The 72,089-nt window shown below is 42.2% G+C and overlaps 1 protein-coding gene across 2 annotated transcripts; it reads left to right on the forward strand.

Annotated features, from left to right (window-relative positions):
• The first annotated feature begins 6,571 nt into the window (after window positions 1-6,571).
• KDR (kinase insert domain receptor) lies at window positions 6,572-48,009 on the forward strand. 2 transcript variants are annotated; one of them, XM_048848277.2, is made up of 30 exons: window positions 6,572-6,829; window positions 10,087-10,177; window positions 10,815-11,011; window positions 13,074-13,198; window positions 13,513-13,681; window positions 15,352-15,491; window positions 16,328-16,499; window positions 18,387-18,498; window positions 18,594-18,757; window positions 20,022-20,178; window positions 21,796-21,919; window positions 22,426-22,534; window positions 24,353-24,697; window positions 25,630-25,776; window positions 26,220-26,351; window positions 29,047-29,153; window positions 29,549-29,684; window positions 30,077-30,181; window positions 31,564-31,677; window positions 33,228-33,316; window positions 37,974-38,130; window positions 39,073-39,173; window positions 40,693-40,815; window positions 40,952-41,063; window positions 41,301-41,400; window positions 41,498-41,603; window positions 43,600-43,751; window positions 45,961-46,057; window positions 46,164-46,252; window positions 46,458-48,009. In XM_048848277.2, the coding sequence occupies exons 1-30, from the start codon at window positions 6,772-6,774 to the stop codon at window positions 46,675-46,677; spliced, it is 4,050 nt and encodes a 1,349-aa protein (XP_048704234.1). In that variant the 5' UTR covers window positions 6,572-6,771; the 3' UTR covers window positions 46,678-48,009. The 2 variants fall into 2 exon arrangements, with proteins under 2 accessions (XP_048704234.1, XP_048704235.1); XM_048848278.2 differs by having other exon boundaries at window positions 39,076-39,173.
• The last annotated feature ends 24,080 nt before the right edge of the window (window positions 48,010-72,089 follow it).

A 72,089-nucleotide genomic window follows, 5' to 3' on the forward strand; every position in this document is an offset into this window, starting at 1 on the left:
TAATTTAATAAAACAGGATTTTCCTAGTTCAGAGGCTGAGGGAGCGAGAAGTAGTTTTATTAGATAAACTACTGCAGGGAAACAAGATGATTCTCCCGGGAATAAAAACAAAACAGAGATGATTTGTTGGGAGTCTCCAGTGCTTCCCATCAAGGTGTGGACAATGAGTTTAAAGCTCAGATCTCATCTGTGCCATTCTCTAAAGAGCCTTCTAGCTCCTCTGCTCAGGGGAAACTGAATCAGGAATCAGGCAATCTGCGTCTATAGGATCCCTCAGTTATGAGCTCTCACATGAAGGGCCAGATCCTCTGCTGTGGCCAAGATCCATTCAGTGTAGCAGTGGGGAGGGCACTCAGGGAGCCAGTTATAGCCCCGGATTCTCTGGCAGTTTTGCCTGAGACAAAGCCATGGCAGGCTGTTCTGGTCCATGCTAAGAATTGAGTCCCCGAGGGACTGTCCACCAGTTGAGCACAGTTGGGGATGCAGGGAGAGGGCTTTAGGAGTTATCTATGCTGGCTCTGTGATTGCTAGGACTCTTCTCATGTTGAAATAATATTCCCCAACTGGGGAAAATCCCACTCCCTTTGCATCACTTGAGTGGCTTCATTAGGGGTTAGAGCAATATGCACAGTATAATTTTATGCAAGTGAATCCAAAATGTGTCCTGGCCATATAAACCAAATCTATGCAAATTTAGATTTGGAATTTTATTCTGCATGTTGTTTTAATTTCATTTTAACTCCCCTCTCCCCTCTCTTCCCCATATGTCAGGCTGCTGTCAAATCTCAGTTCTTCCTTTACAACATCTTTAAAATTATTCTTTTCCTCTCCATTCTTCCTGCTAAGACCATATCCAGGCCTTCATCATCCTTGGCCATGACTACTGCAACTTCCTCCTCACTTCTCAAAAGAACATAAGAATGGCCATACTGGGTCAGACCAAAGGCCCATCTAGCCTAGTGTCCTGTCTTCTGACAGTGGCCGGTGCCAGATGCTTCAGAGGGAATGAACAGGGCAATTTATTCAGTGATCCATCCCCTGTGATCCAGTCCCAGCTTCTGTCAGTCAGAGGTTTAGGGACACCCAGAGCACGGGGTTGTGTCCCTGACCATGTTGGGTAATAGCCACTGAGGGACCTATCCTCCATGAACGTATCTAATTCTTTTTTGAACCCCGTTATACTTTTGGCATTCACAACATCCCCTGGCAACAAGTTTCACAGGTTGACTGTGCGCTGTGTGAAGAAGTATTTCCTTATGTTTGTTTTAAGTTTACTGCCTATTAATTTCATTAAGTAACCCCCTAGTTCTTGTGTTATAGGAAGGGATAAATAATACTTCCTTAATTTGTTCCCTTCCAGGACATCTGAAAAGCTGTGGCAAAAGTCACCTTCCTTTCGTGCTATTCAGCCCACATCACTACCCTGCTTGGATCCCTTCACTGGCTTCTACATTCTTATCATTGGCTTATTGTTATTATTTGCTTCTGGTGATGGCCACCGTGTGCTAGACTCTGTACAAACATAAAGGAAGGCACAGCTACTGCCCTCACTACAAAGATTTTACAATCTAAAAAGAGAGATCCAGACAGACAAAGGCTAAGGGAAAGTGGCACGACACACAAGCAAAGTGCCCAAGGTGATGATTGGCCTTGTCTTGAGTTGCTTGGCTTTTTTTGTTTCACAAACATGTACTCTGTCTCCAATTGCCTCTCAACCTTGTCCGGCAAGAAGGAGCCTGTGAGAAGGTGAGAAGGAACCATATGCAGAACCATGTGTGGAACAGGCTGTGCCTGCCAGACATTACAGGTCTATGTGGGACTTGTGGGGGAGCAGCAGTGGCTGGGCAGGGAGTCAGTGCAGCGGGGCCCAATGGGAGACACTAACTGAATCTGGCCTGGAAACCCACAAAACCCTATGTGCTTTGAATAGAAACTGGACTGGAGAGAGCACCCCAGAGGCTAGGTCTGAAGAGCCCTGACTCTTGACTGGACTGCCTCCAGGGTCCAAACACTTAACATTATTGCTCACTTAGAATTGTAACTTTTTAAGCCTAGACTTGTACCTAGGATATTTGCAAGCTTTCCGTTTCCTTCCAGCCCAAGTAAAATACCCTTTCCATTAGCTGTGTGTCTGAGTGGTTTTGGGGACCCAAGAGGGCTAGTGCATACAAAGCCTTGCTGCTGAGACCCCTACAGTGCTTGCCTCCGAGTCCTGGTACATCTGGCATGCTACTGGCACTCTAGAGATTTGGTGTATTCGGGCAAAAGCAGCAGCAATAATTTAACAGTGATAGCCCACCAAGTAAAGACATGCTAAACTAAAGAAAAGTGTAAAATGAGAAAAGCTAGCTAGCAGGAAATATTTGAAACAGCAAAACTGATACAATCTGCTCTGTGAGAAAAAATTACACGTCTCACATTATTTTGAGTTGTCACCACACATACACTCATAAGAACATAAGAACAGCCATATTGGGTCAGATCAAAGGTCCACCTAGTCCAGTATCCTGTCTTCCAACAGTGATCAATGCCAGGTGCTTCAGAAGGAATGAACAGAACAGGTAATCATCAAGTGATCCATCCCCTGTCGTCCACTCCCAGCTCCTGGCAAACAGAAGCTAGGGCCACTTCAGAGCATGAATTTATATCCCTGCTCATCCTGGCTAATAGCCATCGACGGACCTATTTTCTAGGAACTTATCTAGCTCTTTTTTGAACCCTGTTATAGTCTTGACCTTCACAACATCCTCTGGCAAAGAGTTCCACAGGTTGACTGTGCATTGTGTGAAGAAATACTTCCTTTTGTTTGTTTTAAACCTTCTGCCTATTAATTTCATTTCATGATCCCTAGTTCTTGTGTTATGAGAAGTAAATAACACTTATTTACTTTCTCCACACCCATCATGATTTTATAGACCTCGATCATATCCCCCCTTAGTCGTCTCTTTTCCAAACTGAAAAGTCTCAGTCTTATTAATCTCTCCTCATACGGAAGCTGTTCCATAGCCCTAATAATTTTTGTTGCCCTTTCCTGTACCTTTTCACCAAACCAATGACTGGTTTCAGAGTAACAGCTGTGTTAGTCTGTATTCGCAAAAAGAAAAGGAGTACTTGTGGTACCTGTATTCGCAAAAAGAAAAGGAGTACTTGTGGCACCTTAGAGACTAACCAATTTATTTGAGCATGAGCTTTCGTGAGCTACAGCTCACTTAGATCACGAAAGCTTATGCTCAAATAAATTGGTTAGTCTCTAAGGTGCCACAAGTACTCCTTTTCTTGAAACCAGTGACTGTGGTCCATTGAGTAAAAAACAATACAAGAAAAATGACAGCCTCACTAAGGGCTCAATCCTGCAAACATTTATGCACATAAATAGCCCTATCGAATGAAACTACCAACGTGAGTAAAGTTACTCATCTACATAAATATTTGCACAATTGGGGCCTTGTATTCTAAACTCCATAGTAGGGAGTTTTTCTTATTTACCTTTTAGTGCTATGAACATCCCTGGAGCACTGTAGCAATAATAATAAACAATATGATGATTTGTCAGTTCCTATTGAATAATTCTGTTTAACAAGGTTATATCAACATCACTGATTGTTGCTTAGTTGCCTGAGTAAGGACTGCATGATTGGGCCTCTGGTAAATACATTTGTGGTAGACCCGAGGCTAGATTCCTCTAGCCTTTTACCTTAAGAAACCAAAAGCCAAACCATTACTCACAGTGAGATGTCAATGGGACTATTTAAGGAGTAAGATACTACTCCATGTAAGGATGGCAGGATCTGGCCCATGGTCTAGAGCAACTTTTTGAGTCTCCTCCTGGTCCCCATTTGTGCACTTTATAAAAGCAGCACACAATCTGCGGTCTTTGCTTAAGAGATGCCAATACTGAAATAATAGATGTATTGTAGGGCAGAGTTGAGATGCTTGGGCATGGCAGTGTAGGGCAGCTTACAAGAATGCTTTCTCAGACACGCTTAGGCCGAAACAGTGGTATTTGGTCCCCACCATTCTCAAGCACCAAAATCACTGAAAAACCAACCAACCAAACAAACCTAAACCCACAAACTTGACATAATACCAATATTATGGTTCAAAAGTCATATTCTGCATAGACTGACAGTCACAAACAATTATAACTGCACATCATCTCATTAAATTAAATAATTCAGTGTAGTGGTATTTTTTGTACAAACAATATTTTAGGAAGCTTGTTCTAATGTATTTGCATGCATATAGGAGCAGTAAAGTGAGTTACAAGTGATTACAATAAAATACAATAATTGGATCTTGTAATATTTTCATGTTAGTGATTCTCATTTTCTCCCTTTATTTTGATTTGCTTTGTTAACTGGCTAAGCTGTTTTTAGGACAAATGCTTTTTATGGGTTATCATCTCCAATCAAAATCTAAGCCAATCTTGTTTTAGGTGTCACTTCAGTAACAGAAACAAGAAAGAAAATGCAACATTTACTTACAGCATTGGTTAGTTCTAATTAAAATTAATTTTCACTTTCAGAATTATCATTTGGCTGAAGCTCAATTAGCAATGTGCCATGGCTGATCTATTTACAATTTCCTTGAGAACTTAAATGGAATTGAAAGCTCATGAGACATGTGCTCTCAAGTCACTTAAGCATTTAAGCATCACCACTGTATCATTGGTCTATTATTTATGCAGAAAATATTATTTCGGATAAATATGAACTGCTACACGTGACTTGTGTCAGAATTCAAATATTTAAAGGCTAGACTGCACCTGAAGGGGCAGCCCTGAGCAAGGAGTGGTATGTGAGTTGCAGCATCCCAGGGGTAGACGTGGAAGTCATTGTGCTTTTAGAGACAACTCTGAGGCACGATTTTTTGCTTCCCTTTGCTCCAGGGAGAGATTGGTAGGAATTGTCACTGATCTGTAGCAAATTATGTCCCCCCCTCCTTATGTGGGTTCAGCTGTGCAGCTCAGAAGAAGACATGGCTGTTCCCTTCCCCATCCATCTTCTCTGACTAAGGATGTGCCTTTTTACTCCTTTATGCCTGGCCTCAATGTCCATGTCTTAGCCCAGGTAGGAGTTAAGGGTTGGGTGGTTTTTTTACTCCTCCTTTGTCTTCTGTGTATGTGTGTAGTACAAGTCACAATCTAGCCCAAAGTCACCACAGCTGAATCTTCATTAGACAGATATCTATGGTTCCCTAGAGGTATTTATTCATCACTAATATGTAAATATACATCTTATTTGACAACCAACCACAGCAGTGGCCCGATATTTAGCAGTCACACCCAGAGCTCTCACAGTCACTTTTGGAAGTGCCTCTAACCCCACCTATGGGATAATGAAGATGTCTTTAAAAAGGCTGCAGATTTCCTGGCCTAACATAATAAAGTGCTGTCAGGAGAATAACAACAGTACATTTTGTTTGTGTGTTGCTCACTTCACTCTTTTTGATTCATATGTTTCTTCTTTTACTTGTAATGTGTTTCATTGGACCTGTGTGCAGAAATCAATATAGAAATTTAGCTGCTCTCACTCTGTCTTTCAGTGAGCTGCAGGGGAGCAATGGAAATTGTATTGAACTCCAAATACAGTAAAACAGCTAGAATTGCGCAGCGCTCAAAGTAAAATTAGTGGCTTATTCACTAATTCATTTGCTCTGAGTATGACATTCAGATTTGTTGGTAAATAGACTAATGCAAAAGGTATATGGCTAAAAATTTTTCATAAACATGCATTTGTTTCCCCAAAAGAGGACCTTTCATAAAAGAATTGCCAACACTTACTATATTTAACGCAAGTGTACCAATAATCTCTTAAAAATGCTTTTGCTAACACTCCCATTTTATATTTTATTTATGCAGAAAAACATATTTTAACAGCTTGGAGATGCTTTTCATCACCTGAATATCACTATATCGATAGTCAAGAGTGGACCAAAACCTGCAAGGCTTATTAAAGACAACCATCCCATTCCTGTCAATGGTATGGTTGTCTGAGTAAAAAGAACTTGATTTGGTCAATAGTGAGAATGGGAAATAGTTTCATCTGGCTGGAAATATCACAGTCCTGGTACAGTTAATTAAAACATCAGGGATGTACTAGACACACCAAGGAATTACTGAAATTATACCAGATCCAAGAGCATACATACTGCCATATACAGTCAGTAGTGAAACAGCGGGACACCTGAACCATAAGAATACACATACATCTAACTATACATATATTGGGGCCACCCGCTAAATGTGCTGGATCTCCTTTGTGAAGTTTTTGATTTAAAGAATCTGCAAGATCAGCCAAGTGCTTTAAGAGGCCAGTGCATCACTCCCAGTTTGAAGGCAGAGGAGGTGAGACTGGGAGGTGAGGTCACCCATATAAAAGGCCATCTGAGTGTTACAAGCGGGGAGCGAAGGGCAGGACTGGGGTGCTGCCTTGGGCTTGTCACAAGCGGAAAGGACTGCATGGGACTGAGCGGACACGTGGGCCACAGGTCCCCTGCGGAGGCGGAGCCGGGGAACGGGAGGGGTGGCACCGCAGGAGTCTGACTCCTCCCCCGGCACAAAGTAGAGGCGCTGCGGGCGGGCGGCTGCGATGCTTGGCAAAGCCCCCAGGTCGCACGGAGCGCTCGTTCCCGCACCCAGGGCGCAGCAGAGGCTCGTCCCAGCCGCAGCCCCGCCTGCGGGGCCAGGATTACCGCCCGCCCGCCGCTTGGCGGAGAAGGCAGCAGCCGGAGCCCGTGTGCGGGCGTGGGGACCCCCCTCCCAGAGCTGCGATGGAGCGCAGGGTGGTGTTGGCGCTGCTGCTGTGGCTGGGGACCCGGCCGGCTCCAGGTAAGGGGCGCTGGGCTGCAGCAGCCGGGGCGCACGGGGAGCTCCCGTGGCGGCTCGGGGCACCTCCCCCTGGGGCCAGTGGAGCGCAGATGCTGGGACACGAGGCTGAGCAGCCGCGCCTGGAACTACCTGAGCCCCGGGGCAGCTGCTCTGATGGGGGCAGGGCGAGGGCCATCCCCGGAGCCCCCCAGGGTGCGAAGGGAGGTTTGTCCCTGCCCCCAAAGCGAGCAGGCTGGGACGAGCCATACTCCTTACTGTCCGGACATAGGGGCGGGGGCAGGGGAGAATAAACCCACGGCGAAATCCTGCCCCTCTTGAAGTTAATGGGAGTTTTGCCCTTGACTTCAGTAAGGCAAAGATTTCACCGTGTGTCCATGGACTGTGTTTGCCGGTGGCCTGGGGACGATCCTCAGCTGGGGTGAATTGTGATAGGCAAGTCAAGGAAGCTATCACCATTTACAGCTCCAGGTGAGGATCTGCCCCAGAGCTATTTTTGTTGTTAAAGGTGTTAGCCTTGGCCATGCCCTCCTCCTTCCCCTGAGGTCTCCAGAGGAAGGCTGTTCCTTATCACAGTTTAGGTGCTGCAAAGGCCAGGACATCCTGACTGGTCCCTCCTCGCACCAGAGAGTAGGCAGGTGCACAGGCTGTTGCTTTACAAGGAGAATTTGGAGAGACCACGGAGTCTGATTAGCATGTCCTGCGTGGGAGCCATAATATGACCCCTGAATCTTTTCCAGAAGATACACGAAGGGAGGGACAGTTCTGCCAAACTTTCCCATGCCCAAAGCAAATCTTAATGAAAGGAAAGAAACAAGAGAGAAAAAAAGGAGTTTCCTTCTATCTGCAGAGAGTTAACAATAATCTGTGCAAGACACAATGCAACCTACCCCTGCCTCTACAGCCTCAACAAGGCTAACTCCAGTGGCTGGAAACATCACCTGTTCACTGTACCACTGGATGGGGAATAAGTGATACTAAATCCTTTAAATTCAGCATGATACGTTAGTGCTATTCTCTGTCCTGTTAGTGGAGGTTACAGAAACTGAGAATAAGCCAAGTAAAAACAATCATACTGAGGTTAATATATTAGCAGAAATTGCATCTTAAATATATAGGGATGACTTTAACAGTTATTATAATAATGCCTATGTCTGGAGCAAAAATAAATATTTTGACTATTATAGTATGGATATGAATTTCATATTAGACACTTGGATGTTTAGACAATAAATAATGCTATTTTATTGATCCTAGTGTTTGTACATCATGGGTTTTTAAAATGCATTCATAAGTTATCAATGCATTTTCTTTTGGAATAGCCTCCTTAGAGATATGCATAAGAGCAATTGTATTCAATAGCATAATGTTACACATGGAAGAAAATAATCTAGCCAGAGGTTGGTCACAGTTTGATTGAGGTGGAACATTCTTGACTAAATGGAACTTATCTTTAGCTTAGTTTTTAGGTCTAACTAAGAAACACTTAATGAGGAAAAAAAATCTCAATTGTAGTGCAGACCATATTCTGCTCTTATTTAATTGTACCCAAGTCTCGTTGAAGGCACTGGGAGTTATAGGCATGCAGATGGGAGCAGGATTTGGTCCAGGGATAATTTAATTCTGTTTACTTGATAGTTAGATTAGATAAATCATGATTTGCAATGCCTATGATTGAGAGTAAGCTGTATAGTAGATGTTGATTTGATTTTCCGTCCTAATTCAAGTTTTTACATTAGTGATGGCTTTCTAGAGTAAAGTGCAACAGAAATCAATTATCGGAAACCTACTGCCAATAAAGAATCTCCCTAGGAAGGGTTTGATAAAAATATAATGAAATCCTGACAAAATATTGAAGCCCCTAGCTCTAGGGTGACTTTACTGTCATTGATAACAGCTCTATTACCATTCATCTGAGCTGTCTCTCAATATAATTCACTTGAGTCCTTCCCATACCTGGCATCATGCTGCTTTATAATCATGGACTTGAATGGTATCAGAAGCGTTGAAATGAGGAAAGAAGGGTATAGAAGAAATTCCTGTTTGTAATGAAGAAATAATTCTTGCATTTTAAAACATGTTCCTCTTGTTAGATGGGCCTGTCTGCTAGGTATAGAAACATTTGTTTAATTTTAGCACTGAGAGATTGCACTATTCATAGCTGTTGTGATGGCTGGCAAACGGAAAGGGGCCTAATTCTTTACTGCATTACACTTATGTAACTTCACTAAAGATATTGCACTTACACTGGCATACAACTGGTGTAACACAATGGAGAATCAGACTCAGTATCACATCCTCAGACTTTACAATTACTGTATTAGCTACATTTAGTTATGAAGACTAGTCAGTTTCTTCCAGACAGTTAAAAGATTAATGAGATGTGTCCCGGTATGCTCCTACCATCGCTGTTCATTTTCTTGTGTAAGTTCACTCACTGATTCCTTGTACATACGTATTTGCATCAGTTCTTCTGTTGTACAAGTGCTCCGCGTTGTCTGGCCAAGGTAATGTTTCAGAACTTACTCAGATCTCTGTACTCATCCTTTACTGACGCAGAACTCCCAAAGGGGGTGAGTATAGTAATAAATGCTGAAAACATCTCTGTGTTCTTTGAAAGATTGCGCAGACTGCCTTACTGGACAGTTACGTCAGAACAAATATTGGAAACGATCTTGCAAGCTTTAACTGACATGAGTATTCTCACTGAATGCAATGGAACCAATCACACAAGTAAGGTTTGATAGGAACAGGTTTTCTTAGGGTTTCAGGCAACGAAGGAACCACATTCGAAAATATGACAAAGGAAAATAAGATTGGGTCAGATGACCTTGAGTTTATGATGCAAAATATGCAAAATAACTCTTAGCAGAATTCGTTAATCAGCAGCCTTGGCAAATTTATTATTCAATTTATTATAACACCTTTCCCAAGGGAGTGAGATCATCAGATGAAGGTTCACTTTATTTCAATGTCCCATATCCTCTTGTTAGACCTTGAAGTTGGTAATGCAAAACAACAGGAACTCCACCCGAGCTTTATGAATTGCAGAACTATTCTGCTAGCTCATGACCATCTGCCCATTCTTCCTGTTATGACAGAGCTCTTGAACTTCTGGGATGTGTGGAAAGCAGTAGAACAGCTTAAACATGAAGCAAATAGGTCAACTTAAAAGATGCTATATATACATTTAGACAGTGCTTTTCTGATTGAATCTGTTATGTTTTTGGCACATTAATTTATTGATTTTATTTTTGCAGGCTTGTTTATTTCTCTGGATCAACCAAGTCTTAGCATCCAAAAAGATATCCTAACAATAACTGCAAATGATACTCTAAATATTACTTGCAGGTAAGGGCAACTTTGGCCTGCATTATGACGATGACAATGATTTATTAGTTTAATTTTGATATAGAAGTGGACCCTTCCTTCTACTTCCTCTTTTCTTGTCCCCCTATCCCCTTCTCCACTGCAGGCCTTGGGCTGAGTATTAGAGGGTTACATCATGAGGAGATTAAAGAACAAAACAAAAGCTATTGGCTAATCAGGGGATGTTCTCAAGAGTCTAGTGTGTCAAGTGTGTTAAGTTAGCCCCTGGGTAGCCCTAGCCACTCCCCTCTGTGGGAAAGATGGGGTGCAAGCAGCAGGGATTGGGGAGAGTACTCTGGAACACAGTGGAGTTTGCTGGGGGCAAAGCAGAGACCTTGTCACCTCGATTGCCCCCTTTTTGGAGTCTTTGTGTGGCTTAGATTCATCACCTCTTAATACTCAAATGAAGAAACTTTCTCGTAGCCGTGCGGAATTGAGCATCTCACACTCATTTATCAGATTTCGCATGTTTCTTAATGTTAAATAATTAAGTTTGTCTAATAGCTATTTGTCCTGAAGTTAAAATGGACTATTTGAGAACAAGTAGGACTGAGTTTTCCTGACATGGCAATAGCAAGCCCCATTTGCTCTAATATCTCTCCCTCCTTTGTTTTGCTAGTGGTCAAAGAGCATTGGAGTGGCTGTTGCCTAACAATCAGAGCAGTTCTGAGAAACATGTTGCAGTGACGGACTGCAGGCATGGCCCCTATTGTAAGATGCTCACTCTTACAAAAGTAATAGGGAATGACACTGGGGACTACAAGTGCTTTTACAGAGACACCCAGGCAACTACAAGCATTTATGTCTATGTTCAAGGTAGGTGGTTACAAGATTCATATGCGATTCCTACCTATCAATAAGATTAAAAAGAAACAATGGTGTAACAGGCATTTCAAAAAGCTTTGTTCTGAAGTAATGTTCATTGGATTGCCCACAGAAAAACCTATTTGACAAAGCATAAGCCTCAAGATCAACAGTTGTAAGCTGGAGACTGTCAGCTTAAGAAGAAAGCAGTTACCATCCACTTTTCCCCAAGGTTTTAAGGAAAACAAGAAGATAAATATACATCCATTCTATAGGTGCTAGATACTGCAGTCTCTCCTTTCATTGAACTCCAACTGAAGTTTATGGCCATTCCATGTTAGTAAATAACTGCGGAAATTGTCCCTTAAAGTACTGATAAGTGGTTAAAGTAGATTGAAACAAGAGGGAACGTTCCTCTCATCATAACAGTCAAGGAAGTGGGGGAGATCAGACTTCTTTCATGAGACTTCTAGCATTTCCCATTTGATCAAGCTACAAATTTTACATAGCATAATGGCATCTCATGGTTTTTCAATCCTTCCATTTCCAGCCAAAATGTGGAAACACAATGTGTGTGCAAAAATATATACAAAAAGCCAGCCAAACGTATTTGACTCTCAAAAAACGTATTTGACTCTTTTGGTTTTGAGTGAAGGTGCAGCTCCGTTTGTACTTTACATTATCCTTATTAGTTCTATGCAGGTCATATCACACAGATACATTTGCCTACACCATATAAATTTGTGTGGGTGGAGCAGTAAACAGAACAATGCAGCAGCAGAAACTTAGCATATATTTTAGCTGTGATGGTAGGAACATTTTTCGAAAGTAAACTATGAGATCTTTGATCACAGCTTTTCTTCTCAGTGGCAGCTTTTGGAGATATTTTTCAGGTACAGTACAGATGATCACCTTACGTTGTAAGTGAGGCATTTGCACCACATAAAAGATTACTTCATGCTGAGCTTGGCCTCCTGTCTTTTAGCTTCCAAAGGTTTACGTGCCTGCAGCACTTCCTCCTGTCCTGCTGACCAGGCTGGCTTTACAATTAAAATTGGGACCAATTTCCTGATATTGGAATTCTTGGCCTTGTGAAATTGACATTCTGAATGCAAATTTTTGTGTGGAATTACTACATGTCAATATGCTAGAAAAGAAAATAAATAGAAAAGTCTCTGTTCCCATAATTAATAAAATCTATATGTGCAGCAGTTAGCCTAATTTACTTCCCCAGATCCTAGGCCACACATCAGTCCTGGGATCTGATCTGTTTGCATGGAGAACTACTGTAGACTTCAGTAGGAGTTTCACACATGGGAGGATTACAGGGTATTTTTACATAGCACTCACATTTGTATTATCTAACAGGACAATGTTCAGATCAAGTCTGAAATTTGGTCTACCTTACAGCTGTTGAACTCTGATGGGGAAATCCAGATAGACTTCAAGAACTAAGTTTTCAGAACTCATTCTTTGAGTTGCACCCATTTAGATAGCTGCACACACAGAACGGCATTAGACTAAGCCCCTGACTATTTTCACTGTTGATTATCTGGCATCAATTATCTGTGCACGCTTGCATGCACAGGTTTGTTACTACAATTTATGGTCAGATTTCTGAAAAGTTGGTTGTTAATATATAGGTTTGTTTATAAAGCCATTTATTTATTGTTGAGAATTTTAAAAAGAATAGCTATTATTTTAGGGGTTATGAAGCACTTAGCTACTTATAACTAATATTGGGATCCGTTTCTATAGTCCTTACGCAGGCATAAGTCACCTTGACTTAAATTGGAGTTTTGACTCAGTAAAGATGTCAGGGTCAGGCTCCCTGAATGGTGTTGACACCATTAATGTGTATTTGGGCATGATGGTACTGTAAAAAGAGGAGGAGTTAAACTTAATAGTGATGTCAATTTAATCTACATTCACAAACAAGAAAAGTACAAATGTTTGCCAACTAGAAAAGGACACCATAGATAGGAAACGAAAGAAAAATAAGAGGGAAAAAATAGCATGTTGTGTCCTTTCAAACAAAGAGATTATAACAAATGCAAATCAAATATTCTTTTAGATTACAGATCTCCATTTGTGACTTCAGTTAGTGACCAACTTGATGTTATATACATTACTGGGAACAAAACAGTGGTGATTCCATGTCTTGGATCCATATCAAATCTCAATGTATCACTTTATGCGGTAAGAAAAAAGCCAAATATTTCATTTCTTATCTCTAGAATTAGCAAAATGTCATAAATACAGTGGATTAAAATAAATATCTTAAAAAGAGCTTCTTATCTTTGGAAATTACAAAACTTACAAACAGAATGGGAATGCTACAACTATACTAACAAATTATACTTCTTGTGTAAAGATCAGTTGATTGCAGTGAGAATGTAGCCTGAGTCAGGATGCCAAGTCTGGATCCATAATGTTGTAGTAAATATTAGACTTACAATATGAATTTGTTTAGTTTTGGAATTTTACTGCATGTTTTATTGATCTTTTAACAGAGGTATCCAGAAAAGTTATTTGTTCCTGATGGTAAATCAATCTCATGGGATAATAAAAAAGGCTTCACTATTCCCAGTAACCTGATCAGCTATGCAGGCATGGTCTTCTGCGAAGCTAAAATAGATGATGAAAGTTACCAGTCTGTGATGTACATAGTTGTGGTTGTAGGTAAGCCAAAGATTACTCTCCATGGTCATCGTTTTAGGCAGTGCTATTTTGCTTAGTGTAACATATTGAGCAATTACATTTGATTGGACTGTAGATCAGGAATACTGAAAATGCAATTAACACAAAATGCGTGTTTTAATATGTATTGCTTTGAAAAAAAACACCACCTGAATTTAAAGGGAAAATGTTATTGTGTTCTGTTTTGGGTAGATCACCAACATCTGTGGGGAAGGAGGGATAGTCCAGAGGTTTGAGCATTGGCCTGCTAAACCCAAAGTTGTGTGTTCACTCCTTGAGGGGGCCATTTAGGGATCTGGGGCAAAAATTGGGAATGGTCCTGCTTTAAGCAGGGGGTTGGACTAGGTGACCTCTTGAGGTCCTTTCGAACCCTGATATTCTATGTGCTTGGGATTTTATCTGCCCCGCCTTGATGCTACTTTTTTCAGCCATGCAGGGTTTTATTTTTCCTAAACTCCCTCTCTTTTGTAATGAATGTCAGCATAGAGTGAAGGACCTTGAAAACAGGCACCCCAAAGTATCATTAGCAGCTCAGGGAAGAAGAGAGGGTTCCAGCTTGCTGTGAGGAGAAACAGGGAACCACGTCACACTAGAAATGCAAAACCTGGCCTGCCCCCAAGAAATTCTTGTTTCCCTGCACGCTAATGCCCTGGGCTTACCTGGGATGAATACAGCTCTGACACATTGAAGTTACCTGCTCCTCCAAGGGCAACATGAGGACTCCTCGTAGGCCCCCACCCATGACCTCCTCTTGGACTGTTGAGCACACTCCTACCTCCAGGGTTGGAAGAGGCCAATCCCACACCTCCTGAGCCTCATTGTGACACTGTGGCCTTGGCGAGGTAGGATCAGCACATTCTCATCTAGACTCAGAGATTCCCAAAGAGAGGAAGAGGAAAAATAGGGATAATTCACCACCCCATCTCACCACCCCAGCAGTTTCCCCACAATTCATCATCCTCTGCCTGGTTTTGAGTCATTTGGGATTTTTGGATATGTTTTGCCATATTTTACATTTTTTATTACAGGCTTTATGCCTTGGACAGTTTTGCTAATGTCAAATTGTTGGTGGTAAAGTTCCAAGCACATCACCAGACGCCCACTTTTGGTCTATCATAATATTTGGGGAGTGGGGTTTGTTTCCATGCTGTTGTGAATTTTGTGGTTCACCATTGAGATTCTCCTCTGTGTGCTTTCTAACATTGTAAGGGACCAAGAAACCCTTTCATAAGAGTTGAGGATGCTTAGCAGGTCCCAGGATCTGGTCCAACATCTCTCTCTGAGTCCATCTTAGAAGTATTGATGTCTCACCCTGTCAGCTTCTTTTATCTTACTGTGTCTAACCATAAGGAAGCTTCTGGCAAATGGCCTCACAGTAGCCCGCTCACTCTGCATGTGCTAAAATCTGAAAGTAGACTGTACGTGCCTGAGCCCCATTGTTTGTCAGTACAACTTTTGGACATCCTCACCCTTTTCATCTCCACTTTTTGAATTTGGGTGTATGCCCATCTTCCCAGTGCACTTAAACTTCTGGGATTTCTGCTGTGTGGGTGTAACTCCTAAGGGAGTCAGTAAATGCCATTGGGAAAGCAGCATCCTTACGTCACTCCACAGAATGTTTTTTCAAACTCTGTTCCTTTTGCTTCTTCCAGGATACAGAATTTATGACTTAACTATGAACCCTCATCACCAAATAGAGCTGGCAGCAGGGGAGAAACTGGTTCTAAACTGTACTGTGAGGACGGAGCCGAATGTTGGAATTGATTTCAAATGGGACTACCCTTCTGTTAAGGTAAAACAATCATTTCCTAATACCGTGCCCTAGAGCCCTGAAAGAAGCAACCTCTTGCTAGAAACACAAAAGGATGCGCCTGTGTTTTAGCTTCCATGGTTATTTTAGCTTCCAAAGACACAATAAAAGTTTGGCTTAACCACTTACCCACTCCTCTGTAAATATTAAGAAACCAGCTGATGATATATGCTCTGGTGGGTGGCACCGAGTGGCACAGCTGCAGCCTGCCAGCCCCAGAGCTGCAGCTGCTTCGGAGGCTGGGGGGGGAAGCAGCGTGGCCAGAAGCGGAGAGACTCTGGCCCCGCCTCTTCCCTTCTGGCTCTGCTGGCTGTGCTGCCTCTCTTTGCCCCCTCTCTTGCGGGGAGGGGCTGTGTCCCACCTCTCCCCCTCTCTATACCCGTTCATAAGCCGACTCCCTTCTCTGATACTTCCCTTTTTTACTAAAAAAATTCAGCTTATGAATGAGTATATATGGTATATAGCATGGATTACAGTTCTGGGGGGCCCTGGGCCAGAGCAAGTAGGGGACCCTCTCCATCCCTTCCACCTGCACCCCAACCCTCACTGCTCCTGTAAGGGAGCAGGGTTGGGGCACAGGGGCTTCCCCGCTCTGCCTGGGGAGTGGGATTGAGCTGTGGGGGCTTCTCCCACTCCCCAGAAGGTGTGTCAGGCGGAGCGGGTTGGGGTATAGGGGTGTCCATTTTTCCGGGGCCCCCCAGTTGGCCAGGGCCCTTGGGCATGGACCCCATTGGCCCAGTGACTTATCTGCCACTGGTGTGGAGGGTCGGGGGAAGAGCTGGAATGAACTGCTTCTCAGAGCTTTTACTCTGTTACAGGGAAAACGTGCTTCAGTCAGAGACTTAAAAACATCATCAGGGAATGAGCCGAAGAAGTTCGTAAGCACTCTTACCATAGACCATGTGTCTTTAAATGATAGAGGCCGATACAACTGCACAGCATTCAGTGGCCTTATGACTAAGAAAAACAGCACGTATGTCATTGTCCATGGTATGGAATTCTCTGATTTAATTCTGGATATTTATAGGCGGGGATTGTTGGGATGCAAAATGCATAAGTTGAAAGCAATTAGCTGCACAGTACGTCAATCAAAACGTTTGCCATATAAACACTCTGCTCTGAACTGTCAGCCCCAGTGTTTCCATTGCTTCTAGTTGTTTTCAGTAGCATTGTTATAGCTCAGAGTTTTTCTATTTTCATGTTAAAGGGTTTTCTCTTAGGACCTGATATGTGAGTGTCACTGAAAGCTGTTACGTAGTCTAGAAAAAACTCAGAATGGCTGGCGGTCCCTCTATTTAGTCTCTTCCTATGTGGTACTGTGACGTTGAAACTGTATATTTCAGGTCAGATTCTGCCACTCTTCCTCATACTGAATAGCACCTGACTCCACAGGTAGTTCCACTGAGTCCATTGTGGCTACCTGCAGAGAAAGGTGTTACTTGCATGAGTAAGGGTGACAAAATCCAGCCCTGGGCTTTTTGCATTCCGAAAATTGGATTCAGCTTTACTTTTGGTCATAAGGAAATGACTCAGAGGAAATGACTCTGGCCAAATCCTATCCTTCCTCAGTCCTCAATCAGGCAAAACTCCATTGACTGCAAAAAGCTGAGTTTGTGGAATGAGTGAGAAAGAACTGCAGGATTTGGTCCAATATTAACTCGTGCAGCAGCACGGCTAGTTATGGATGTACTATATGTCTTACACTGGAGCAGTAAGGCTGACTTGAAGTTGTGATTAAGTCTGATTCTCACCTTCAGCATTTTGATTTTTTCAATTCAAACTGACCATAGTCCATTCTTCTGCCAGGACAAGAAACAGTCCTCCTTTCTCTATCACAGCTGTATCAGATATTAAACAGATTCTCTCTTTGATCTTAGCCAAAAGGCCAATCATGCTGTTGGGCTGATTACAGTTTTGCTTTCTGTGGTTGCAGAAAAGTAGTGTAAATCCTTTCAGAGTTGTGGGATTTTTTGGGTTGCAGATAGCTAGCTTCAATCTCTGCCCCATTATGTAACTGTATCATGTGCCGTTTTGAATACTGTTGTGTGCTGAAATGGAAAAATTGAGCCCTTTTTGTCTGATTGTGTAAGTGGAAACCTTGGAGAGGTTTAAATGCGATATTGTGTTACCCAACACATACATTACAGGGCTTAGTTTGCATTGCTTGTTTTGTTCCACGGCAACAGCGGCTAGGGAGGGCAGAGCATTGGGACTGAGAGTTGCTGTGTGGGTCTGAGAGCAGACTCTTGCCTCTATTGCTGTCGAGAGTCCCCTGGTAGCTGAATTATTCCACTTTTCTGTGCAAAGGGTGAAGGAGAAGGCATGGCCTAGGGAGAGGGGCTGCATACCCCTGTGTGGCACACAGGCAGGTTGGGGCTGGAGGATCCACTGCTATGTACGTTGTCCTGTCCTGCCCTTCCCACACAGGAGTGCTCCATTGCTTCACTGCCTCAGAACCCCTCTGAAGCCTTGGGAGGATTCCCTCCTCCCCTTTGCCCTGAAGGATCTCCCTAGTGCTCAACCCCAGTAGTTATGCTGGGCCCTGGGCAGAGGATTTACCTCATGGATTGTAATACTGCAAGAGCCTGTGCTGGTATATGTTTCAGAGTAGCAGCCGTGTTAGTCTGTATTCACAATTTATTTGCGCATAAGCTTTCGTAAGCTACAGCTCACTTCATCGGATGCAAATAAATTGATTAGTCTCTAAGGTGCCACAAGTACTCCTTTTCTTTTTGCCGGTACATGGACCATTTTGTCATTTACATCTGCTGTCTTTCATCTCCAATTAAACACTAAACCAAATGGGAGACAGTTTACATTTCTGGCAATATGGAAAGGAAATGCGTTGTTTCAAGCCCATCAATTAATTTCTTGCAGAAAAACCTTTTATCCTTTTGGACAGAATGGGGTCTGTGGTGGAGACAAGGGTAGGAGACCAAGTCAAAATCCCTGTGAGATTTACAGGCTATCCTCCACCAGAAGCAAAATGGTAAGAGTCAGAATATGATGCCTTTAAAACAGATTGTGGCATTATATGTCAAGCTGACTCGCTGAAGTATTCAAGTTACCATGTATTTTCTTTAGGTATAAAAATGGAAAAGCCATCAGCACAAATCATACCATTAAACTTGGTTACACATTAACAATTACTGAGGCAAGTGAAAAGGATGCTGGGAATTATACCATTGTACTTACAAACCCCATTAACAAGGAGCAACAGAGACACACATTTGACCTGGTTGTGAATGGTAAGTGAGGTATAAACAGTGCCTTTTCCTTTTTTGGTGTATATGTGTGTGTATAGAGTACTAACCCTTCCTGAATTAAAATTCCCTGACAGAAAGAGCTGTTAGGCGTCCTGTCTCTTAGAGCCCTATGTTTCCCTTGATCTGTGTACTATCCAGATTTAAATTGGCAAAAAAATACTAAGGAGGTGATACAAAACCACCAAGTAAGGGCATGCAGAAAAGAAGTTCCACCTCAAACCTTGCCCAGATGTTGCTTCAACAGGATAGGGATAGCTCAGTGATTTGAGCATTGGCCTGCTAAACCCAGGGTTGTGAGCTCAATCCTCGAGGGGGCCATTTAGGGATCTGGGGCAAAAATTGGGGATTGGTCCTGCTTTGAGCAGTGGGTTGGACTAGATGACCTCTTGAGGTGCCTTCCAACCCTGATATTCTATGATTCACTGAATCTGTCTCCAGCTGGATCCTCATGCTGTGTTTTACAATTCAGGAGGTTTCAGGTTTTCCTTGTTATTGGATAAAAGGATTTTTGTTTTTTATTTTCTGTGTATTCTTTCTTTGCCTCTGTGTCTTGCTCTTTTCCTGTCCTCTGTGCTCTCTCCTGCTGCTTTTGTATCATGAGTCTTCCCCGTCATCCTCATCTGCCTCGCCCATCCTTCCTGCTACTGTCAGCTCTGTTCTGGCCTCCCCTTCCTGCCCCCCACCACCATTCCCCTCTCCCCGGCACCCCTCCTCCACACTGCTCCGCAGGAAACATACTTGTCTAGATGCTTCCAAAATAGTAGGTCTTCAAAAGAGCAGCTCTTGTAAGTACAGTGGGGTTGAGATGGGGGCACAGTGGGAAATGGAGGCCAGACACCTAATGCTGGAAGTAATATAAATTTCTTGGCTGGGGTGGTGATGGAAGGGAAGGGCTGTCTGAAGGGTAATTTGTAAGGGGTAGCTGTAAGTAAGCAACGGAAGGATTGCTTAACATTCGGCTTGTATTGAAGCTACTCTGGTGCACTTCTTCCTTGATTCTTTTGCTCCCTGCTGAGGTCAGTGGGAGTTGTGGGCCCTCAGCACCGTGCGGGAGGCTCTCAGAATCACACAGGCTCAGACCCTGGAAGGCATATGGGAGTCATGGTGAGAGAGAAGCCCCTGTGAAAGAGACTTTGTACGTTTCAGAACAAACTGTGTTCTTGTTAACAAGAGACAATGGCACAAGGCAAAGACTGTCGCTCCTTTATCATGGTCTGTGCATGTAACATGCTGGTTTTTCCTACAGTTCCACCTCAGATTGGGGAGAATGCTTTGTTGGCTCCTGTTGATTCCTACAAGTATGCGACTACTCAAGTCCTAACCTGCACAGTCTATGCCATTCCGGCCCCAGTCAATATCCAGTGGTACTGGCAGTTAGAGGAACAGTGTACTTTCCGCCCTAAGTAAGTAAAACATGATTTGCCAGTTAATCTGCACCACTTCATTTCTGTAACTATTCACAGATTTTTTTAAAGTGGTATAGGCTCTTTTCAAAAAATAAAAATGCACAAAATCAAACACTAAGCAGCCAACCCGTTGGGTAGCACTTTGATAGTGCAAAAGGGTTATAAATCCAATTTAACTTGGAGATTCCTCAATGTAAGGGGACTCCCTGGGTGGTGTCGAGTCAGGTTAGTGGCTTTATATCACCCCTCTTGCAGCCCTGCATAGATGGTGTGATCAAGGGAAAGGAAGAATGGCTGGAGCCATTTCAGTGCTTTGATTATCTCCCCTGCTCCCGCTGCACTGAAACAGCCCCTTTGGGCCATTGGCAGCTGGACATGGGTTAGAGCAGCTCTAAAGCTGCTCTAACTTCTGCTCTAACATCTCTGGGATTGGCGAGCCACAGATGAGGTGTAAAGCCACCTTTCCTTGCACTGATGCAGCTCAACCAGACTGGCGAATGAGTGGCATTTTTTACCCTGATTTTTGTCAGGTGTAAATGACTAAATGAGGTGTCAGGCACTTGAGAACCACACTCAGTAACTGTTGTTGCTGGACAGTGTTTGCAGACAAAATTCCCATTTTCCTTCCATTTAAGTCAAGCTTCTACTTATTACAGCAAATAGGCCCAAACTGCCCTCAGGTTGTCAAAAATAGTCAAAATGAGCTGATGTAGAGACTGCCAGACTTGGGGTCTGGTGGTCTGTTGCACGGAGTGAATTCTACAGGCCAGGGCTACCCACTGGTGAAACTCTACCACTGTTGTTTCTTGTGTTTGATGCTTTTTTGGCTGGCATCTTGCCTCCTTGCTGGATTCCAAACAAGTCTGTGGGCCCCATCAGTCAAACCTTGTTGGGCAGCAGCAAGTACAAAAACACAATACAACACACAGGAAATTTGCTGCTTACCCGACTTGCAGTTCTTTGTGTTTTTTCTTACACCAATCAGCTGCTGAATACGATGCTGCTTGTTATCTATGTAAAAGTGTATCTCAAAGGAACTACACTGATTGATGGTAGCCAATGATAGAGAGAGCTCCTGACCAAGATACATGCAGCTTCCCTTATCTGGGCTGAGCACAAGGCCAGACTTCCTTTAAAAAAAAAAAAAAAAAGCATTCTGCTTTCCTGTTGTTTATAAAATGACTTCCACTAGCTTCTTTTGGTGCCTGGTCACTTCCTACACAAGGGCCACTGTCTAAAGAAATTCTTTTAAGGAGTCCAGTGATTTCTATGTCTCTCTGTCTTCTTCTGAATGAAATCAACTTGAATTGTCAATTTATGACTGGAGGTTTGTTCCCAAAATAGCTGCTTCCCTCCACATATCCTGATTGGGCTGACCTACGCAGATTAATTAGGCTATTTACCTCTAGGCCTGGGAATTCCTATTTTTATGAAGGACAAAGGTCTTGGAAAGCTGTAGAGTACAATTACATAGAAAAGTTTTCAGGAACATTCCCCAGTTTTATAAGATGGCCATTGTTCCATCTCTGATATTTTTTCTAAACTGAACAAAAATGGTCTCTTGAAGGTCGAGATTTTCCTTACCTAAAATGTATCTCTCTGTCTATCTCTCAGTCAAGTTGGTTTGGGAATCAATCCTTATGCATGTAAGAAATGGAAAGACATCACAGACAGAAAGGGCGGAAATCGGATTGAAAGAATTAAAAATCAGTTTGTTGCTATTGCTGGGAAAATGAAGGTGAGCTAATGTTCGTTTGTCTTAGTTAGGAATGGCCAGCTTTGAGAGTTCTGTTCAGCATTTCATATATTTGTGAACTTTATATCAACTGTGTTTAACTGTAACAGAGAAAGGCCTGGAGATTAAGCAGCAGAAAAATCTGGGAACATATTGCTAATTTTAGTATAACACAGTTTAAAAATACATATATAGAAATCTACATATAGATGGTTGTTAAAAGGAGGGAGGGGAAAAAATTGTTCTCCTTAACCTCTGAGGATAGGACAAAAAGCAATGAGCTTAAATTGCAGCAAGGGAGGTTTAGGTTGGACATTAGGAAAAACTTTAATATCACATAAACCTCCAGTATGACCTGGGTACCAGAAACACCATTGATTTGTATTGTGAAGGAATGTACAGTTGTATGGATAGCTACATGGCAATGCACCCAGCTCTTTTATGGTTTGACTCATTTAAGCCCTTTGGCACTAATGTGGTATGAAATTGCTTGGTTTGTTCTCTTGTAGACCGTAAGCACCCTTGTGATTCAAGCAGCAAATGTGTCAGCTTTATACAGATGCGTGGCTACTAACAAAGCTGGAGTGGGTGAGAGGGTTATCTCCTTTCATGTTACCAGTAAGTATAGCTTGTTGATTGCATAGCTGCGTTAAATTAGTCTCATTCCCCCTGCTTCATTGGTGATATCAGCTTCAACACATCATTTGTCTGATTCAAACCCCTCATGATGACCCATCTCTGTTGTGATGCCTACGAAATATGGTCCTTACTCAACATTGAAATAAATATCTAACTTTAAGCATGACAAGGTGGGTGAGGTAATATCTTTTATTGGCTCAACTTCTGTTGGTAAGAGAGACAAGCTTGCTCAACTTCTGTTGGTAAGAGAGACAAGCTTTCGAGTTTACACAGAGCTCAAAAGCATGTCTCTTTCACCAACAGAAGTTGATCCAATAAAATATATTACCTCACCGAACTCATCTCTCTAATATCCTGGGACCAATATGGCTACAACAACACTGCAAATAATTGTAAGTATGTGAGCAGTTCCATTAAAGTCAATGGAGTTACAGTAGCATGAAACTGGTATAAAGTGAGATCCAAATCAGGATCTTTGATTGCAATGTTGGTTAGGCATTTACAGCTATAAAGACCTATAAACAAGAGAAAAATTAAATAGTGTTATGAAATGAACAGAATCCATACTGTCCGTTGCACACATACAAAATGGGAAATGACTGCCTAGGAAGGAGTGCTGCGGAAAGGGATCTGGGGGTCATAGTGGATCACAAGCTAAATATGAGTCAACAGTGTAACACTGTTGCAAAAAAAGCGAACATCATTCTGGGATGTATTAGCAGGAGTATTGTAAGCAAGACACGAGAAGTAATTCTTCCTCTCTACTCCACGCTGACTAGGCCTCAACTGGAGTACTGTGTCCAATTCTAGGTGTCACATTTCAGGAAAGATGTGGTCAAATTGGAGAAAGTCCAGAAAAGAGAAACAAAAATGATTAAAGGTCTAGAAAACATGACCTATGAGGGAAGATTGAAAAAATTGGGTTTGTGTAGTCTGGTAAAGAGACAACTGAGAGGGGACATGATAACAGTTTTCAAGTACATAAAAGGTTGTTACAGGGAGGACGGAGAAAAATTGTTCTTCTTAACCCCTGAGGATAAGACAAGAAGCAACGGGCTTAAATTGCAGCAAGGGAGGTTTAGGTTGGACATTAGGAAAAACTTCCTAACTGTCAGAATGGTTAAGCACTGGAGTAAGTTGCCTAGGGAGGTTGTGGAATCTCCATCATTGGGGATTTTTAAGAGCAGGTTGGACAAACACCTGTCAGGGGTGGTCTAGATAATACTTAGTCCTGCCTTGAGTTCCGGGGACTGGACTAGATGACCTCTCAAGGTCCCTTCCAGTTCTATGATTCTATAAAAACTAAGATCAAAATTTTCAAAATTGGGTGACTTCTATGAGAGCATCTAGCTTCTCAGGACCTTGGAAAATCAGACGACATATTTATGTGCCTAAATATGGATTTAAGAACCTAGCTTTAGGCATTCATTTTTGAAAATCTTGGTCTAAATGATATTTTTAATCCAGTGACAAAAATTGACAGTTAATGCTGAGGATAGTGCAAGGTTGCATAGGATAATTCTATTAATTACATAGACCTTCCTTGGACTTTGCTTGTGTGTGATTTTTGTTTGTTTGTTTGTTAACATGAATGATGGGCCTGATTCTCTAGTGCCTTGTGAAGTCATTTATGCCTGGGCAAAGTGAGTGTAAAACAAGGTGCAAAGAACTGGAGAGTCAAGCCCAATAAGTCTGTGAATACAGATTTTCAAAATGGCTTTTTCTAATCAATATAAAGGAAAAGAACTTTATAAATATAACAAATGCATTATTTAATGAGCTTTTTTTAATTTGCAGGGGGTCTTGAAATTAACCTTCAACCTAGAAACCAACCCACCGAAAAGGATAACATGTCCTTGCAGTGCACTGCGGACAAATTCACCTTTGAAAACCTGACCTGGTATAAACTGAGTCCTCGCACCTCGCCGAGGCCCCTTGGGGGGTTGCCAATGCCTGTGTGCAAGAACCCGGATGACCTTTTGAAGCTGAATGCCACAGTTTCTAATAGCAATGGTGAAAATGTTACCTTAGAGCTCATCCTCCGTAACATTTCTCTTCGAGATCGAGGGGATTACGTTTGCATAGCTCAGGACAAAAAGACTAAAACGCAACACTGTCTTGTCAAGCACCTCACTGTTCAAGGTATGAACCCACTTACATATACCAAAGTAGATGGTTATATGCACAGGCTGTGTATAGCCAGAAACGAAGATACTGCAGTTGTAGAAATCCTCAAGTGCTGTAGGACCTAGTGCGTTACCAATTTAAAGGTGTGCTCACTTGTAGAAGGGATTTAAGCAGTTGCTAATAATGAGACTGCCTTTAACGTGTCAAGTGCATGAGGTCAAGTCCAGGCAGAAGGTATCTGCTGTGCTGATGAACTCGCCAGGCACACTTAGTATTCCGTTATTATGGAACAGCAATGGAAGGGTGGAAAAGCAGGGAATTGTGCTGTGCAAGCAAATGAAGTCTCTTTATTGATGCGCACAAACAGTGGCACAAATTGATAACTGTGTGGTTTTGCCTTGCAAAACACCGACATCTATGATCTGTTTATACTTGTGACTTAAGGTGTGACTGAACCTTTGGGTTTGCAACTGTGGTCATGCTTTAAAATTGTTATAAAAGCGAGGCGGCATTTCAGCAAAAACAATGCCGGTGGCTGGCTTTGGATGCATAGAGGTCTTGCAGTCCTGGCTTGGCAACTTAGGCCTTGATACAGGAAAGTACTTAAACACATGCTTATGGGCAGTCCTGAATACAGATGCTTTCCTGAATCTGAGCCTCAAGCACCATCAATATCACCCTTCTTGTAGTGGGATTGGAGATGGAGACCAGACTCATGTAAAAGACAAAGGACTTCTCCTTATAATGTTTTCTTAGTTATTGTCCTTGTCTTGTGTATCAGGGAAGATTAAATACGATCTCTCCATGAACACCATGATTGGTGCCACTGCAGTAAGGCCATGGGACTACATTAGTGACTCAAACTTGTAAAGTAGCAGCGAGTGCTAAGGCATCACAAAAATGATTGTACTTGGAAACTCTCAATAACTTTATTTTCATGCAAACAGAGCCTGTGGCCCCCACATTGGTAGAGAGCCTTGAGAATCAAACAGCAAACCTTGGTGAAACCATAGAAGTATCATGCCCAGCAAATGGAATTCCTCCTCCACACATCACATGGTTTAAAAGCAATGAAACCCTTGTTGAAGATTCAGGTGAGGAACTGCTCCTTCAGTATGACTTATTTCACCTGTCGTGTGTTTTACACAGGACTCCCCATTGATTTTAATGCAGAGTTCAAGTGCGGAGTGGGGGCAGAATGTGGCCCTGTTTATTTTATACACTGTGTGAGGGTTTCAGAGTAGCAGCCGTGTTAGTCTGTATTCACAAAAAGAAAAGGAGTACTTGTGGCACCTTAGAGACTAACCAATTTATTTGAGCATAAGCTTTCGTGAGCTACAGCATCCGATGAAGTGAGCTGTAGGTCACGAAAGCTTATGCTCAAATAAATTGGTTAGTCTCTAAGGTGCCACAAGTCCTCCTTTTCTTTGTGTGAGGGTTGTGTATGCAAAAAAAAAAAAAAATTGCAACTATTGAATTCTTAACAACAGCCAAAGCCAACGCAAATAGCAGTATTAAGAAAAAATCCTTTTTTCAGGTATTGTTTTGAAAGATGGGAACAGAACTCTAACCATACGCAGGGTAAGGAAAGAAGATGGAGGTCTCTACACCTGCCTTGCCTGCAATGTCCTCGGATGCAAAAAAGCTGTAACTTTCTTTGCAGTAGAAGGTCAGTACAGATTTGCTTCTCTTATTTATTTGTGCTTGAAATGATAACTGCTAAAAAGGAAGCCTATGCATCATGTCTTGGTCACAGTTTTGAAAACGTACTAGCAGTGCCTTTGCTGAAAGTTTCCTTATGCCAAAGTGGATCAGATTTATTTATTGATAAGGCTCCTAATCAAGCTTGAAGTGGGTGAGGGCACACCGCGCTGGCAACCCAGTGATTTTGGTTTTTGAGGCAGATATCTTGGTCTCCAGAATCACAGCTTTCATTATGAAATCACAGCTGGCCATTATGGTGGCAGAAAAAAACTTGAAAACATAGAGTGAGTGCAAATCAATACAATAATACCTGCATCTGAGTCTGCAGAGAGCCTGGCACACCTCAGTGGGTATTAATGAGGATACTTAACAATGCTGATAACAATGCTCAACAATCACTGCTGTCAAGACATCTAAGAAAGGGGAGGAAAGGAGGAAGGATTACGCACAATCTCCCATTTTGGTGGCATGAGTGGATGGCACTTGCTGGTACCCTCTCACATCCCCTCCCTCATGGGTGACCAGATGTCCCGATTTTATAGGGACAGTCCCGATATTTGGGGCTTTTTCTTATATAGGTGCCATATTTTACTCCCATCCCGATTTTTCACACTTACTATCTGGTCACTCTACCTCCCCCTACCTGTCCTGTGGAGATAAAAGGCCAGAAGGAAAGAGAATAGCTTTGAGGGCCTCCAAGCCTCACCAATGGGATTTCAATGTATAGAGTTCAGAGGCCATCCAAGTTTCACATCCATCCAGCATTCACTACTTTGATGGTGGGTATGTGGCCAGGCAGCTTCCTCCCTGACTCTAGTGGCTGCTGCTCCTCCCTCTACCAGAGGTTGTCTGCAGACTCATTGTAGCGGTTACACTTGGGTCATGTTTTCAAACTCATCTATGCAACCATTAGGGCTGAAAACACCCATGAGGCAAGCATGTGGAGGGAGCTTGGGAGAGAACCACTGTTTCTCTCCTCCCCAGTCTAGAACCCTGGTTCATAATCTTTGGCTCAGCAAAGCCCTTAATCATGTGCTTACCTTTAGGCATTTACATAAGTTGCAATGAAGTCAACGGGACATAACCATATGCTTAAAGTTACGTACATGTTTACATGCTTTGCCAAATAGGTATGGACTAAAATGTGCTTAAAACGTAAGCATGCATGTGAGTTCTTTGCTGAATCAGGGCCTAACTGTTGGGCTTAGTGCCTAGATTGAAGCTACTTCTCATGGTAAGCACTACACTCTGGCAGTTAGTGTTTGTTCCATTACCATCAGGCCAAATCTGACTACATGGTGTGAAAATTAAACCCTAACAAGTGGTCAAACTATTTTGCGACAAAACCAAACTGCTCTTCGCCTTCCACCAACAGTAAGGACGCTGCCAATTAAAAGCATTGATCAGGAGCTCCTTGCTTTTGTTATTAGTATGTTACCTTTATATGTTTAAGAAAATAGTCACTAAATACTTCAGGAATCTCTGTCTCATAAATCAGGGCGATCAGCCACTCTGTTATCCTGAGCTAGTGAAAGTTATCGCCTGTTGTTTTTGAGTTCTCATTAGGTTATGGAGTTGATCTATTTGGGCAACATATTTTTGTTGGGTGCAAATTATCTGTAAATAACCCTAATGTAAATACTTGCTCTCAGCTGGTCCAATAAATGTGATTGTTCAGGGTATGATCAGGCAAGTCTGTGAAAACTGGAAACACATTTATGACATTGTTTCATGTGAAGAAAGTCATGATGCTGCTCATCATGGGCCACATAATGGAAAAACCCCAGTGTGCTATTGTGTGGGAGAACCTATATGATGCCAGGGCTGAAATGTACAGGAACGCACTTTGAGAAATGGGGGTGGGACAGAAAGTAATTCCTCTGATGCTTGTTATCAAATGTTCAAGTGGTACCATGCTTAAACCTGGAATAAGGATTCTGATTCATGGATATATTGTCTCAGGACCACAAGAATGGCAAACAGTCCATATTTTCATATCCCAGTTTAAGAAGTTAAAGAAATGATAGAGATGTTGTTTCATAATACAGAGGATCATTCTTGCAACATCTTATTTCCTACATAGCATAATCACTTTTTTCTGTGCATGAAAAAAACTTATTCATTTTTGGGTGCTCAACATCCATCTAGCTTTTGTGTTTTCAAAAATAGCAATTTTCTTTAAAATCTAAGATTTCACCTTTTATTTCTTAATTGCTAAGGGCCAAACGCTTCCCTCGATTATGCACATTCAGCCTCACCAAAACAAGGCTGTCTTCAACCATGCAAGGGTGTAACTAAGGGCAAAATTTGGCCATAAGAGTCTGACTAATCCTTGCTGCCATTTCATTGTGCACTAATTTGTAGGAATCAGAAAGCTTATGAGAAAACAATGCATCAAATCCTGTGCTGACCTATCTCATGCAAAATTCCATTCCTCATTGTCTTGAGTGGGGTTTCACAATGTGTAATTCAGTGTGGAACTTGGCCCAATATTCCAACCTATAAGAAACAAGCGTTGCCTTAGTTGGCTTGCTACATGTGGCACTTTTAAAATGAACCTTTGGAACAAGGAACTCTATGCAGTCCTTTAACTGATGACCTAAACCAATAAGCTTTCAGCTATCAATGCTTTCAGCTATCATTCATTTGTTTCTCCCCAGGCGCCGAAGAGAAAATGAACCTGGAGCTCATTATCCTGGTTGGGACTGCAGTGATTGCCATGTTCTTCTGGTTGCTTCTTGTAATCATTCTCCGGACCGTTAAACGGGTAACGAAACCATTCTTTTACTGTCCCACCAGCATTGGTCTTGCATGACAAATGAAAACTGACTACGGCTCTTTTGTGTTGTTCCTTTCCATTGTTCTTAAACCAACAGGCGCATTATTTCTCTCAGTACCATAACATTCCTGCCTGGAATTGAGGGCGCAGAAATTTGGTTTTAATTGACCAGGCATTCGGAGGAAAAAATGCTTGAACTGCTTTTGATTATTAAAAGTGCAAGGATCTGTGTTCATATTCATAATGATGTAGTTGGAGGAAACTACGGACTTGCATTTCTGTGAAATTTTAAAACCCAGAGGAGGGAGAAGTTAGTACATGTGACTGCCTCATTCCAGCCAGCACGTACCATTTTTGTGACTAGAACTGATATTGTTTTCCAGGCCAGTGGAGGGGAACTAAAGACTGGCTACTTGTCAATCATCATGGATCCTGATGAAGTCCCTATGGATGAGCAGTGTGAACGTCTCCCCTATGATGCCAGCAAGTGGGAGTTTCCCAGAGACAGGCTAAAACTAGGTGTGCTTTCACTATTTTGGATGGGGGCTGAGGAAAGAATACACTGCACAGGGAGCCTGTGGAGGAATTCTGGCTGGCACACACAGAATTGCCCCTGGAACTACATCACACTCTGATAGGATGCAGTGGGTGTTCCCTTTGTGATGGCTCAGTCCTTTGGGCCAGTGCAGGAGATGGCTGGACCATGGCTTCTCCTAACCGCATCCTGAAGGAAAAGCTAGCTTGGTCTAGTTATTGTGTTTCCTGACCCCACTTTCACACCTATATAGGCGCAGCCCACCGTGTGCCAAACCATCATTTCCAACATGGGGGTTGATTTGGTTAATGATTGGCCTAGCTTTTGTCCACTGCTTTGACAATAAGTCTAAATCTGTTCATCTTCTCATTACCAGGTAAACCCCTTGGGCGTGGAGCATTTGGCCAAGTCATAGAAGCAGATGCATTTGGAATTGACAAAACTGCTACCTGCAAAACTGTTGCAGTAAAAATGCTGAAAGGTAAAAATGAAGACTAAAAGCATCCTAAAAAGACATCATGTCCTAGGAGGGTTTAGTTAACAATTGCTGTGAGAATAATGTAACTTATGTCTAACTGTAAGGAGGTTGCTCGTTAGAGCTTCTTTACTATCACTTTATAGATCTACTCAGGTGCAGAAGTTAAATTTGCTCCTACAAGTAATCCTACACAAGTGTTTACACTTGTGTAGGATTACTTACACTGCAGTGTTTACCTCCATACTGTACCTACAGTGTGAGCTTTCTTTCAAACCCTAAACAATGACTTAGCTGTTATCTGGGGCGGAGAAACTATTCAGCTAGCTTACTCCTTGGCTGATTTTAAAGAGCTCTTCAATATTATTGTCAGTGATGTGGATGTTTTGACATTAAATACAAAGCTGAGCTCCCAGAATCATTCCTCCTTCCCAGGACTCTGGAACCCAGAGAAGCCATTCCAGGTTTCACACTGAGACCAGTGAATAATGGGAGAGGACTTTGGGAGTTTTGTCAGTGCTGCGTGAGTAGTCACACAATACAGGCACTGCAAATAAAGCTAATTGTTTGTGTGCCATGCTGTCAAGTCTCCTGGTATAAGGACATAACATTAATGAGATAGGTCCCCCAGCAAATTAAGAGAGGACCCCACCCACCTACGTAAGTTCCTGGCGTTCACCAAATCTGCCGAATGCTGCTCTGTGCCCCTCCCACTAATATATTGGCTGCTGCTGCCTCCTCTGCATGTTCAAAATGCTGGCAAATCATCCAGTGGCTGTTCTCATTGATTGGGTGAGAGGCTGTGCAGCCCCTTACCCTGCCCCGCCTCCTCCCTTTCACGGGCCAACCTAGTGCCACAGGACAAGTGGTAGTCCCTGGCACTCAGACACCAATGGGGTAATGGTTATACCTCTGGTAACTGAAAACTCAACAGACTCTGCTTAAAATGTTGCATAGAGCAAGGAAGATTCCATGCACTAATACACTGATTGTCTCTCCAGTCTGACATTTTACCTTTTAGGGTGACCAGATGTCCCGATTTTTTAGGGACAGTCCCGATTTTTGGGTCTTTTCCTTATATAGGCTCCTATTACTCTCCACCCTCATCCCGATTTTTCACACTTGTTGTCTGGTCACCCTGTTACCTTTTGGCAGCATTCGGGAACTGTTCCAAAATAAAGCAAAACCAACCTGTAACTCTACAGCTCACGAGGGCCAGAGCATAGTTAGGAGGAATGTATGTTTTGACCCTCACATGAGAACCATAGCCTAGGTTAACCTACAAGACCATTTACTCAATATGCCAAAATACTAATGGATGTGGCTAGCAAAGGGAAAACCCTTTATTTCTGTTATGCTGATCAGTTGTATAATTTTTATCCTTACAGAGGGTGCTACACACAGTGAACACCGAGCACTTATGTCAGAGCTCAAAATCCTCATTCATATTGGTCATCATCTAAATGTTGTCAATTTACTTGGTGCCTGCACAAAGCCAGGAGGTGAGTGACCGACTGAGAGTCCTCAGTGCTCTCTGGGTATAGGATGTCTCTTCTGTGGTTGGGGGCACTATCTCAAATTCAGTAAGACCATTTCTGATTAGTGGAGAATTGAGTTTCCATCATTAGCAAGACCCTGATTTTCCAGTATAGTTATTCCAGGGCTGTTCATTATAAGAGTCAGCATGATCCAGTGGTTAGATCAGGGGATGGAAAGGCTGGAGTTCAATCTGTCAGCTCTGTCGTTGATGTGCTGTGTCACCTTGGGGAAGTCACTTTACCTTTTGTACCTCAGTTCAGCTCCCCCATCTGTAAAATGGGGTAATAATGCTTGCATATCGTTAGCAAAGCCTTTTCGATCCTTGGATAAAAGGCATGCTACGTGCAGATACAATATTATTTTTCTTTATGCTATGGACCGTTCATATTCCTCACACGAAAAACTCAAATGCTATGAAGCTGTCCAAAGGAGGAGTAAACATAGTTTATAATTAGAGATAGGCCAGAAACAGAATTCTGAAAGCAAACACATTTGTTGGTTTGGGATCAGAATCTAGATCCAAAAATGCCACAGGTAGCCCCTATGTCTCTATTGGACTAAAGCAAAACCACAAATTGTACCACTCTTCTCAGCTCGGGGATAAAAGGTGATTATGAGTCTGGATCCTAATTTGGATGGTTAAATCTATTTTACTTACAGTTGTAACAGTTTTGGTGTAACAAGGCCAGCATCGTTCACTAGTTTGGAAGATATTTAGAACAAGTAACTTTGTAATAACTTGCCAAAGAAGCTGACTCAGTCGTAATTTTAATATTAATACAGTTAGGCTAAGAATTTCCTTCACGCAGTTCCATAACTATAGTACATTACTGGGAAGAAGAAGAATCCCATAAATCTTTCTAAAGGTAGACATAGGGGCCAATTATTACTTGTAGATGCCAAAATAAGAAGCCTATATTCAATACTTGGATTTTAGATCAGCATTTCCAAATGTCAAATGTCCAAGTAACCCAATTTGAGCATCGGCGTACAACATTTGGGCAGCTCATTAAGGTACCTGTGTTTGCAAATTGGGCTTTAAGGACCAAATATTTTAAAACATGGAGACTCAGCTCCATGCACAAAGATGCATGAACAGTTATGAGTACATGAAAGTAGTTTACTGCAATTGGGTGGTTAATTGCATGACTGTGCATGCAAGTATCAGTGTATATGGATATTTGCATGCACAGTGAGCCAATTTGCATGTATTGTCATAGCTGCTTGCACGTGTAAATGTAAGCACACAATTCATACACATTTTCACATGCAAAATGAGGCCTCTGCTTTTTGAAAAATTTGGCGTGAAATGTTATTTCCCCCATCCCACATGTTAATCAGAAAAAGTGTCACTTTCCTTCTTTGAACAGAGTTTTGCTGTCTATATTGTGGATATTTTCTTTAAAATTATTTGGAAAGATGGTGGAATGATTTTTAGAAGAATACATATTTTTAGCTGGGCTGAACTGGGAAATAAATAGCTTTCTAATTAATTGGTTTATGTTTTATGCAGGCCCACTTATGGTGATTGTGGAATACTGCAAGTTTGGAAACTTGTCAACTTACTTAAGGAGCAAGAGAAATGAATTTGTGCCATACAAGGTACAGTCTGCTGTCATCGTCAAAATTAAAAATAGAGGCTAAGGAGTGATGAAACTTTATTTTTAAAACTCTTTTTATATTCTAAGTGGAAAGCTTGAGGATTATTGGGGATGTATCTTTGTATTAATATTAATTATGATAATCTTTAGCATTTACCATAGAAATTCAATATAGAAAAGGCATTACAGGTCGTCTAGTCAATCCCCATGCCCATACAATATAGTTAGTTTCTTATTCTAAGCTTTAAATGTGCAAAGAGGAGGCATCTACCATTTTTCTTGGCAGACTATTCTACAGTCTGCTGTATCTGCCAGGGAATTTTTCCTGATTATCAGCCCAATTTTTTTCCTTAATTTCAGCTCATTACTCTTAGTCAAACTAGCTTGTACCACCTTAAATCACTTCACTCCCTGCTTGTGTTTATACCCTTCTGTAAACTGCTATCACGTCCCCCTTGTTCATTGTTTAGCCAGGCTATCCATATAGAGCGCTTTTAATCTTTCCTCGTAAATCAATTTCTCCAGCCAATTTATCGTTTCATCTTCAAAGCTTTCTCCAAAGATCTAACTAATCCTCCCTGCGCCTTTTTGAGATCCCTGTTTTAAGGATGGGAAAATGGAGCAGAGAAATGAAGGCCAGTGTCTAAATCTGGACCCCTCTGTCAGTGGCCTGATTTTTCAGAAGGAGTTGGTGGTGTTCATCACCTTTGAGAACCACTTCTGGGGTACATGAATATATATAGCTTTAGATTTTCCACATAGAACATTTTTGCCTAGGAGACTTACCCAGAGCCCCAGAGGGAGCCAGTGTTAAGGGGATTAGAAACTCTGGAGAGGTGCCCTGCAGTTTGCAGGTCATATGTCTTTCTTCCTACATGAGAGCCTCCTTTAACTGTATCACTTTCCTGAGGGTTTTTTTCCTGTATCCTTGGGGGCAGGGAAAGGAGAGTTTTACTGTTTTATATTGGTGAGTGCAATCTACTGCTCCCTCTCTTGGGAGTTAGCAGGGTAAAGGGGATCAACAGGAATCTGTTATGTCTGGTTACAGAGCAGGGACAGAGGAGGATGAAGTAAGGGGATGGGTTTTAAGAGGGCGTTGAATGTCATAGATTCATAGATATTAAAGTCAGAAGGGACCCTTATGATCATCTAGTCTGACCTCCTGCACAATGCAGGCCACAGAATCTCACCCACCCACTCCTGCGAAAAACCTCTCACCTATGTCTGAGCTATTGAGACACCTACGTCCTCAAATCGACGTTTAAAGACTTCAAGAAGCAGAGAATCCTCCAGCAAGTGACCAGTGCTCCATTCTACAGAAGAAGGTGAAAAACCTCCAGGGTCTCTTCCAATCTGCCCTGGAGGAACATTCCTTCCCGACCCCAAATATGGCGATCAGCTAAGCCCTGAACATATTGGCAAGATTCACCAGCCAGATACCCAGGAAAGAATTCTCTGTAGTAACTCAGATCCCACCCCATCTAACATCCCGTCACAGGCCATTGGGCCTATTTACCATGAATATTTAAAGATCAATTAATTGCCAAAATCATGTTATCCCATCATACCATCTCCTCCATAAACTTATTGAGTTTAATCTTGAAGATAGATAGGTCTTTTGCCCCCACTGTTTCCCTTGGAAGGCTATTCCAAAACTTCACTCCTCTGATGGTTAGAAACCTTCATCTAATTTCAAGTCTAAACTTCCCAATGACCAGTTTATATCCATTTGTTCTTGTGTCCACATTGGTACTGAGCTTAAATAATTCCTCTCCCTCTCCGGTATTTATCCCTCTGATATATTTATAGAGAGCAATCATATCTCCCCTCAACCTTCTTTCGGTTAGGCTAAACAAGCCAAGCTCCTTGAGTCTCCTTTCATAAGACAGGTTTTCCATTCCTCGGATCATCCGAGTAGCCCTTCTCTTTACCTGTTCCAGTTTGAATTCATCCTTCTTAAACATGGGAGACCAGAACTGCACACAGTATTCCAGGTGAGGTCTCACCAGTGCCTTGTATAACGGTACTAAAACCTCCTTATCTCTACTGGAAATACCTTGCCTGATGCATCCCAAGACTGCATTAGCTTTTTTCACGACCATATCACATTGGCGGCTCATAGTCATCCTATTATCAACCAATACTCCAAGGTCCTTCTCCTCCTCAGTTACTTCTAATTGATGCGTCCCCAGCTTATAACTAAAATTCTTACATTTCTCACTATTAAATTTCATCCTATTACTATTACTCTAGTTTACAAGGTCATCCAAACCTTCCTGTATGATATCCCGGTCTCTCTCTAAATTTGCAATACCTCCCAGCTTTGTATCATCCGCAAACTTTATTAGCACACTCCCACTTTTTGTGCCGAGGTCAGTAATAAAAAGATTAAATAAGAGTGGTCCCAAAACTGAGGATCCCTGATCCCTGAGGAACTCCACTAGTAACCTCCCTCCAGCCTGACAGTTCACCTTTCAGTAGGACCCACTGTAGTCTCCCTGTTAACCAATTCCTTATCCACCTTTCAATTTTCATATTGATCCCCATTTTTTCCAATTTAACTAATAATTCCCCATGTGGCACCATATCAAACGCCTTACTGAAATCTAGGTAAATTAGATCCACTGCGTTTCCTTTGTCTAAAAAATCTGTTACTTTCTCAAAAGAAGGAAATCAGGTTGGTTTGGCACGATCTACCTTTTGTAAAACCATGTTGTATTTTGTCCCATTTACCAGTGACCTCAATGTCCTTAACTACTTTCTCCTTCAAAATTTTTTCCAAGATCTTGCATACTACATGCGTCAAACTAACAGGCCTGTAGTTACCTGGATCACTTTTTCCCCCTTTCTTAAAAATAGAAACTATGTTAGCAATTCTCCAATCATACGGTACAACCCCTGAGTTTACAGATTCATTAAAAATTCTTGCTAATGGGCTTGCAATTTCATGTGCCAATTCCTTTAATATTCTTGGATGAAGATTATCTGGGCCCTCCGCTTTAGTCCCATTAAGCTGTTCGAGTTTCGCTTCTACCTCAGATATGGTAATATCTACCTCCATATCCTCGTTCCCATTTGTCATGCTACCATTATCCCTAAGATCCTCTTTAGCCTTATTAAAGACTGAGGCAAAATATTTGTTTAGATATTGGGCCATGCCTAGATTATCCTTGACCTCCACTCCATCCTCAGTGTTTAGCGGTCCCACTTCTTATTTCTTTGTTTTCTTCTTATTTATATGGTTATAGAACCTTTTACTATTGGTTTTAATTCCCTTTGCAAGGTCCAACTGTACTTGACTTTTAGCCTGTCTCACTTTATCCCTGCATGTTCTGACCTCAATAAGATAACTTTCCTTGCTGATCCCTCCCATCTTCCACTTCCTGTATGCTTTCTGCTTTTTCTTAATCACCTCTCTGAGATGCTTGCTCATACAGCTTGGTCTACAACTCCTGCCTATGAATTTTTTCCCCTTTCTTGGGATGCAGGCTTCTGATAGCTTCTGCAGCTTTGACTTAAAGTAATCCCAGGCCTCCTCTGCCTTTAGATCCACACATTCTTCAGTCCAATCCACTTCCCTAACTAATTTCCTTAATTTTTGAAAGTCAGCCCTTTTGAAATCAAAAACCCTAGTTGCAGATTTATTTTTGTTAATCCTTCCATTCAGTTTGAACTGAATTAGCTCATGATCACTTGAACCAAGATTGTCCCCTACAACCATTTCTTCTATGAGGTCCTCACTACTCACCAAAACCAAATCTAAAATGGCATCTCCTCTATTCGGTTCAGCAAGTACTTGATGAAGGAATCCATCAGCTATCGCATCTAGGAAAATCTGAGCCCTATTATTACTAGCACTCTTCCTCCAGTCTATATCTGGGAAGTTAAAGTCTCCCATGATCACGCAGTTTCCATTAGTATTTACTTCATTAAAAACATTAACGAGGGCTCTATCCATATCCAAATGAGATGCCGGCAGCCTATAGCACACCCCAAGCACTATCCCAGGGGAGGCTCTAGTAGTTTTCTTCCTCAATGTAATTTTTGCCCAGACGGACTCTGTCTTATCCATTCCATCGCTTCCTATTTCTTTACATTCTACCTCATCATTGATATACAATGCTACTCCGGATAAGCAATGGGGATTATGGGGATGGGAATCCGTGAGGATGGAAAGCAGTGTTGTTTGGCAAGAATAGAGCAAAAGTGAAGCAGGAGAGACTGGATTTGTAGAGGCGGGAGTCTGCATGGGGTCAGGCCTATCTCCAGAGGCATTTGGTGGCATAAGAGCAGAAGCAGGTAAATGAGATGGGTGGGTTTGTGGAGGTGGGATGGACTTTGCAGTGGGAGAAGAAGCAAAGGAATGAATAGTGGCATGAGTGGTAGAGCGGAGGGATCCAGTAACAGAGTGAAGGGGAAGTCACCTGACAACATGCTAGTTCAGCAAGCGACAGAATGTAGTAGCACCTGCTTATAAGTGCTGCTGACTGACATATGAAGGTGGAGGGCTGCTGCACCCCCATGGAGGGGGCCACAAGCAGGTTAAGTGCCTCCTACCCGCCTTCTCTCCCCCTCTGATGCTCAGTGACTTCCCTGATTTATACACTGTACAATATCACGTCTGCCTCAGAAACACTCTGATTATTTTTCCTTTCTAGACTAAAAATGCCAGATTTAGGCAGGGGAAAGAAAACTACGCTGGTGAAATCTCAGCGGACTTGAAGCGACGCTTAGATAGCATCACAAGCAGCCAGAGCTCGACGAGCTCGGGATTTGTGGAGGAGAGATCCCTCAGTGACGTAGAGGAAGAAGAAGGTAGGATTCGTGCTCACTTAGTTTTGGGCCATTTGTCATTGGTAGGGGCTGCCTTAGGGCTCAGCACTTTGATCAGGCTCATCTGGAGGGAGGCCACAGTTCAACTATATGTAGACTTGGCAGAATTCAACTTTATTTGATGTATAATTTCAAGGGAATTAGGGTTTATTTTAAAAGTTTTTAAAAGTTTTGCACAGTCATGGGACATGACATTGCACAGACATTGAGATTCAAAAAGTTAAGCTGCATAAGCCTTAAAATACGAGTTGTCAAAACATACAAAGTAAATATCTTTAAATCAAACCCTAATAAATTCTCAGGTAGCATTTGCTTACTTTGCCTAGCTGTACATTTCTGTTATCATTGATACAAATATGGTTTTTTTGGGTTTTGTGTGTATGGTAAAATCAGTGTTTACTGATCCTTCCAAGCCTAACTATACAGTAGCGGGATTGGAGTTATAATCAGATAATTCTATAGCAGTTCCTACTCAGCAAATATCCTAATGATGTCATGACTGAGCAAGGACTGGACCATTAGCAGGTGTGGTTATGGACCTTACCCCTCCAGTTTGCTAGAGTGTGAGATTAAATGTCTCCCTCCTTCAAGTAACAATTTTTCTATGATCCACAAACCTTTCTTCGCTAATGGGGGCGGAATGAGAACTCCCTTCAGTTCCACTCTTAGCTCATCCACTGGGATTGCTGCAAGACTTTCCTTTCACTAGGTACTACATGAGCTGATTTTTGCAGCTCTCCCAGCTCTTGTAAACTCTGGAAACAAATAATCAAGCCTGAGATTTGAACATGGGTCTCTCGTACAGTAATGTAAAGTGCTGACTACTGGTCACGGGATTTGACAATGTATTTTAAATAAGAAACATCCGTAGGTGAAATCTGAAATAGAGAACATGTTTGATTGTTGTCATCTTGCTCCTTGTAGCAGCTTCTGAAGACCTTTGCAAGAACCCTCTGAGCATGGAGGACCTTATCTGTTATAGCTTCCAGGTGGCCAGGGGGATGGAGTTCTTGGCTTCACGCAAAGTAAGAATCTTTTCAGGGAAATGGCATTTTTCATATGGTTAACCATTGTAGAAAATGATGCTACAGGTTCATAGAAGGAAGCGATAGGTTTGTCATTGGACTGGCAACCATCCACAACATTTTCTGATTGCTCCAAAAAATGTCGGAACCATTAATATGACAAAATGAAACAGCCCATATGAGGTGCTTTGATTGACATGAATGTTAGCAATTTGTATAAGGTTCATTGTTCTCTGATTCATAAAAGAATGATAAAGTGCCTGGAGGGAATGACATCTGAGGAAAGAGTAAAAGGAATGAGGGACCAATTCCTGATAAGAAGAGCCACGTTAGAATAAAAAGGCTTTGCTCTGAAGAAATTGCTCTGTAGGGCAGTGGGAAGGATGGAAGCCCCTGTTCATGACACTGCACAGAGACACTGTAGACTAAGAGATGCATGTTTGTGGGCACTGTGAATCTCCCCTTGATGGATCTCCGCCTGACCTGCTAACACAAAAGAAACACCACATTTCCCCTGCATTTCATCCCAGAGCAGATGCCCCATCAGGATTTGATCCTAACTTTGTATAACTGGGCCAAACAATAGCTGATCATTCGCAAATATTCTGAAGGCTGTAAACACCAAAAGGAAAGAGGAATTATTAATGGTGGCACAGGGCATAAAAACAAGGAATACTAGGTAATATGCAAAGGCAAAATTAGGCTGGATATCTGGATATATGACCAATGGTGGTATCTGTTAGAATGTAGAATAGTCTCCCACGGAAAGATTGGAGAGTCCCTTTGTTTTAGTCATTTAGAAGGGCATTTGTCAAGGCCTGAAAAATATATAAGAACAATCCTGCATGTGTAACCTACCGGTCAGGTAGGGTGTGTGTTATGTCCCCCTCTGTGCCTGATCTACAGAGCATGAGCGTTGGTTACAGACCCCAGCTCCAGAGCCTGTAGGTCAAGCTGTAGAGAGGCTTGTGAGTTTAGCTATGGAAGTCCCTGGGGCATTGGCCATGATGACGGCTATCATACTGGCAGAGATAGAGAGATGTACTTTTCCATCTTTAATTGTTTCCAGCAGAGAATAATCTCAACATTGGGCCTGTCATATGACATTTTTCACCATTTCAAGTATATTAAAAAGGGTGAAGTATCATAGATGCGATGGGGAATGTGGATTTGAATATAACCAAAGTAAATCTGTGGTAATCAGATCCTAACCTGTTTTGCATCAGTTTCCTGGGATAATTAATTGGCTAACCTCAAGGGCCATGGCTGTTTATTGGTTAAACAGATGTGTGTTTGGACTTGGCTCAGAAAGACTTTTGTTTTCAGGTCAGTTACAATCATCAAAAAAGCCACTTAAAAATCAGTAACTCTGTTGACGTTGGGATTTATTTTTCTTAATAGGATTTAAGAAATATCTGGCCTCTGAGAGTGAGGTCAGCACAGATGTGAAATAGATCAACTCTCTGAGCAGAGAGTTCAACAACAGCCAACCTATAAACTTGTTTTCTTCCCTTTGCAGTGCATTCATAGGGACCTGGCTGCTCGTAATATCCTCTTATCACAGAATAACGTGGTCAAAATCTGTGATTTTGGCTTGGCACGAGACATCTACAAAGACCCAGATTATGTCAGGAAAGGAGATGTAAGTTTTGGAGAATAAATGTTGGAGACCTTTAATTCGAATTAACTATTCTATTTTAACATGTTGTTTTTGGAAACAGTGTTCTCTTTTTCCTGTCTCTTACTAAAGTTTAATTATTTTTTTACACTGCTTTCAGGCCAGATTACCCCTAAAATGGATGGCACCAGAAACCATTTTTGACAGAGTATATACCATTCAGAGTGACGTATGGTCCTTCGGCATTCTGCTATGGGAGATATTTTCATTAGGTAAGTCACTTTTATTTGCTACTGAACCTCTAACTTTAACGATAGAGCTGGTTGAAAAAACAGTGAAATTTTTTTTGAAAGTTTTGACTTTGCATGCAAATTGGGTAATTGCACATGCAAACATCTCTAATTGCCTGACTTGTTCATATAATAGCAGTTATTGCATGTACAAATCATTTGGTTGAAAATCAGGCCCAGAATTTTAAGTGTCTTCTTAAAAAAAGGTTATCATTTTAGGAGCTTCGCCATATCCTGGTGTAAAAATTGATGAGGAGTTTTGTAGAAGACTGAAAGAAGGAACAAGGATGAGAGCACCAGACTATACAACACCAGAAATGTAGGAACTTACAAATATGCTTTATGGTAATAGCAAGCATCTGTGTAGAATATGCCCCCCTCATTGCCCTGATATTGTCGTGGTTTTATCCCACTAGATATCAGACGATGCTGGACTGCTGGCATGGAGAACCTAAGCAAAGACCTACTTTTTCTGAATTAGTGGAGCACCTGGGAAACTTACTGCAAGCCAATGTTCGTCAGGTACGTGAATATAGATATTGTACCAATGCTACAATATTCTGCAGTGGTGCCTTGTTGGGCCATTGTTATACCACATCACCTTGGGGAGTTGAGGCAGATGGCTGAATAGGATGGCCCAGGTCACAGAGATTTGTGATAATAACAAAACCTGGCCCATGTCTACCCCTCCCTCCCAGCCACTGCCCCCTCAGATTGTCCATATGGATAGCTTTGGGGTTAGTCCAGGGAGCCAGCTGTATCCTGTACACCACTTCATTTGTCCCACTTCTCACTGTCTGCTTGATAACTACACAAATGCCAGTGGTAAGGGCATTAGCCCAGAATTCAGGGCACCTGGGTTCAGTGTCCTCCTCTGCTACAGACTTCCTGTGGGACCCTAAGCAAGTCAGTTAGTTTCTCTGTGACTCAGTTCCCCATTTGTAAAATGGGGGTAGTAGCACTTCCCTACCACTCAGAGGTGTTGGGAGGAGAAATATATTAAGACTGTGAGGTGTTCAGATACTGTGATAATGGGACCATATAAGTAACTAATTGATCTTTAAATATTCATGGTAAATAGGCCCAATGGCCTGTGATGGGATGTTAGATGGGGTGGGATCTGAGTTACTACAGAGAATTCTTTCCTGGGTATCTGGCTGGTGAATCTTGCCCATATGCTCAGGGTTCAGCTGATCACCATATTTGTGGTCAGGAAGGAATTTTCCTCCAGGGCAGATTGGAAGAGGCCCTGGAGGTTTTTCGCCTTCCTCCGTAGCATGGGGCACGGGTCACTTGCTGGAGGATTCTCTGCGCCTTGAAGTCTTTAAACCATGATTTGAGGACTTCAATAGCACAGATATAGGTGTGAGGTTTTTCGCAGGAGTGGGTGGGTGAGATTCTGTGGCCTGCATTGTGCAGGAGGTCAGACTAGATGATCATAGTGGTCCCTTCTGACCTTAATATTTATGAGTCTATGAGGTCCAGGATGGAATTTCTGGTCAAAATCAGAGAGAAAGAGGAACCACGACCAGCCTTCCTCAATAACCAATGGCTCAGTGGTTAGGGCATGCACCTGGGAACCTAAGAGTTTTATTGGCTATTCTGGGCAGGTGCTATGAATCTATGAAACTAAAATAGATAGATATCATTTCTGTGGATTTCCTGCCACTTGCCTTGTGTATGTGTGTATTTATATATTTATAAATTCAACTGAGAAATCACAAAAGAAAAGATCATTATAATCGTCTAGGCCAATTTATTTTAAAGAATATAATCATTTGTAACACACTGCACATAATTGGTTTATCTTCTGTACTTTAATGAATTATACATTCCTTGTCAAAATAATTTGTCACCATACATCAATGAGGAGACTTCAGCAACTAGAAATACAGCAACTAGAAATTATCTGTAACTATATTATTATCTGACGTGTACACTGTCTATAAAATTCATTTTAAAAAATCCTCATTGTTAGTTATATCATTTTAGACTATTTAACACTGAAATAGTTTTATCTTTTTGTTATCTCTGCTTATTGTTCACCTTTTGCTTTTCACTCAGATTGGATAATTCTTATAGACTGGTCGGTTTCACTTTCCAGTTCTCATGCTCTAGAACAGTGGTTCTCAACCAGGGGTCCAAGGCCCCCTGGGGGGCTGTGGGCAGATTTCAGGGGATCCGCCAAGCATGGCCAGCGTTAGACTCGCTAGGGCCCTGGGCAGAAAGCCAGATCACGATAAGAAGCTTACAGTTGTAACTGAAATAAAAAATTAAAAAGTAAACGTTTGATTGCTTACTCAGATATGTAAAACCATTAGAAGGTCTACATTTTGGTCTAAAACTCTTTGACAATGTCCCTTTAAGTTCAAACCTTTTGATGTATGCTCCAGCAAATATAATATATTGTTTATAGTCAAATAAAGCAGCCCACCATAGCTTTAACTTTTATTGTAAGAATTCTTATTTACAATGCGTATATATATTTTACTCTGACTTTTTTCACTGTATTCTACAGGATGGTAAAGATTACATTGTCCTTCCTCTAATGCTATCACTGAACATGGATGAGGATTCTGGACTCTCTTTGCCAACCTCACCTGTTTCCTGTATGGCGGAAGAGGAAGCCTGCGATCCTAAATTCCATTATGACAACACAGCAGGAATTAGGTATTTTATATGGTGAACATCCCACTGTGGCCTCTAGGCAGTTGTGTTCAGGTTGGGGGAGGAAAAATGAAAGGAAGAGATTTCAGCTGCTGTGGTCCATATTTAACTCTGTTCATAAGGATAAGAATAAAGCCATAGAGTCTCTGTAGGAGGATCTGCAAAACACTAGTTTCTTAGCTTCTGAAACACCTGTATAACCTCAATTTTCCCCTGCCGCCCTTTAAAGAGTTCAGTCTCTCGTCCAAAAGTGCTGTGATAGTATTTTTAGCTAGCCCTTAGAAAATGTCTAGTCATTCTTTTCTGGTCTGTTTATATTCTTGTAACACACCCTGGTGTGGTGAGGATGATAGACCTAGTGATGGGTTCATTAACAAAAGCCTATCTTTACACAAGTCCCCTGATATTTCTACCCAGAAAATAAGCACATTGTTAGGTGGGTCATGAACTGATGGCTAATGGAAGTTTCGTTAAATGGTACTGTTACTGATTATACTTATTTATTATGTATTACTTGTGTTCTGGTATCACCTAGGGGCCCGAGTCACGGATCAGGGTTCTGTTGTGGTAGGCACTGTAAAAACATGTACCAAATAGATGTTCCCTGTTGCAGAGAGCATGCAATCTTATCCAGCAGTGTACAGTGAAGGCTTACTTAAGACCAAACTCCAGAACCCGCACCTAGCTTGTGCATATGGGCTTAAGAAAGGGCTTATCTGCATAAGTTGTGGGGGAGGAAGGAATTTTCTCACCTAGGCGTATCTGTGGTTCCTACTGCAGCCTCAAGAGTTCAGGATGCCAGGGATGGTTGCCAGTGTCTTTCTGCTGCCTCAGAAGAAGCAGGGGTGACTTGGAGGGGTTTGTTGCAAGAGACAAGAGCAGAGATAGAAGAATTTCATATAAGAACCAGAAAGTCCCTTCAGACCACTCTGCCCCAGTTTAATTATTGCAGGGGTACTGATCCTGCATCCATGAAAGTCAATGACAAAGCTTCCATTAACTTTGTTGGTGCAGGATCAAGCCCTATCCTCCTTTAGTATAGGGCTAGGGAAAATAATAGGAACAGTGCACTTAGGGCTTCCGTTGAAATCAAGGTACTATAACTAAACACCTAAATACCATGTTTTAATAGTGTGATGGTCGATAATATTTACATTTAAAAGATGAAAACATTTGATATAATTGAAAGCATTGCTCTCATTTTCCATTTGTAACACTTCCTATATGGCTTTCCCCAACCCACTCTTCCTGTTATTCTGTAATGACTAAAAGGAAAAAAAACAACATTGGTAATATATGTTTTAAAGGGGCTTTCTGCAATTTTTAGTCTGTTCTGATGAAACAGCAGTGGGAGTGCTGCCCTAAGAGGCGGAGAGCGGGGAATATGAAATGTGACTTTGGATAGATTTATTTTTATGTTCCTGAAGCTGGAAGCATTTTGCAGCCAACAAAGCAGACTAGGATCTCACTGGAGCATACTGAGATGCCTTTTGTCCCATTGACTCCCACTCTTCCAGAAGTAAAGTTGGTGTGGTCCCTTCTTAGGTCAGAGCCAATATTGCTGCAGCTCTTGCATTAGTTTTAGGTAGGCTAGCTTGGAAACAAGGTACATTTCATTACACTTATGTAGAGAGGGAACTCTGAGGTTGCTGCTGATTTGGGCATCTGTGTCCTCCGTGATAGGCCACTGCTGTTTTCTTTGTCACTGGGTTACTGAACTCCCTCCTGCTTGGAGGGCTTCTTTTGGAGAAGGCCTTCAAGAAAGGGGAGATGTTGAACACGTAGCCCCAACTCCCACATTTTAACAGGAGACAGTTTGCTCTGTCTGCTGTAGGTGACTCAGGTCCAGTTTGGAGTGTCAGAAGTACAGCCCAAAGAAAGAGACATACAATTGTGGTCCAACCTTCTCTGTTCATTAGACTTTTATATGGAGTTTGCAGGAAATGAAACTTGCAGCATCACTCAGAAAAGGAGTTGGTTGTTTTTTAAAAGGTGTTCCTTAGGATTTGCTTGGGGATCAAGGTTTTAGCAGCCGCAGGTCAGAAACATGCCACTTTCTAGCTAGTTTCCCCTTTTCAGTTGAGGTTTGCATAATATGTTTTGACAAATGATTAACTTTGTTGTTGAAAGATAAAGGAGTCTGATATCATCTGTATATCATCATACACCCAAAAGATGGCTCATGAAAACAAACCCATTCTTCTCTTTACAGTCCGTACCGACAAGGTAGTAAGAGAAAAAGCCGACCTGTGAGTGTGAAAACATTTGAAGATGTGCCCTTAGTACCTGCTGTAAAAGTTGTTCAAGATGTAAGTCTGTCTTTTGTTACATCCCTTCATATTCCTTGTGTTGCTTTTCCATTTTTGTGTGTGTTTCCATCTGATCAATTTCCGGCCTCTCTTTGGGTCTTTAAAGGACAATCAGACAGACAGTGGGATGGTTCTTGCATCTGAAGAGCTGAAGACACTGGAAGACAGAGCTCAGCAAGTGACAGTTCCCTTTAGGTAAGGGTCAGCCAGCAAATATGATGGAATAAGACTATCCAGTTTACAGAAGATGCTTAGGCTATGAGTTGTCTCAAAAGACAGACTCTTCTCTGAATGGCCTTCGTGTGCCATATAAAATATAGAAAATAAACCACTGCCTAATGATGGCCTCCAAAGGAAACTCTCAGAAGTTATTTCAACGTTGTTTCTATTTCTCTTGCAGTATGCTGGTGCCCAGTAAAAGTAACGAATCTGTGATGTCTGAAGCCTCAAACCAGACGAGTGGCTACCAGTCAGGATATCATTCTGATGACATGGACACCACAGTTTACTCTAGTGAAGAAACAGAACTATTGAGCACCAGAGAGGACACACCTCAAACCTGCTGCACACAGACACTTACCTATGACACTGCTGTTCCACTCAGCTCACCTACTGTTTAGAACAAAACAAACAACAGGAAATCATATGGAACGTGCCTGTATTTCTTAGACTGGTTGTATTCAGGGCTTATGCACAGGACACCCGCTTTCACAAGAAGGACATGAGTATCACGTAGCAAATTGTGCAGTGATAAGCCACAAGACGCTTGTTCAAGAGACATCAGTTGCTCATGATAAGTTGCTGTCACTGCCGTGAACATATGTATTTTGTTTCTCTGATTACAAAGTCGGGTTGTGGACTTTGAGACCTAAATGAAACACATGTTGACACTAAGTGTCTGTCCAATGGTGTAAAGACTACAGGCAATGGTATAGCATTCAGCAGGGCGCTTTGTGCTTCCAGTTTTACGAAATAAAGCTCCATCCATGCCTTTTGTTTCTCCTTGCGGCTGGGCTCCAGGAAGAAAATATCACTGTGTTGGTTTCTTGTTTCAGAATGATTTTTTACTGAGACCCCTACAAAAAAAAACAAAACACCTTCCGATTTAAGCTCTGTGTCTAATTGAAGGTTTCTGACTAAATATAGACTGAATTAAACAAAGACAAGGTTGATGGTTGCTCTCCTTGACGGAAAACACATTTGCCTTGGTAAGACCTGATGAGCTATATTTCTTTGGGTAAGAGTTTCCCAGTGAAGTCAGTGAATTTGGGCCTGATCCAACAACCTCCTAAAGTATATGCAAATAATTCTCATGGACTTTAATAGACAATGGATCAGGCCCTGGAACAAGTAGAAATGAAAGTAGAAGTTACCTAAGGCTCATAGCGATCTATAACTTATTTTTAAACTCTTTTTCCTCCCATAGAAGGCCAAATTCTGTGCTGGTATAAACTGAAACAGCTCCAATGTACAGCAGTAGAGAATTTGCCCCATAAACTCTTGAGTATCAATGACTTATTACATGGCAGCTCAAACTTCTAGGAGTGGTGATTTTCAACTTAATTAATTGTTGGACAGGCTTTTAACTGTGTTCTTGTAGCCCAGAGCTGTAACGATAACACTGTATATGTACAAGATTTTTAAAATGTACAGCTATTTCTACTGAGTTTCTTTATGTATTTTATTTTTTGTAAGGGTTTTTGTACTATAAAGTCAAATGCTGGGAACCACGAGTATAAGGCAAATATGGCACATATAATATTTATAGCCTGTTTATGTAGAAATAAATATAATATATTAAAATATAAATATATGTTATATATATATATACTGAACATTGTACTATTCACATTTTGTATCAGTGTTTTGTAGCGTTACAAGGGTCACAACGTTTTTTATAATACCGGAAGTATCTCACTTTATTAAAAGGGATTGGAAAATATAAAAGACAAGGGGACTTTGAGTAGATCTCTTTTCTCCTCATGTTCTTATACTCTGCCCGTCACCACACTCGCTGAATGCTGTTAGTTAGTTCTACTACTGAAGAGCAAGTCATGGGGAAACAAAAACAGGAAGCTTACTTGTGTTTTATTACAAGTAAACATAAAATATACCTTTATCTATGTGTCTAACCATTTCTATTGTGCACCACTATTGTGTATAAATGTTTGAGTGCATACTGCTGCTAGTAAAACATTGGCTATGCTAATAACTGGAAAAACAATAGCGTTCAATGGAATTGTCAGTGGAACAGAATATTAGCACCTACGGAGTCTTCTGAGAAAGTGTTTTCTTGCATTTGGGAGGGGAAATAGAAGTCTAAGCAGACTAATTAATGTCCTGTATAAATGCTGTTTGTAATAAACTGCATTTTCATGCAAGGCATTTTGCAGCTTGCCACATATTTCTCCCACAAATGGAGTACAGTAGCGTTCTCATATTTTCTTTTGCCTGTGTGCTCACAAAATGGAAGATGCAGGCACAAAGGAAGGACTTAAGGCTATTGCAATCTGGACCTTAGATTGCAAACTCTTTGGGGCAGGGATCATCGTCCTTTTAATCTCAGGAAAGCACCATACATATTTCTGGTGTTCTGTACATGTTTGTTAACAGTAACTACACCAGAGAGAATAATAGATAAATACAGTTGAAAATAAGCCCCCCTGAGAGCATGTCAATAGAGTCAAAGTGGTTTGTCACTTAAATCCTATGATGGCTTTCCTTTGAATTATATTGTACTGTATATTTGTTATTTTTTATATAATGGAGGATTTCATTTTTATATAATGTAGCATTTCGTTTGGACTATGTTCCATGCCATATTCTGACATAATGTATATCTATCAACACACAGAACATCACATTCCTGAATGGCAATTTTTACACAGTCAAGTGAAGACAGCAAGTGTTGTGTTATATACACAGTCGTATAATATTGTATCTGACAGGTGCCTGGCATGTACGTTGCTGATTTGTGCATGGAGGAGTCCCTGCAGAAACAAGCCTCTTAATGCCCATGGGGAAATGAGGGTGTACCATCACTGCAGCACCATCTCCTCCAGATTTAAAATGCTCCAGGCCGTGGGAGTTTTGAAATCTGGATCTAAATGTTGCAACCTGGGTCCATCCCCCATTCTGGTCTAATATATGTGAACCACAGTGGTGTGTCAGTGGTACTCTTCCAGCATCTGAGGTGCACATATAACAAATAGAGCATTAAATGTATCAGAACCCTTTAAAAATGGCAACTTAAATATTTTGGCTAACGACTTTTGACCAGTAATGACACAGCTCCTTGCCAGCCAATCAGATTGTTCCATGGGTCCAAGCCTTTTTATGAATGACTAAGAAACACAGGAATGAGCCCCCACCTGCTTTAGGATAGGAAATCAGCCTCTTTATTTATTTTTACATATATTCAGTTTCAGGAACAAGAAAAGCTGCTATAAATGTATTCACATATTTGGCACTTAGTTCCATAATTCTTTTCTGCGGCCATAGCAATTACATCCTTAAAGACACCTGGGCTTTTTATTATATTCTGAATGCAGCATACTTGGATAGACACAGTCAGGTCACATCTGCCTTGGCAGATGTTTTACATTCTAAAATACATGTTTTTAAGAGACTTGCATCTCAAACAGCCCTGGCAAAGCTACGATACCTCAGAGACACAACCCCTCCCTTTGCCCATCTGCCCCCAAAGGAGACATGGGATGGAGCCTCAAAATTGGACCTGCATCCAGATACCTGAAGTTCAGGAGTGTTTCCATTATGGAGTTTTGGTTCAGCCCCATTGTAAATACAGGGCCAGTTGCAAGGTTTGGGCTTTGAATGCTCCCAGAAGTCAAGAATGTTCAAACACAGGGTCTGGGTCCAACTCTAGTCAAAAGATTTCTGATTTTTGGGGACATCTCTATGAAACACAGTCCATGCATAAGTTTTGCCTATGAACTTTTCCTCCCTCAAAAGCAACGGCACTTCATGCAGTGATGGGCAGCTCAGTTGGATAACCAAGGCTGACGCCTGTATCATGCGCTCCGCTCCATTCTTCTGAAGTGTACAGCACCACGTTGAGGCCTACAGGGCTTGGATACTGGAAATAGCAGGCCACTGATTTAGCTAATACCATATAGTCATTTATTTCTTTGTCCACCACTCTCCCCCGCCAAAAAAGGCAAGAAGCTGTACTGCAAGTGATAGTTTTTCCCTGGGTGCTGCTGCTCCAGTGGGAGGCTATCATCAGGGGCTTAAATCCATCTCCATCCTGCTGTAAGACCAGTCTAACAATGGGCAAAACGTCGCTGCTTCATTTCTCAGAATTAATTCATGCATTTGTCAGAATGCTTTATAATGACTAAACCAGCAATAAAGCAGGATAAGCACATTCTCGGTTTTCTTTCTAGGCTCCCAAACAGCCACACCCACACGTGATCTGTCACACTTCAGTGACCTAGCGGTCACCTAAGCAGCTGCACATATGGCACAAAGAAAAGCCCGTGCAAAAATGCTCTGTTCCTGGAGAAAAATCCAGGCAGCTGAAGAATGGCTATGCTACCTGAAAGCAAGGGCCATGCCCACCACCACAGGGCTGGAGGTGGAAAGGGCAGGCATGGCCTGTTGTCTCCTTAGTTTGGGCTTACATCCCAATGGCTTTGTGCAGTACACCTCCATGCTGTCAGACTTCCCACAATTCCTCCTCTCTGAGTGCAACTGTACGCTACCACATGCAAGTCTCTCGACTGGTCTGCCTCCCATCCTTCAAAAACATAACATTTCCACGGCATTAGGACCCTTCTTTGGGTGCATGGGGTTGAGTTTTGTCCCTGGAGGTATCATCCTACAGTACTTACTCAGACAAAGCTCCCAGTGGTGTAAAACTTCCAATGGGGGCTTCGGCTGAGCAAAACTAGCAAACGTAGGCCCAAAAGCTTTGGCATTCAGATGGATTAAGCTGTGGAAGTCTCCCTATGGAGGTGGCAGAACTCCATCACTTGGGTCATTTAAAACGAGTATGGAGAAAGCATTAGAAATGTACTCTTGGGACAATCCTGCAATGGCAGGGGGATGGATTGGCAAACCTAACAGGTCATTTCCAGGTCTTAGTTAAGTGGTTCTCTGTATAGTGTGTTCAGAAAGTGTGGATAACCTGAAGAGAAGAAGATGGACTTGGGCATTTTCCTATGACTGAAACCCAAACCATGATTCATTTGAGGTTCACCCATCACTAATATAAAGGATGACTACATGCCCTGTATTACATCGCAGTACTGTGTATAGCAATAACAGAGGAAAAAAAAGTTAACAATTTTGAAACTATTTGACAAATTTATTAGGTATAAAAGCTAGATTATAAAGACCTTTTATTTGGATTTCAGACCTGGGTTTAAATTCTGCTTGGCTGAATGATGTGTTGTAAGTCACAAGCTATGTTCTCAACTCCTGCCCTCCTGACATTTCAACCTAATTAAATCCTAGAAGGCTTCCCTGGGGTCATCTGGAAACATAGCAGGAGTTCTTAACATATGGTGCTGATAAGCATCACAACATCTGAGATAAGGAGCTGTTTAATGGAATCTTAGGAAGCTTGGGTTTTGTTACTATAAAACTACAATGTAAACCATAATCCCTACATAGATGTAATTAGCTGTTAAGCATATCAGATTCATGACAAGAGGTGTTCTGGTAGCCCATAAATTATTTACTGACTGCCTCTGGTGGGTTAAAATGTGAAGTATCTCAGACTTGCATCTTGTTAGGATGACATATTATGATGAATGATGAGGTTTGCTTTGTTTTACTAAGTTTTACTAAGCTTGAAAAATCAAACATATGTACCTGCCACTCTGTCTAAAATGAACAGAAGCTCTGGTGTCATAACAGTGATCACAGAAAAGTGCTAGGCAATAGTGTCCTGCTCTCAGGATCGCCAATGAACCACTGATGATTTCTTTTGATGATATAGTGCTTCTGAATTGTGTTTCATTGGCTGAACATATGCCACTCCATCCTGCAGAGGAATGACGTTGGGATGGAATGGGATTAGTGCTTTCTAGCTTCCTTGTGTAATTTTCAGTTAAGAGCTGGTGAATTAAGCTACCTAATAAACTCAGTGGGTAAAATCCTGGTTTTATTGAGGTCAATGGCAAAACTCTCATAGATTTCACTAGGGCCAGGAAGCCACCCAAAGCTTCCAATTTACATCTAGGTTCTCAAATACATGTTACCACAATCTTCACAAGCCAAATTCACCCTGGGTGAAACAACTCAAAATCTGAGTTTTGAACAATTTGATATGAACTTCAAAAGTCAGTCAATTGCACCAGAAAATTTACCACATTTCAAGAATGAAAAATGTTTTCAAAATTGAAACTCAAATTTTCACATTTTTGATGCAAAAATAACCGTATTGTCAATTTTCTTTTTAAAATGAAATATAAGCAGCAGGGACACACCCAAAGCAAAATGATGAAAGTTTTCTTGAGACATTTCATGAGCAAGTTTTCAACAATTTTACTTAGCTCTACCCATCTTAAATGCACTAATTTCTATATTAAGTCAGTCATGCCTCTTGACATACTTTTGAGAAATAATCTTGTCTATGAAGATAGTTGACAGACTGTTAAACCATAGTGAAATGCATTGTTTTATTCTTGCTTCACTGCCCTTAGTAATAGTTTGGTATACATTTCATTTCTTTGTTAGATACAACCTAGAATTTTTTGGGAGTTTAGGTCTTCAGTTCTTAGTCATGCGAAATTTGTACTGAAGTTAATGGGAGTTTTGCATATGGTGGATAGCAGGATAAAGTCCTTGTTGCATTTTGTTAGTGCCAGAACAGTTGTTTTACAGAGTGTATTCCTGTCATGCCTTTGAGTAGGTTTGATATGACAGAAGCCAGACAACAAAAAAATACGAGAGCGTTAAACAAAGGTTATACGGCTGTCACCGTTCTGCACCAGGAGATCTGAAGCCACCATTCCACAGTCGCTATCCAGCACTACCCTCTGTGATGCAGTTTTTTGGCATTACCAAAGGCTGAAGCTGGGGTCTGTATGGGCCACAAGGAGTCCAGGTCAAACCTGTGCCTGCCTGAAGATGTTCTTTTTTTGTCTTCCAGTCTAAACAGGTGTCTATTAAAAATATGACTAATTAAAAAAAATACCTAAGGTTGCTGGAACCGTGTGCACTTGGCAATAGTATATGCTTCAGGTTGGCACTAATGTTTCTGACTGGCCGGCAGATTTTGCTGTTGATTGACACAAGGCTTACCTTACTCCTCCCCTTAGCGTTAAGAGCCTGCTCCAAAGTCCACTGAAGTTGATGGAAAGGTACCCACTTCTGGGTGACTTCAATGGGGGTTGAGGCTCAGTCAGCACTTCCATTTGGCCACCATGCCAGGATGTATTTGAGCCCTCAGGGCTTGATTGTGTTTCCCTTCATGTCAGTGCCAAAACTCCCATTGACTTTGTGGGAGCAGGACTGTGCCATTGGTTGAACAGGTAAAATAACCCACTAGCCAGATATACCCACAAAGTTTGCAAAGACTAGTCAGTGTTAGTGTGGCCTTTGTACTGACTCGCTGGTTTCACCTCAGCACTGATGCTTCTGGTCGAGGCAATATTTCCAGGCTTGAGCTGAGGTTGCCCCCTATGTGTTCATAATAGCCCTGTTCCCTGACATTTTGAGGTGGCTCCTGCCTGGCTGCATGGTGGGATAAGATGCGAAACTACCTTGCTGGAATACAGCACAAACAGCAGCACCATTTACTAGGGCAGACCAGCGGAACTGAGTGAAAACATAGCCTATCTTATCAGTTACTTAGTGAGCTAAGGCTCAGGGGTATAACAAAATCTATTTAAACTCTGGGTATTACTTAAGAACACAGCCCTAGGAGATAACTTGACAATAGGAACTTTTTGGGTGCACTTATGTGTCATTTTCAATTACAATCACAAAGACATCTTTATATTTTCTGATAAAAGTCTTAAACTGGCAACAACTAGTTAGCATTACAGTTTAGCTAAGTACTAAAGCAGCAGGGAGTGTGTAGATAAAGCAGTACAATTATAAACATACAGATTGGTAATGTTATAAAAACAATTGGTCTAGACATTTCAAACCATGTTATCATACTAATACTGCTATTCGTTTAAGAGGCTAATTCAGTTTTATTATCAATTTGCACCTCAGTATAATTATATTAGAGAAATTTTCATGATGACTATACATTTTGCTGGGTCTGTTATGTGAGGCCAGTTTAAAAGTCGATTTATCCAGAACTGTTCACCATGAAATGGCGACATCATTCAAACCCCTCAGATTTTGAGAGGGATTATAAAATCTGGCCCTAACATTGCATCCCAATTTCACCATGATAATTTGATGTAAATGATATGATAGGTTGCAGAATAATGTGATGAATTGCATTCATTTTGCACATTTACCCATATCTGTTGTACTAGGCCTTGTACAGACATAAGCTAAGATAGTCTGTCTTGTCTATTAGATGGCAGGCTCTTCAGGACTAAGGATAGGGGATTGAGGTAGAGAAGGACTAGAACATACAAGGAGAGTGAACAATGCGATGCTCTGCAAATGTTATCTCAGTTCCACCATTTTTTGTTGTTTCCGGTTTCTGCGTTAAACTTTTTGTTTCGAGGGAGTGGGATTGTTCTGGGAGAGGATTAGCTAAACATACAGACAAAAGGAGGGAGTGGGGACACTGAAGGGAGGGAGAATAAGAGGAGCAAGTAGGACACATAGAAAGATTGAAGAGCCTGGGAGGTGCGTGGGGGGAAGAGGGAATTGAAGCAAACAGCCTATCGGTAAAAGGTAAAGAAAATACAGAGGGACCATAGTAAAGCATCATTGGGCAATAATGGTATTAGTTATTGTAGGATAGTTTAGCACTTCTATGTATACAGTATCTCCCTTCAAAGCCAGTATACTTGGACTCATGCGGCTAATACAGCCTGACTTTACAGGCAGAGGTACATAAGAAATAGTATCAATACACATTTTTGAAACCTTCTCTTAAAACATTTCTGAGGCCTGGTCTACACTGCAGAGTTAGGTCCACATAAGGTAGTTTACACTGACCTAATAAGGTCAGCATCTACACTACAAGGCCCCTCCCATTGATGTAACTCACCTGCTACATCAACTTTATAACTCAACCTCAGCAAGAGGCGTAGCGCTTAGGTTGATGTAATTAGGTCGATAGAGTGGCAGTGTAAACACTGTGTTGCTTATTTTGCCTCATGGGAGGCAGATATAATAAGCCAGGGGAGGCTCTGCCTCCCCTAGTGCTTGTCGCTGCCTCTGGACACCTGGTTGCAGGTTTCGGGGGAAGTTTTTCCTTTATTATATCACATGCAGGTTCCGGGGCCTCTGAGAAGCTGGTATGTGCTATTCAGCTTCCTGAGCTCACCAGTAATCTCCCTGGACTCCAGCAAGATTATTGATGAACCCAGGAAGCTGAGTAACACATACTGCCTCCTCAGCCACCCCGGAACCAGCAAGGGGTATAGCTAAAGCTCAGGTTCTTCTTCTGAAAGAAATGTTGTCATACTGAGGCTTTTCCCAGGTGGCTTGGGGGCTGGGGAGGGGAGGCATGGCTGTGGCTGGCTTGGGGATCTTCTGGACAGGTGGGGGGGGGGCTCAGGGCTTTCACTAGCCTGGGGCTCCTCCGGCTGAGGTGGGGGGCACTTGTTGCTCTGGCCGGGGAGGGACCGGGGGTTCGGGGCTCTGGCCCAGGTGGAAGGGACAGAGCTGGGGGCTAGTCTTCCCGAAGTCACCCGCCGCCCATGTGTTGACCTAAGGGCCCTCCAAGAGGTCTCCCACAATGCCCACCATTACCGCTCTGGTCACCATTTTGAACTCCACTGCCCTGTAGCCAAGTACACAGGTATGCGCCCCTTCCCTCGTAAAGCCCCGGGAAATTTTGAACATGCTTTTCTTGTTTACTGCCCAGCTGACCATATCCACTCCATGCCCTAACCATACTCCTGCCTGGAGTACATGGAAGGTGGTGGATCTCCCGGGTCTGTGGGGAGAGGAGGCTGGGCTTTCACAGCTCTGCTCCAGCTGCAGGAACTTTGGCATCTATGGCCAGATTGCTCGGGGCATGGAGAGAAGGGCTACAATAGGGACATGCAGCACTGTTGTGTAAAAATGAAAGAGCTGCAGCAGGCATACCAGAAGGCAAGAGAGGCAAATAGTCACTCTGGTGCGGAGCTGCAGACATGCCACTTCTACAAGGAGAGGGCTGGGGTCAGGGTGGTGGTTTATGGGTGGGGGCTGGCAGAGGGAGCAGTAAGGGTTGGGGTTGAGGTGTTTGCGCTGTAGGAAAAGAGGGCATGGTTTTAGAAAGATAGAATACTAGGGCTGGAAGAGACCTCAGGAGGTCATCTAGTCCAACCCCCTGCTCAAAACAGGACCAACACCAACTAAATCTTCCCAGCCAGGGCTTTGTCAAGCCGGGCCTTAAAAACCTCTAAGGATGGAGATTCCACCACCTCCCTAGGTAACCCATACTAGTGCTTCACCACCCTCCTAGTGAAATAGTTTTTCCCAATATCCAACCTAGACCTACCCCACTGCGATTTGAGACCATTGCTTCTTGTTCTGTCATTTATCACCACTGAGAACAGCCGAGCTCCATCCTCCTTGGAACCCCCCTTCAGGTAATTGAAGGTTGCTATCAAATCCCGCTCACTCTTCTCTTCTGCAGACTAAATAACCCCAGTTCCCTCAGCCTTGCCTCGTAAGTCACGTGCCCCAGACCCCTAATCATTTTTGTTGCCCTCCACTGGACTCTCTCCAATTTGTCCACATCCCTTCTGTAGTGGGGGGCCCAAAACTGGATGCAATACTCCAGGTGTGGCCTCTCCAGTGCCAAATAGAGGGAAATAATCACTTCCCTTGATCTTCTGGCAATGCTCCTACCAATACAGCCCAATATGCCATTGGCCTTCTTGGCAACAAGGACACACTGCTGACTCAGATTCAACTTCTCGTCCACTGTAATCCCTAGGTCCTTTTCTGCAGAACTGCCGCTTAGCCAGTCAGCACCCAGCCTGTAGCGGTGCATGGGATTCTTCCTTCCTAAATGCAGAACTCTGCACTTGTCCTTGTTGAACCTCATCAGATTTCTTTTGGCCCAATCCTCCAATTTGTCTAGGTCATTCTGGACCCTATCCCTACCCTCCAGCGTGTCTACCTCTCCCCCCAGCTTAGTGTCATCTGCGAACTTGCTGAGTGTGCAATCTATCCCATCATCCAGATCATTAATAAAGATGTTGAACAAAACTGACCCCAGGATGGTTTTAAAGAAGAATGAACAGAAAGATAATTAAAACTTTCTCTGAACCAGTAACCAGTAAAAACCAGAGGTGGAAGTAGGGCGGTACAGTCTGGTACGCCAGACCAGTAAGTTATTTATAACTGTACCGCCCCCAACCCTTCCACGCAGCTGCATGCCCACGTCTCCTGTCTGGGGTCCGTACAGCAGCCCCACTGGAGGACAGGGCTGAGGGCAGGGCTGCTGCACCGGAGGAGCTGCTGGTGTGGGGCTGCTAGGTGGTCCCATGTTCTGCTCCTTTTGCCACTGTGGTTCCCAGGAGAGCCCTGTGGTTCAGTGATCTCCCAGGAACTGGAGCGGCGAAAGGAGCAGAACCCCACGCTGGCTGCTTCTTCAGTGCGGCTATACCGCCCCCAGCCTGTCCTCCAGCAGGGCTGCTGTACAGACCCCAGACATGAGACACAGGCACGAGCTGCATGGAAGGGCTGGGGACGGGGCTGCGGTTGGTACAGCCGCACCAGAGGAGCTGCCGGATGGGGCTCGGTTGCCAGCATGTCTGAAAAAAGTATTCTCTGCTGTCAGAGGGAGCTGGTTTGAAGCTCTTCCGTTGGCAATTTCCAAAGCAGGTGTGACTGTGAACTGGCTATTGTTCCGGAGAGCAAGCCCTCCTCTTCTCTTGGCAGTCCACACTGCAGCTGTGCCATGTCCACCCATTGGGAGCGCCCCACCCCCACCGGGTAAAGTGGGATGGATCATAGGGAGAAGAGGGGGAGAGCACAGGGCCCCAGGCTGGGGGCAGGGTGGGGTTACGTGAGGGATCAAGTGAGGAGTCATGTGGGGAGGTCATGTGTCCCGCACACACCCGTTAGCTGGTGCAGCGTACTGGTAAGAAATGAATTCTACTTGTACCACTGGTAAAAACAGATACAACTGGCAGTCACTTTTTCATATTGAAGTAAAACGCATATAGGTGTAGAATAAAAATCTACTGAATGGGTGTAGAATAAAAATCTACTGAATTTTTAGATAAACTGAAAATAAAAGATAAACTAAAAGAAAGATAAACTGAAATTATCTTTATTATTCGCCATCACTTGGTGGCTGTTGCTAACATTCACAGACACTAGCAATAGGTGAATGTGGATTGTTAGAGTCAGGCACGCACAGCAGTCATTACAAGGTTCATAGCATCCTGCCAACAAACAATGCCAGGCTCAGCACACTACAGCAACACGCATTCCTGTAGCTCATTGTTAAAATGCTCCTTCCAGGCCTCCCTCAGCTGAACAGCTCCTGAAATGCTGCAGGCTCTGGAGCACTGAGTTTATAACAGCACAATACCGAAGACCAGTGCAGGATCCATGCTTTCTAGCAGAGATGGCTGACATGCAGGTTTACCAGGGCAGTTGAAAAGCTGCACAAAACATAATAGATGCCCATGGAATGATGGGATTGAGAAAACTGCATCATGTGATGGTGAACTTGACCACATGAGCCATTGCAAACCCTTCCCAAAACACCCAGCTGCCAGTGGATGGTGGGATAGCTACCCACAGTGCAGCGCTCTCTGTGTCGACGCAAGAGCTGCTGTTGTGGATGTGCTCTGCTGACACAAGGAGGATAGTGTGGACATGCAGCAGTGGTTTAATTACAGTGGTGGCTGTATGTTGACATAACTTAAGTCGACTTAACGTTGTAGTGTAGACAAGTCCTAACTGTGTTGCTTTAAGATATGTGGACCACAAGGAGTACATGGAATAAAGACTTGACTGGCACGTGTTTGGGATGACCTGAATAACTCACTCATGACTTTGCCACTGTACATGGCTTCTTCTCCTCTCCCGTGACTCCCTGTTAGAGTCTTTCCTCTATAGTGTTTTAGGGATGGGGCTAGAGAGTGAATCCAGATGGATAATAATGTTGCTTGAACCAGCATTAACTCTGTGACTACTACTGGCGGGGCAACTCAATTGCAAGAGGACTCAAGCTATGGCAGCACAGTACATCTGTGCAGATAGATGTGGACAGTACAGCTGCACAGAAGGAAGGCCGTCCATTGCCTTTTCCTGCATAAGCTTGGAAGCTGATTCTAGAAAGGCATTCCCCCTTTCCACTCTGCAACCAGGGAAGGATTTTTTGTAAACTCCAAGCTATACCTTGCAGAAAACCTCAAGAGTGGGGGGGTTCTCCGCAGGAGGGATATCAGGCTTGATTTATTCATTATACTGCATAGTGTTAAGGAAGAAAAATGGTGGGAGAAGTTGGCTAATTCTTCACACAAGCAAAACACTAAGTTAATTTTAACATTATTGTCTAAGCAAAGTAGTTCTTTACTAGCTGAGTCTCAAAGCGTATGTGAAGAATGATAAAAGCCTGGGGGATAGCATTTTAAAACATGTGCTAAAAGTGGAAATAACTTTCACCTGAACTGCATCATGAAACTTAATAGTGAGATCTACTAAAATTGCTCCATTTTGGTAAAAGCTTTTTAGAGATCACTGTGCCCCATTCTGGAGAAGGTGCAGATATTGCATAAAACACTATTATGCACTGATGTGAATAGTTCTTCAGCACCATAAATATACTGCATACAAGTCAGTATTTTGACTGCTTGTACAATATTTCAGCTGCTTATTTGAGAGCCACCCAGGAGATCTGATAGGAGAATTTAGGCCTTGATTTTCAGTCTTTTGGCTGCAAATGAACAGCATTCCTAACATTTCAAGCGTACAGTAAGAACATCACCAGCTATACCATGCCTACGACAAGTGATACAAAGGAAATCTTCTACAGTATCAGGAACTGAGGTATTTCCTACACATTCTGAATAGACTGGAGAGTGCTATATATAGATATCCTGCAAATTTCTACTGTCTTGCCAAACAAGACAAGGAAACCTGTTTACTCTTTTTTTTTCTTTTCTTTTTTACTGAGAGAAAAATAAGAAAATTCCTTTCATGTAAAATGGTTAAAGCGAAAAAATAAACATGCATTTTTTCCATTTTCCATTCTGCATTTGTATTTCCAAACTGTTGACTTTAGTAAATACTAAATCAGGGGAAACCAGGCAGTGCCTACTCTGGGAAAACTTACTGATGCCACTAAGAATTTTACACTGGCATGGGCTTTATAAGGGACATTTTCCAAAGGCACAAAAGGGCTGGTCAGTGCCTAACACTCATTGAAAGGCAATGGGAGTTGAGTACCTAATTCACTTTTGTGCCTGTAACAATCTCCCGACCATATTGATATTTGAGAGATGCTCAGATATGATGGTCCTCAAAAAGCCCATATATAAATAAACAAGGAAGGCTAAAGGCTCAATCCTGTGAGTTGCAGAATGTCTCCTCTGCAAAATCTGTGCACCCTCAACTTCCGTGCAAATCAGCCAGTCACTGAATCTGATCCCGAAGAAGGACTTGTTGATTTGACGCTCGTAGATAAAAACAGAATGTGGCTCAGTGACCTTAAGTGACATCTATGCAAAATATGTTAACTTTAGTGAAGCTGCAAGAGTGTAACTGGGCAGAATTTGACTCTATGATTTTATAATCCGTGCGCTGTGCACATTTGTGGTAGATTTCCACAGTGTTATATGGCAGCAGGTAGCCATTGTCTGATCTCTTGCATGTTTTTTTAATAGTGTTGAAGGAGCTGACCAGATCTCCTTGTTAAATTTCACTCAATGGAGGACAGTTCTTTGCTTTGATTTAGAGCACTATTTCTGGTCATTCTGCCTGACGGTACCATACTGGACCATACAGGACCCGATTCAGGAAGCTATCCACAAATATCAGTTCAGTAATAGCGGCTATAGACCCTTGTCAGGAATGACATCCAATCGATTTAAAAACTGTTTTCTCTGGGTGATGGGCAAATAACAAGTGGTTTGCAAGTTTTCCCAGGAAGCACATAAAACCTTGGATGCATACCGGAACTAACTGATCCTATTTGCTGCACAAATCTCGGCTAGAAATGATGCAAAAACAATAGCTCATGAGGTGTCTGGAACTTTCTGCTTCTGACCCTGGGCACAGCTTAAAGAGTGTAGGCAATCAAAATGGAAAAATGATAGGAAGTGGGTTGTCTGAACAGTTTAAAACTTGTCGATAGTCACCTTGTCCTCCACTTCCTCCCTCTCCACCTTCAGTCTGTTTTGTCTACAGACTGTAGCCTAGACTGTAAGCTCATTAGGGCAGAGACTGTCTTTTAAATAAATGTTTTTACTATATGGTGCTTGGAACGATGGGGTCCCAATCCTGATGGCGCCCTTAGGTGTTATTGCAATACAAATAAATTGCTAATTATTATTGTTAGTGTTATTAAAACCATTTGTAAAATGCACTATATAAAGGCTCCCCGGTAGCTCATTCATTTCAAATATGTCTCAAAACCTGTGAGCTCATGTCATGAATGTGGGAATTTTTTGTAATCTTTCTATGAATGGTCTATGTGACTTTGTACTTATCCCCTTGACATCGCTACCGCATGGGGGGAAAGAATTTATTTTCTCCATGGGACCTGGGTGAGTAGGCTAGTTATTTGAGACGTATAGCTACTAGGATTGTCTGGTCTGGAAACCACACATTTGACTGGAAGACCCTACAGAAACAATGGGAACCCCAGGGACCGAAAATTAGCACCCAGCTGAAGAGGCAGCTGAGCATGAGACCACAACATGGCTGTGTCTGGACAACAAGAGTCAGCATTAACAAAAGCAGGGTATACAGATATGGGGGTGTGGGGAGCTCTCTGGGGACTGGGAGATAAAGAGGACAGAGAGAACAGAGATGGAGCTCAGAGAAGCAGGCCATGGCAAACTCCTGGCTTCCACCTAGCTTCTGCCTCTCTCTGCTAACCCAAGGACTTTCAGATTCTGTAGTCCAGGGGACTAATAAATTGTTACTTTGTTTTGGAAAAGGCTGTCTGGTGTTACTGAAGACACTTATTGGAAGCACTGCAGCCTGAAAGGGTAAAAAAACTCTCCTGCGGGAGTCTGGCATGGCTGGACTCACTACAAGGAGCGACGGACCAAGAAGGGGATTGTTGGTGCCCAAAGACCCAGTTTTGGAGTCATGGAGGCCATGGGTCTGCCCCTGCAGAACCAGTGAGATCTTTGAAGACCAGCACACTAACGGGGTGCTCCCAAGAGTCTAGTTAAAGGCCAGAGCATAGACTAGACCCCATGAATCCATGACTGTTCCTAAATGGTTTCCCATTAAAAATGGCATGCCCTGCTGGCTGGAAAATTGTAATATATTCAGTGAAGAATGGCAACATTTTCAAATGATATTTTCCCCATTTTTCAGTCAGCTCTAAGACAACTGGGCAACAATCCTCTATTGCCACCTGCAACCCAGAGCCTGAGGATAGTTCCTGCCTGCCTCCTGCTGATACTCAACCACTCTCTATGTGGCAGTGGGCCATAGAAGCCACCTGTCCTGCATTCTGCAGCTCCAATCAGCGCTCACTGCTGCTGCAAGTATTATGTTTTCCATACATTTTAATTTTAGATGAAAGAAAATAATAATAAAAAGAACATATATAAAAATCTCCAGGAGAGAGAGACTGAGAGAAGGCGAAGTCCCTGCTCAAAGGAGATTTCAAATTTTCAGTGGAAGCAGGATCATATTCTAGGGCAGTTGTCCCAAAACTGGGGCATGCCCGCTATGAGGGCACAGTGGACCATTCAGGGGGGAATGGTGGGGCCCGGGCCAGCCCCAACAAGGGGTGGGGACGGAGTGCCACCCAGCACTGTTCCGCCCCCAACTGTGCTCCAGCCCTGCCCCCAGTCGGGGCCTCGACTCCTGGCTGAGCGCCCGGCCTCACCCCCCATATCAGCCACAGTTCTATCCTGGCCCCAGCCTCACCCCCCGGCTGCAGCCCACTCCTGTCCCCAGACCTGTCCCCAGTTGTGGCACTGGCCTCAGCCCCCTTACCACTCTCTGCACCGCCCCCAGGAGCCACGGCCCCTGCTGGGGGCAGGGCTGGAACACAGCTCTAGGGCTTAATCCAAAGCCCATTAAAGTCAGTGGAAAGGCTTCAATTAACTTCAAAAGGCTTTAGATCAGTTTGTTTAACTGATAGCTCATTGAAGCTGGACCCATGTCTATTATCTGTCTGGACAATGCTACTTATCCTTACTGTGCATCATCGTCATTAGCTTCATTAATAAAGATGTGTCAGTGGCCATATCTGCATATTGAATTGCAAGCTCATTGTGCTGTCTTCAGACAAACATCAGGCGTACTTCTGAAAATGTAATGCAAGGCAACAAGGTGAAATAAGCTCAGACGAATGGAAAGCAGTCATGGGGATGCATGGGGCAGTAAAATAGTATTGTGCATAAAGCAAACAGCATTTCAATACACAACTTGACAATTTCATACTTCTATATTTTATTATTTTCACTGTTGAATCTTATAACCAATGAAAAGTTTTGTGTTTTCTGTTCAGCACATCAGATTTTTGCAACATCTACGAATGTTATCTCTGCAGAGAATAATGTCTTGTACTGGATGAAATTCTGGCCCTATTTAAGTCAATGGGAGATTTCCTGTTGACTTAAATGGAGCCAGGATTTCATTCGTTGCTTTGATTTCTCTGCAGGATCTCACAAACTCCACAGAAAAAAAATCACCTTTCACTGGTCTCACAGTATTTGAAGCCCATGGGACATTCTCTGTGGAAAAAACAACAATGCAAATTAGACAATTACCCAGGCTTCTCTCTACACTCCTTATCCAACTAAAGGAAGCAACAAGCCATACAAGGAAGGTAAACTTGGAATCCAAAAGGAAAGGATTTCTGGTATTTATAAAAATAAGAGGTTCACACGGAAATTTAATTACAACACTGCTCCTCCCAAGTCTATTTCAGGATGCACAGCATCTTGTTGCCTTGCACATACAGGTTTGTTCCTGTTTAATTTTGAACTGTCTCTTGGTTTCATCACTCCTAATGTTGAAATCCTCACGTTGTCATTTAGTAGTACTCAATATTCATAGATAATAAAGTTACAGAATCAAAGGGCCAAATCCTGAAAGTCCACTGAATTGAATGGTCATTTTGCCTGAGCTTCATTCAGGCACCTTCCCTGTGGTATTGGCATATTTTATCAAGCAGATATTTGAGTAGTTTTGTTTGCTTTTGTTTTTGTTGATTGTTAGTACCAGCAACCTAGACTTTCTTGGCCATAACAGTGCTAAAAGATTGTCAGATAGGATGCTAGAATTAAAATGAGACTTTGATGGGTCGCCCCTGCCCCCGGAGTGCCACCTGGAACTGGGGTATCACTGAGCCCGCCTGACCCACAAGCCTGAGTTCTCTTTACACCCTGTACTACTGTGCAGCCTGCCAAGCCCTCTCCCAGGCTTCAGACTACACTTTACCAGCACACATATCGGTAGGGGGACACCCAGCTGCAGAAACACACAGATGCTGAAATTAGCTCTGCCTGGGAAGGCTCGGCTGAGGAACTGCCCAGTACTCAAGTGCACACCCCCATCTAGAGAGTAAATCCAAAATTATACTGTCTTTTGCTGCACAGAGATCTGTACAGCAGAAGCTCATGAAATTCACCCCCTCCCTCAATGTGGAGAGGAATATACACAGCTTTCTGCCCCAAGTTATGATTTTCACACACACACACTCGTCTTAGACAAAATAAAACAAGTTTATTAACAACAAAGGATAGATTTTAAGTGATTATAAGGGAAAGAACATAACATAAGAATGGCCATACTGGGTCAGACCAAAGGTCCATCCAGCCCAGTATCCTGTCTACCGACAGTGGCCAATGCCAGGTGCCAAGCTCGTGGGTGTAACAGCTGCCCTTCATTCAGGATAGATGTAAGATGCAATTGAGTGCCTTTTGGAGTAAGACAGCTGAAACACAAGAACATAAAAAAGGCCATTGTGGGTCATACCAAAGGTCCATCCAGCCCAATATCCTGTCTACCAACAGTGGCCAAAGCCAGGTGCCCCAGAGGGAGTGAACCTAACAGGTAATGATCTAGTGATCCCTCTCCTGCCATCCATCTCCACCCTCTGACAGACAGAGGTTAGGGACACCATTCCTTACCCATCCTGGCTAATAGCCATTAATGGACTTAACCTCCATAAATTTATCCAGTTCTCTTTTAAACTCTGTTATAGTCCTAGCCTTCACAGGCAAGGAGTTTCACAGGTTGACTGTGTGCTGAGTGAAGAAGAACTTCCTTTTATTTGTTTTAAACCTGCTGCCCATTAATTTCACTTGGTGGCCCCTAGTTCTTATATTATGGGAACAAGTAAATAACTTTTCCTTATTCACTTTCTCCACACCACTCATGATTTCATATACCTCTATCATATCCCTCCTTAGTCTCCTCTTTTCCAAGATGAAAAGTCCTAGCCTCTTTAATCTCTCCTCATATGGGACCTGTTCCAAGCCCCTAATCATTTTAGTTACCCTTTTCTGAACCTTTTCTAATGCCAGTATATCTTTTTTGAGATGAGGGGACCACATCTGTACGCAGTATTCAAGATGTAGGCGTACTGTGGATTTATATAAGGGCAATAAGATATTCTCTGTCTTATTCTCTATCCCCTTTTTAATAATTCCTAACACCCCGTTTGCTTTTTTGACTGCTGCTGCACACTGCGTGGGCGTCTTCAAAGAATATCCACGGTGACTCCAAGATCTTTCTCCCGATTAGTTGTAGCTAAATTAGCCCCCATCATATTGTATGTATAGTTGGGGTTATTTTTTCCAATGTGCATTACTTTACATTTATCCACATTAAAAGGCAAACAGATCAAAGCAGATTACCTAGCAAATTAAACAAACATGCAATCTAAACTTAATATACTAAAGAAATTGGATATGTGTAGCAAATTTGCACCCTAAATGTTGTTTTAGGCAGATTGCAGAGATTCTTGAAGGCAAGCTGTACTGCTTGCAACTTAAAACTCCAGTTATTCCTTTCACAGGCTAGACAACCATCTAGCCTGTGTTCAGCCCTTCTCCCCTAGTTCAGCCTATTTGTTTCTCAGGTGTTTCCAGCAGTCTTCTTTCTTGGGCGGAGAGTCAGTGAAGAATGAATCATGATGATGTCACTCACCTGCCTTAAGCATCTTTTGCATATGGTGAGAACCCTTTGTCTCCCAGTTTGATTCCCATGCCCGGTCAGTGGAAAAACATTCGTATTATCATGGAATCCAATACGAGGTGACTTAGTCACATGTCCCTATATGGTCACCGCAGCCATGACTCAAAGACAGTTTGCAGAATCCTCTGGAAGGCTCCCTGGTGGGAGATTAGCATCTTCTAAAACCTATAGAGTTCTCCCTAATGGCCCTTCCCAGCTAGCCATCTAGACTGATTGCATTCTGCCTAGTGGGCATTCCCCAGGTGTAAACACTTTTGTAACAGATGCATAGACAATATTCCTAACATCAGATACCAAAATGATACCTGCATACAAGTAGGACAATCATATTGAGTAAATCATAACCGTTCCAATGATATCCTATATGCCTTATCTTACACAAAATACATCATAATTATTCCATACTCTGTCATAATATTACTATAAAGAATATGGGGCATAATGCCAAGAGACATATAAACAGACTTTCACTGTGGCAACAAATGATTACATCTTTGATTCTAACAGCCACAAAAACAGAACTAAAGCAAAGAGCAATCTCATCATCCTGAATGTTTTGAATATTGGCCCCCTAGCTGATGCCTAATAATCAAAATTGTTCTCATGATTTTGCCCATTTTATCCTGAACAAGGTGGGAAGTAATATCACTTATACAACCTAGGCTGTTAGTAGTAGCATTGTTTTTTAGCTACTTCCTTGCACTAGCTACCACCTAATGCTCTGAATGTCCTTGGACCTATTTATGTGAAACTCCATGTAGCATCCTAAACCCAATCATTAGAGCCAAGACCAACTAGCAAGTGATTGCTGTCAGAATTTAAATTTGGTCACTCCATTGATCTCACACTAGTTTAAATCAACAATAACTCCATCAGCGAGTTTGCAAGTCAGAGCTCCTGTTAGACTGGATGGCTCAGGTGACAGCCATGGACAAAAGTGCTTTTTTCCCCTATCTGCCTAGTAGAATGATTGCCATAATTTCTTTTGGATGCAACCTTGCTGCCATTTTTAAAGGCAAAATCTTGCTACCATTATATTAAAGGCACAATGGCAAACCATCCTGATGCAAAGGAAAGATAGGAAGAGTAGTAAAAGGCTAATATAGTTCCAACAGCTGCTCTTTAATGACCTGAAAATCCAAAAGGAACCCTACAAAAGTGGAAGAATAGAACAAGCATGCAGAGAAAAAAATCAGAAAAACTGAGGCACAAAATGAGTTACACTTAGCAAGTGACATAAAAGGCAGTAAGAAGAGATTCTTTAAATACTTTAGGAGCAAGAGAAAGATGAAGCAAAGTGTAGGTCCTCTACTTAGTGGGGAAGGAGAACTAACGATTGATGACTTCAAGAAGGCTGAAGTGTTTAATGCCTGTTTTGTTTCTATCTTCACCAAAAAGCTTAATGGTGACCAGATACTCAATATATTAATATTAACAACAAGGGGGAAGGACTATAAGCCAAAATAGGGAAACAACAGTTTAAAATATTTAAATAAGTTAGATGTATTAAGTTGGCAGGCCCTGATGAAATTCAGCCTAGTGTATCAGAACTTTTAGAATAATCTTTGAGAATTCCTGGAGTACAGGTGAGGTCCCAAAGGACGGGAGAAGGGCAAACATAGTACCTATCTTTAAGAAGAGGAACAAAGAGGACTCAAGGAATTTAAGACCAGTCATCCCTTCTTAGATACCTGGGGAGACAATGGAACAAATTATTAAACAGTCTGTAAGCACCTGGAGGATATAGGGTTACAAGGAATAGCAAGCATGGATTTGTCAGGAACAAATCATGTCAGACCAACCTAACGCCCTCTTTGACAGGGTTACTTGGCTAGTGGGTAGGGGGAAGAAGTAGATGTGCTAGATCTTGATTTTATAAGGTGGATCTACAACTGGTTGAAAGACCTTCCTCAAACAGTAGTTCTCAGGGGTTTGCTGAGAGGGCATATCTAGTGGGGTCTCTGAGGGGTCAGTCCTGGACCTGGTACTATTCAATATTTTCATTCACTTGGACAACAGAGTGGAGAGTAAGTTTATAAAATCTGTGGATGATACCAATCTGAGAGAGGTTGCAAGCACTTTGGAGGACAGGATTAGAATTCAAAATAACCTTGACAAGTTGGTGTATTGGTCTAAATTCAACAAGATGAAATTCATAAAGATAAGTGCAAAGAAGGAAAATCAAATACACAACTACAAAATGGGGAATAATTGTCTAGGTGTAGTACTGCTGAAAAGGATCTAGGGATTATAGTGGATCACATATTGAATACTAGTCAACAATTTGATGCAGTTGAGAAAAAAGGCTAATATTATTCTGGGGTGTATTAACAGGAGTGTTGTGTGTAAGACACGGGAGGTAACTGTCCCATTCTATTTGGCACTGGTACTCAGTTGGAGTACTGTGTCTAATTCTGGGCACCACGCTTTAGGAAAGATGTAGACAAATTGGGGCTAGTCCAGAGGAGAGAAACAAGAACGATAAAAGGTTTAGAAAATCAGATCTATGAAGAAAGGTTAAAAACACTAGGCTTTTATAGTTTTGTTAAAAGAAGACTAAGGGGAGACCTGATAACAGTCTTCAAATATGTTAAGGGCTGTTATAAAGAGGACAGTCATCAATTGTCCTCCATGTCCACTGCACACAGGACAAGTGGTAATGGTCCTAATCTGTAGCAAGGGAGATTTAAGTTAGATATCAGGAAACCTTTCTAACTATACAGGTAGTTAACTTCCGGCACAGGCTTCCAAGGGAATTGTGGAATCCCCATCACTGGAGGTTTTTGAGAACAGGCTGGACAAACACCTTTCAGGGATGGTTTAGGTTTACTTGGTCCTATGTCAGTACAGAGGGCTGGACTTGATGGCTTCTCAAGGTCCTTTCTAGCCCTACATTTCTATGATTATCCATGTCTTTGTGACCTCGAGGTTAGACTGTAATGTCCTCTACATGGTTCTGCATTTTTAGACCTCTCAGAAACTGAAGCTAGTGCAGAATGCAGTAACCTGCCTACCGAGCAGACGATCACACCAGTGTGAAATGAACGGTAATGACTGTCTTTCAGATTCTGGGTAGAGTTCAAGGCCACCGTTTTGACATTTAGGCCTGGTCTACACTTAGAACTTAGAGCAACCAAGCTGCTTACCCCAGGGCTATGAAAAAATTAATGCTCTGGGCACCATAGTTAGGTCAACTCAACTCCCAGTGTAGCTGCAGCTATATTGGTAGAAGAATTGTTCTGTCACCCTAGCTACTACCTCTCAGAGAGGTGGATTAACTACATCAATGTAAAAAACCTTTCCTTTGATGAAGGAAGCGTCTACTCTACAATTCTACAGTGACACAAATGCAGCACTGTAGCTGTGCTGCTGTAGTGGCTGTAATGTGGACATGGCCTTAAATTCCTAAACAGTTTGGGTCTAGGTTACCAGGTAGTTCACCTCTTTCCCTGTGCAATGCTCCCATCATTACAATTAGTGTAGGCATTCCAGCTGTTTTGATTTAAATGTGTGGTAGATCAGGTAAATACATTTAGGGTGGTCATGCATACATACAGGAGGGCAAATGAAAGTTTGGTGAGTCAAAGGGCGGGTAAGTGTTTGGCCATTATGTAGAGAATTTCCTAACTTTTTTATACTTCAATTTTAATCCATAGCTTTTTGTTAAAGTATTTTTTTATTATGGTTATATTTTGGGGGGCTTGTGGATTGATACAAATTGTTTATTAATTACCCCCAGCACATAGGTTATTCTTCATTGCACAAGTACCTATAAGACAGTTGCTAAACCAGGTCTCATGAAACTAGCCAACCACTTTCCATTTCAGAATCCTTCTTAAGCCTGGTTAATATAAGCCCTTAGTTTTCCCCCACAAATTACTTTGAACTTTCTAAGCAGAGGTTAAACCTGCTTTTCAGGAACTATCTACATTATCTTACTGGTGTCATTCCAGCTCTAAGGACAAGCTCCATTCTAAGCAGGATTTTTCAGATTGCTAGTTACACCTGTTTATTATCTGAAATAAGAAAAGATGTATGAACCTCTTTGCAACAGCACTATGTTTATTTGCAAGGCTCAAGCTCTAGATCGTGAGATTCTCAAGAGACTAAATTTCAACTAGCTATCCTGATTCGTGGCCTCTGGGTGTTTGCTTTAAAAACAAAACTGTCACTGATGTCCCTAGAAAACAGAGCTCTGTGCTTTAATTATGTTGTAGCAGTTACCTGATATGAGTGTGCATGTCAGTGTTAATTGAGGTCAGCTTCAGACGTGTTTTATTGGTTTCTGATTGCTACTATTACACCCATTATTACTACTGGTTACCTTTCTATAACCTCCTTCGGTCTAAGTCCATTAAGTGGGTTCCTTCCCATCATGGTAAACAGGGAGAGAGAGAGAGAAAAGAGAGGGCCTGCTCTTTCTCTCTCAACGGATGAATATAAACAAATGACAAGTATGTAGGGACAAAATTAGAAAGGCCAAGGCACAAAATGAGATCAAACTAGCTAGGGACATAAAGGGTAACAAGAAAACATGCTACAAATACATTAGAAGCAAGAGGAAGACCAAGAACAGCGAAGGGCCCTTAGTCAATGTGGGGGGAAAAACAATAACTGAAAATGTGGAAATGGCAGAGGTGCTTAACGACTTCTTTGTTTTGATTTTCACCAAGAAGGTTGGTGGTGATTGGACGTCTAACATAGTGAAAGCCAGTGAAAATGAGGTAGAATCAGAGGCTAAACTAGGGAAAGAACAAGTTAGATGTCTTCAAGTCACCAGGGCCTGATGAAATACATCCTAGAATACATCCTAGACTGAGGAGATATCTGATCCATTAGCGATTATCTTTGAAAAGTCATGGAAGACTAGAGAGATTCCAGAGGACTAGAAAAGGGAAAATATAGTGCCAATATATAAAAAAGGGAAATAAGGACAATCTGGGGAATTACAGACCAGTCAGCTTAACTTCTGTACCCAGAAAGATAATGGAGCAAATAATTAAGAAATCAATTTGCAAACATCTAGAAGAAAATAAGGTGAAAAGTAACAGTCAGCAGGGATTTGTCAAGAACAAATTGTGTCAAACCAACCTGATAGCTTCCTTTGACAGGGTAACAAGCCTTGTGGATTGGGGGAAGCGGTAAATGAGGTATATCTTGACTTTAGTAAAGCTTTTGATACTGTCTTGCCTGACCTTCTCATAAACAAACTAGGGAAATGCAACCTAGATGGAGCTACTATAAGGTGGGTGCAAAACTGGTTGGAAAACCATTCCAGGACAATAGTTATCAGTGGTTCACAATCATGCTGGAAGGGCATAATGAGTGGGGTCCCACAGGGATCAGTTCTGGGTCTGGGTCACGATTGTTCCCTGTTGTACGTTAGCTAGTTTTTTGTCCAGGCTCATTTTAAATTATATATTGTCAACTCACTTGTTATGGGTGAGAGCTCCCTAATATACAGACAAAAATAATACATTAGCAAGAGGGAGGGAGAGCACTGTGAAAAAAAAGAGAGGGAGGAAAAATAAGATGAAGACAGGTAGAATCTGAAAAATGCCTGGAAGAAAAAGGA

Source organism: Caretta caretta, chromosome 4 (assembly GCF_965140235.1).
Source record: "Caretta caretta isolate rCarCar2 chromosome 4, rCarCar1.hap1, whole genome shotgun sequence".
Taxonomy (NCBI): Eukaryota; Metazoa; Chordata; order Testudines; family Cheloniidae; genus Caretta; species Caretta caretta.

Bases quoted from the DNA above. Each gene is read 5' to 3' on its own strand.
- KDR (XM_048848277.2), top strand. From the start codon at position 6,772: ATGGAGCGCAGGGTGGTGTTGGCGCTGCTGCTGTGGCTGGGGACCCGG. The intron at 29,154-29,548 runs GTAACGAAACCA...ATTGTTTTCCAG, and splicing joins TTCTCCGGACCGTTAAACGG to GCCAGTGGAGGGGAACTAAA. The intron at 40,816-40,951 runs GTAAGTTTTGGA...CACTGCTTTCAG, and splicing joins ATTATGTCAGGAAAGGAGAT to GCCAGATTACCCCTAAAATG.